We start from the raw sequence: 72,089 nt of genomic DNA, 5'->3' as shown, positions 1-72,089 counted from the left end.
TGCCCTATTGCAGATGCCATCTCTACGCCACTCCTCCAGATGGTTTTTACTCTCGACTCCTGCAGCTTCGGGTGAATCAGTGGAGCACCATTTCGATCATATGGGACGATCGCCAATGGGCCACATGCCCTTACGCTGTACTGGTGGCTAGGTGCAACATTTCGGCCTTTCAGCTCGACTAGTGCCTGCCTCATGGGACGGACCTGCGGTTCTTGCCGCTTCCATGTTGCCTTTTGGAACGTTGATGTAAGCCCTGTGTGCCATGATGGTACAGGGCGTCACACAAGTGGAAGCCGGTCAATTATTGCAGATGCAGCCCTCGGTGATGATGGTTGTTTTGGTGGGATTTTGCAAATTGATGTGGGGCCTTTGTCATTTGGATGTGCATTTAAATTGTATTCCGATATTTGTCGTGTTGCGTTGTTCTTTGCAGGTGATGTGGCGATTTTCGCTTTGTGGCGGTATGTATTGCGTGATGATCTGCTTTGTGTTCCGCCTTCTGAGTTGAGTTGTGTGGTACAGTACTGGCCGCGTTTGCCTACGTAGCACAGTATGGTCACGGATAGAGGCTGCCATTGTGTCTGTTTACATGATGTGCTGTTCAGGGGCGGGGGATTGGCTTTTGGCCGACTGGTGCCTGTCAGCCAGGTCGATTGGTGGAATGATGGGTTGTTCAGAATGTGGCTGGTCACAGGTGACTGTGTTTGCGTGCGTTTGTTGGAGGGGGACTGGGGTCATGTCCATTGGAATAGCTTCTGTATTGATGCCATCTGTGCCCTGCAGCTCCCATCGGCCCCTCTTGGGATGGGCCTGGCTGCTCAGTCACTCTGCCGACTTGTGTGGTACATGCTTCTGCTGATGGTTGGTTTGTTTACTGGCATGAGTACAGGGCTGGTGCAATCCCCCTCAGGATGCTGTTGTGGATGTTGCCTTGCGCTGGTGGCAAGCGATGGGGGACTACTGTTGTTTTGTGTCATGTGTTCTTGATTTTCATTTTGATGTGTTGTACCTTCACATGCCTGTGCTGCGTCAGTACGGCTATGGTGACATGCCGTACATGGATGCCCACTCACGGGGCGCTTTGAGCCCCTGCATGCTTTTCTACGTTGGCATGCATGGGTGAATAGTGGATTTCACTGGTTGCATAGTGTGAGTACATTGCGCCTGCCAGGAGTTGTGCAATGAGGCCAGGGAGTGGAGTACAGGCACTCAGTGGGCCATTTACGGTTGGTTCGCGTTGCCGTATTTCTCGCCATGGCGGAATGGTACTTTACGACGTGCTTGATGGCGTTCAGTACATGTCCGCTAGGGTCAGAATTCGCGTACCGTTGCGCCATGGCGGTGATTCCGGTTTTGCAAGGCGCGCGTGCGCGTACTTGGTGCAGTTAGCGTTGCCGTTCACTGCGGTGTCGCTAATGGCATCGTACTTTACGGTGACGGGTCATGATCGCAACGAGCGGTGTTCGATGGCGGTATTGCATTTCCGCCATCATTTTTCCATTTCCGCAAGGGTCGTAATGAGGCCCTTTGTCTGAGTTGTAAGATGCCGCAGAGACATGGGCCCTCATTACGACCCTGGCGGAAATTGACTGACCGGACCGCAACAGCGTAAATAGCGTTTCCGCCATTGCACGAAGGAGCAAAGTGCGGCCAATCACGACCCATCGGGCACGAGCATTACGCCATGGCGGAATCCGAAAGGCTGCGAAGGCGGAAATGACCCCAAAACGGCCCTTACCGCCGCCGTACGCTGCACCAGGTGCAATACCGCCACCCATCTTAGCGGTCACCGTAATGAGCGGTCACCGTAACGAGCGTGCACCGCAAATTACGGCCACCGTAAATATACGGAAACGGAAGTAAAAGCATGTGGCCGGAACGGGAAACAGCACGCCGCACAACTATAAAATCCGAATCCCAACACAACCATAAAAAATCCGACCCTGACACACATCCCAACCCGTTAGCAACCCCAGTTAAAAAAATAAATATGGGAAAGGTAGCCAAGAAAGCGTGTGACCGCAAGCGGCAGGTACACTTCTCCCGAGAGGAACTGACCGTGCTCACCGAGACCCTACAGGAAAATTCCGCCGTCGTCTTCTCCAGTCAAATGACCAGGACGGCCCTTGCCAACAAGAAGGCCATATGGGTCCTGGTGGCACAGCGCGTAAGTGCGGTGGGGACAACACCCCGCACGCCACAGCAATGTCGCAAGCGGTGGGACGACCTGCGGATCCGCGTACGCAGCATACTTTCTGCGAACAGGAACATCGCCACAGCTACCGGGGGGGGTTCAGAGTCGCCCATCAAGTTGACCCCCTGGGAGGAAATCTGCGCCTCCACCATAGGAATGGAGAGCATAGAGGGAGTCGGAGGGATGGAGAAAGGAGTGCCGACATCCGGAGAATCAGGTAGGTTGGCCAAGAGAAACAATGCGAAATCCACAAACCACGAACATGTGCAGTACCATGTGACCCCATAGTGCAATACATACTTAGCCCTGACAGCGCCCTCTAAAAGTCAGAATGAACAAACAAATCAATCAAGAAGCCATAAACAACCCCTACATGTGCAGCATGCACCCCCTAACTGCAGGCAGCCAAATGAATGCATCCTCAATCCACACGAAAATGAGACCACCTCCAAGGCCCAGTCCCAAATCAGCCTCATGTACCACCCCAATGCATTTGATACGTTGCCATTCCAAATCCGACAGACCCATAACTAACGCTCGCCCCTCTTTACTCCACCACAGGGTCCGATACCAACGACGAGCTGCAGGACACCCCTACCAGCACGCCTGCAAAGAGGGCCAGGACCAACGTCCCAAGAGCCTCCACCTCAGGTGCAAGGATCAAGACACGGCAGCAGCAGGAATCAAGTGGCAGCACACTGGAGGGGACTGCAACAGGCACCCCAGCAGCCAGCAAGTCCACAACCCCAGCACCACAGGTCCCCCCAAAGAACGTATCTGATGGCACCGCCTCTGGTGGTAGCAGCACCATAGGTGACACAGCTGTCATGCCAGCATGCTCCGACACGGAAAACAGTGCTGGCGACGTAGGTACCATCCATGACCTTTCCCAATCCCCCTGCATGTTCCATCCCCTACACCATGACGAAACCACGCAGGGGCACCCTGAAGACGACGACTGGCCAACCCCCACAAGTCCTGTGCCAAGGCAACATGTGTTGAGCAGCCCCCCTGTCACACCACCGCAAATGTCCATGGCCCAGCAGAGGCAACAGTCCCTCGACCTGCTGATCGAGCAACAGCAGGAAGCGTCCACGCTACTCAAGGACCATGCAAATGAATGCGGGGGTTCCAGGGCAGCCATGGAAACATCCACCGAGACACTCAGGGCACAAATAGAGAAAAGTAGTGAGAGCCTCAGGGGAGAAATGGAGAGAAGCACCGAGAGCCTGAGAGCACAAATGGAGAAAAGCACCGAGAGCCTGAGGGGGGAACTGCATGCGACGTCCAAAGACGTCTGTGCTGAACTTGCTGCTGTGCGCCGTGTGCTCTCGGAGCTCTCACAAACCCTCAGAGACATGCATGGACGCGAGCAGGCAGAGACCTCATCCGTGGCAAGTTCCGTCCAGGGCAGCCCCCAACGCAGATCTGGCAGGAACCTGCGCTCCACGGGCAGGGGTGCCCCTGATACCCGTAGAGGGGGCTTGCAATAGCGTCTACCCACGGACAGCATGCATATTTGGACACTGGTGTTGGGGGGGGAGGTAGTAGGGTGGAGGGGGTGTGTTGGGCTTCACTGGGTGGCGGGTCCATAGGGTGTATAAATCAAATCACATTAACAATACAGCACCTCATTATCATCCAATGACATGTGTGGACATTGATATTTGCGTACGAGGCCTTCATAGGCGTACAGTCCACAATGTGCCTGTACTACACACACACAGTGCCACAGGTCCCCTTTCCGTGTAATAGGCACCATGCGTGGTTGCTAGAAGCATGCATCTATGATGCTCTGTCGGATTGCACGTGCATCCAGTGCCTCATGGACTCCTTGAGGTGCCTCCACATCCCCACCCTCATCATCATCATCATCTTCAGGTGCATGCAGTACAGCGTCAGGGGGCATGGCCACATTCCTACGTATGCACATGTTGTGCAGCATGACACATGCCATGACCATCTTAGAAACCTTCTCATGGCTGTATATGAGTGCCCCGCCAGACCTGCTGAGGCTGCGGAAACGAGCCTTCAGTAGGCCGAATGCCTGTTCAATGACCACACGGGTACGTGAGTGGGCATGGTTGTAGTCCTCCTCATGCTCGTTCTGTGGGTTCCGGATTGGTGTAAGGAGCCATCTCTTCAGTGGATACCCGGCATCACCTGTATGAGACGAATAAAGGGTGTCAGTGGAATGATAGTGCTAAGTAGCCCCCCCCCCCCCCCTGCAAGGTCATTGACGCATCAAATGGGCCACGATGTCATGCATGAAATGAGACTCACCGAGTAGCCAGGATCTGTGCCCTGCGTGTCGCTCCATGTAGCGTGGTATTCTTGTGTTCCTCAGGACCATAGAATCATGGGTAGATCCTGGAAATCTGGCACAACAATGCGTAAATATCTTGTTGGAGTCACACACCATTTGCACATTGATTGAATGAAATTGTTTCCGGTTGCGGTACTGGACCTCCATGGCATGTGGGACAACCAATTCAACATGGGTGCAGTCGATGGCACCAATGCAACCCGGGATGCCGCCAAGTCCATGGAATCCCACTTTAGCGTTGGTAATCTCCTGGTACGTGCGTGGTAGTGTGATGTGGTCGTCGGCGTGCTTCAGGAGGGCATCGTGCACTTGGAAGAGTGTCAGTGAGAACAGTGGCTGTGAAATGCCATGCAACTGTCCCACTGTGTGCTGGTAGGTGCCTGTGGCCAGGAAGTGGAGTGCAGACACCACCTTCAGTAGGGGTGGGATGGCGGTTGGGCTATCTATCATGCTCACGAGGTCAGCATGTGTCATGTCCACAATGGCGATTATGGTGTCCCGGTCCAAACGGTAGAGGGTGTGGATCTGCTCAGCAGTGAGGTTGAACGGATCGGCTCGGAGGCGTGGGATTGCGGGCCGCCTGCGTGGTGGTGGTGGCAGTGCTTGTGGGCCTTGCTGACCCTGCCTTGCCCTCCTCCTCCTCCTCCTCCTCCGTCTCCCCTGTGCGCCCGGTTGTTGTACCTGTTGTTGTTCGTCGTCTTCTTGTAGTTGTAGCACTTGCAGTGCTATCTGGTACCCCAGGCCCAACATCGCTAGTCCTGCCGGTAGCATTTTGGAGTGGGAGTGGTTGTGGGAGGGGTTTGGGTCTGCAATATATGTGCTGTCGGCCTGTATGGCCTCCACCTGTGCTGATTGAATGAATCTGTGGCAGGTGCAATCCCTTCTGGTCGAGCACGGCCCGCACGTAAGGCTGCATTTGGCCGCATGGCATCTTGGGATTGGAATCATGTATCAAATCCCGATGGCAGTGTGATGTACTTTGACTGATTTTCATGCTATGCTCCCATTGTTACACATGCTATGATTGCAGCCGCTTACATACCTGTGAAGAGTCAGTGGTATGTAGGGCTCGATCGATGGCCGACCCTCATGCAGCACAGTAACGTACTTCACCGACGGGCGTGGCGTCCCATTTGTGATTGCAGCCAGTTAGCATCATGACACACAGCCGCACTACATTGATGTAATTGTGAATGCAAGCGTTCACAGAAGCCTTTTCGACGTAATGTTGCAAGTGAGGAATTCGAAGGCCAGCATTTTTGGTTTTGAAGTAGCGGCGAGGATACGCCCACAGGTCTGGCTGGAAATGTAACGTTCTATTGTAGAATGTCCTTGGGACATGGCCCATAACGAGCAGGCAATGAATGATATGAATTGATTGGGATGCGCAATAGCGTAGTGGACGATGAGGCAGGACGTTCCCAAATCCATCTTGCTTCACAACACTACAGATCCGGCCAGGGGCACAGTGGTTTTTGCGGACTGCATTACGCACAGACGCGATGGAAGTTTCACATATCATGTGAGTGAATATTCATGCGTTTTCATTGCGGGATGAGGGAATGATGTGTGGATGCATGGACTGATGAATCCGTTTAGGGTCTGCCATGTACATGGGTTTCTTGGTTCACTCCCCTTCCCCTGCGTTATGTGATGCAAGGCTGCCATAGTGGGACATACGTCTCTCTGCCCTTGTCGGATCCTCCCTGTCTCGACGCGCCTTCATACACTTGTGTCTAGGCACGTTACTAATCCCATGTCATGGGTTCTATCTTGACGGACGCATGCACAGTAACCGACGTTGCCAATGGTGTATTTAGCTCGATTGGTTTCGTTGTGATTCGATACTGGATTAGGGGTGTGTATATTCCTTTGGAGTGGGCTAGCATGCATATGGGTGTGGATTTGGTGTGTTGAATGAAGATTGTAATGCATCATGAGTCCCGTAATGCAATCGGTTGATTTGTGTTTCTTTTGGGTGACAGGTATCTCCTGCCCTATTGCAGATGCCATCTCTACGCCACTCCTCCAGATGGTTTTTACTCTCGACTCCTGCAGCTTCGGGTGAATCAGTGGAGCACCATTTCGATCATATGGGACGATCGCCAATGGGCCACATGCCCTTACGCTGTACTGGTGGCTAGGTGCAACATTTCGGCCTTTCAGCTCGACTAGTGCCTGCCTCATGGGACGGACCTGCGGTTCTTGCCGCTTCCATGTTGCCTTTTGGAACGTTGATGTAAGCCCTGTGTGCCATGATGGTACAGGGCGTCACACAAGTGGAAGCCGGTCAATTATTGCAGATGCAGCCCTCGGTGATGATGGTTGTTTTGGTGGGATTTTGCAAATTGATGTGGGGCCTTTGTCATTTGGATGTGCATTTAAATTGTATTCCGATATTTGTCGTGTTGCGTTGTTCTTTGCAGGTGATGTGGCGATTTTCGCTTTGTGGCGGTATGTATTGCGTGATGATCTGCTTTGTGTTCCGCCTTCTGAGTTGAGTTGTGTGGTACAGTACTGGCCGCGTTTGCCTACGTAGCACAGTATGGTCACGGATAGAGGCTGCCATTGTGTCTGTTTACATGATGTGCTGTTCAGGGGCGGGGGATTGGCTTTTGGCCGACTGGTGCCTGTCAGCCAGGTCGATTGGTGGAATGATGGGTTGTTCAGAATGTGGCTGGTCACAGGTGACTGTGTTTGCGTGCGTTTGTTGGAGGGGGACTGGGGTCATGTCCATTGGAATAGCTTCTGTATTGATGCCATCTGTGCCCTGCAGCTCCCATCGGCCCCTCTTGGGATGGGCCTGGCTGCTCAGTCACTCTGCCGACTTGTGTGGTACATGCTTCTGCTGATGGTTGGTTTGTTTACTGGCATGAGTACAGGGCTGGTGCAATCCCCCTCAGGATGCTGTTGTGGATGTTGCCTTGCGCTGGTGGCAAGCGATGGGGGACTACTGTTGTTTTGTGTCATGTGTTCTTGATTTTCATTTTGATGTGTTGTACCTTCACATGCCTGTGCTGCGTCAGTACGGCTATGGTGACATGCCGTACATGGATGCCCACTCACGGGGCGCTTTGAGCCCCTGCATGCTTTTCTACGTTGGCATGCATGGGTGAATAGTGGATTTCACTGGTTGCATAGTGTGAGTACATTGCGCCTGCCAGGAGTTGTGCAATGAGGCCAGGGAGTGGAGTACAGGCACTCAGTGGGCCATTTACGGTTGGTTCGCGTTGCCGTATTTCTCGCCATGGCGGAATGGTACTTTACGACGTGCTTGATGGCGTTCAGTACATGTCCGCTAGGGTCAGAATTCGCGTACCGTTGCGCCATGGCGGTGATTCCGGTTTTGCAAGGCGCGCGTGCGCGTACTTGGTGCAGTTAGCGTTGCCGTTCACTGCGGTGTCGCTAATGGCATCGTACTTTACGGTGACGGGTCATGATCGCAACGAGCGGTGTTCGATGGCGGTATTGCATTTCCGCCATCATTTTTCCATTTCCGCAAGGGTCGTAATGAGGCCCATGGGCTTGAATGTGGGCTCTCTTCTTAGTGCAGACAGAGAGTTGGTATTGCCTTTGGAGCAGTCGACAGGCCAGTTGTCAGAGGATGAACAAGAAGCCCTCCATTTCCTCTCAGTCGCCCTACACCTACATTTAAGTGTAGCTAGATCATACCAGGAATTGCATTTGGCTTTGGACTTCAAGTGGATCCTTATGACAGGGGCATGAGCATCGCGAGTATCAGAGATAGAAGAGTAGAGAAGGGACAGGGTTGTGTCGGGGTTTGAGTCAGCCAGAGGAGGAGGAGGGGGAGAGAAGGTGTCAGCGAAAGCCTCAGCTGACACATGCTTCATAGGTGGGATGTCCGAGAAAGTAAGTGGCAGTGTTGGGGTGGGATTGGGTTGGGGGGAGGAGAGTGAGAGATGGGAGGAGAGAAGGCAGTGATCACTCCAGGAGAGAGGATTGGTTAAAGGGATGGAGAGGGGGAGGCCAGGGGAGAACAAGACATCAAGTGTGTGTCCTGCAGAGTGTGTCGGGCGAGAGGGGAGGATAGAGAGGGAGAGGGAATCACAGAGGTTGCAAAAGAGCAGAGAGGAGGGACAGGGAGAATCGAGGTGGGTGTTGAGGTCACCAAGGAGGAGGAGTTGAGTGGATGAGGTCAGGAAGGAGGAGGAGAGGTCAGCCCACTTAGAGAGTAAAGAAGTGATTTGCCCGGGGGCCTGTTAGAGAGTAGCAACAGTAGTAGCAAGAGATTGAGAGCTTGCAGACAAGGCATTCAAAAGTGGAGTAAATCTGAATCGGGATGATAGTGGCAGGAATCCACTCAGGAAAGATCAGGGCTATGCCCCCTCCAGGTCGAGTGGATCTGGGTGCCCAGCATGAAGAAGGTTGCTGGCCTTAAAGACCTTCCGGGGAGGGGTACACATCAGAGGTACGCCCTGCAGAGTTTTAGAGGTAGCCTAAAGAGTGGCAGAGGAGGAGGAAAAAGTGGGCAAGGTAGCCAAGGAGTGAGAGGAGGGGACAGCTGGAGATGGGAGGAAGTTGATGAGGCGAAGGAAGCGCATATCAAAGAGGAGGAGATGAGGACCTTGGACCATGACAGTGCCATTTAGGTAGACATTAAGGATGACTCTGGAGGAGTCGAAAGAAGCCATGAGGACATCCCAGCGAGTGCCACCATTAATGGGAGAGGAGGAGACAGGGCAAAGCACAGGGATCATATGGGAGTCCAAGGATCTGACAAAGGGATAACAAAGAGGATGTCAGTGAGGGTCTGTTCGGAAGAGGTGCTGGTATCAGCGATAGGGAGACCAAGGTTGGAGGCCAAGATATAATTTTTAAATTTCTTTTTTACAGACTTAAGAGAGAAGGGAAGGATAGTTGATAGAGAAGCAGTTGGAATAGATGGGAGAGACAGAGAGCGCAATGAGTGGAAAAGAGTGGAGGCAGAGGGAGGAGTAAGCAAGTAAAGCAGTATCGAACCGTCACTGAGATTCCAGGTTACAATCAATGGCCAAAGTTAGATGAAAAAGTACACCAAAGTTTAACTTTCAACTAAATGCAAAAATACAGTCAGGTTTGACTTTCAACTAAATGCAAAAATACACTCAGGTTTGACTTTCAAGTTAAATGGGAGACCAGTAGTTAAGGAATTTAGAGTGGTAATCAGATGGTAGAGGTGAGTATAGATAAAGCTTCAAATGAGTACATAACAGATTTGAGAGTACTCTCTGAGAAAGAAGTCCAGGTAAATCAAGAAGGAGGGAACTAACCCGATCAGAAAATGGTAAGAGAGTCATGGCAGTCCAATAGTCCAGCGGCTCAGTGAGGGTTTGGCTGTTGCAGTAATCTCATGTTGCAGCCTGTAAAGCAGACAGGGAAGCTGACAGGGACATTAAAATTGGACCTTGAAAGGGGTGGGTCGGCTTAAGCCTGCCGGTCCACCATAGGCCAATATGATACTGCAGGTGACCAATAGGCAGGCAGAAAAGGCAGTTGCTGGAGGCCGCAGGGAGCCTCGAGTGATAATAAAATATGGAAGCCATATTTGAAAAGCCACGAGGCCCAGGAAAGGCTTTCTGAAGTGGCTCTCACCTACAGAATGAGCATGTGGGCAGCAGACAAGAACATGTGCACAGATGGAAAATGTGCAGGATTAAAAAAGAAATGCTCCGGTGTGCTTTTTTACGAAATTTGCACACACAAAAAATAAATAAATAAGATTTGTCTTTTTTTTGCCCATGACAAAGTTGGATTTTCAAATTTGATGTCTGCAATGCTCCTACCTCATGTGCAAGAGGCAGGTACAGTCTGTAAATTAGCTCCATCACCAGTCATTGTCAGATCACAGGCAGAGAGCAAACTACCACAAGCTCCAGAGGAAAGAAAATTAAAGCATGGAAGTGTAGGCAGGAAGTGGGCCTGGAAGGGGTGAGCCGGCTGAAGCCTGCCGGTCCACCATAGGCCAATATGATAATACAGGTGACCATTAAGTGACCAGCTAAATCCCCCTGTGCCGTTTTCACTCTGACAAATTCAGTAAATATATTTGGGGTAGCCCAAGGCTTCCGAATGAAACCTAGGTTTTGTTTCACTGCTATGATAAGGCCTGCCAAGATTCTACCCTGTTTAGAGCTTTTTGCAGCTAACAATAAGGCATCATATGCATCCCATGCAGGGGATTCAACAAACAAAGTTTCTTGTAAAAATACTATGTCAGAACCAAACGTCGGTTCTGTGCAGATTCAACCCACCAAATCATATCAAATGGGCCTTTTTGGACAGGTAAGTCTCAGGATAGAGTCTAATGGTGACTCCTCACCGGCCCTGTGGTTATAATTTGTTTCACTATTAGTATTTATGTGCTGAGACACAGAGTCTTGTTCTGTTATAAAAACCTAACTGATAGGATCTATGTGAAATTTCTGAGGCGGAATAACCCGCAACGTAAATGTTTGCATGAGAAATGTACGCACTACAAAATGCTTGTACATTTCCCATGTGAACATCCATTTCAAAACCCTACAAACTTACACCCCCACCCACACTGACAACACCTCCACAACACATCCCCACCCACACCCTACTTATCTGTTAAGACGCGCTGTGTCCCTGTGGTGGTGAATGTGATAGATTTGATGGTGGGGGTGTGCTCTTGTGTGTCTGGGATTATCACTAAGTTGATCTTTGGTTGTTCTAGATGACTAACAGGCATAGACACAGCAGTAGACATGTTAGATACAAATTCAATCATTCCCACCATTTCAGTTTCAACAATATTGCTATCACAATATAAGCACTCTATGTCGTTTCCATAGTTTCTGATAACCATTGGACACCAGCATGTATTTCTGCTGATACAGTGTGCCAGCTTTCTTGAATTTGAGGCACCTCAAGTACCAAAGAGTTTTCTACAACTTTGTGACTTGGGAACTGCTGTTTTTTTTTTTCTGCTGGTCTTCAAGGACCTCTGCCGCTATAGTACAATTACAAATCTCGAGAGCGATTGAGTTCAAGTCATTATCTTTAGACCCATCTGTAGCTGACAATCATGATGGGAGGATCCTATTTTGCACAGGACATTTGTATGCATCTGTTTTCATGGAGCCCTTTGCACTGCAAAACCCTCTAATGTCTGACATTAATGATTGTGCACGTTGAATATTGCCCCTGCTGATCCAGGTATATAATGTTAGACTGGAGCAGGTCAAATATGGTGATTACTTGGGTGTCAGATTCCAAGACACTGGGGCATGGTCACAACAAAATCTCAAATCAGGGATTGTCCTGGGAAAATACACTGGGGCAATTCAATCATTCCACATTAGGCAGTGTTGCAATATCCCCAGCTTTAGAACTGTATAGGAACATACATGCAGACATTTAGGGATCTGAACCCTGGGATATGCCAACACTAGGAAATTGGCCAGCATAGAGCATACATTCATAAACAAATTGTTCCTCCTTCCAAGCAGTGCGCCCTCATTGTTGTTACAACTTGAACTCGATGTTTCCCGATAATGCGATCCAATCGAGTTCAAAGCAGCACTATATTTGGAGTGCTTGAGGAATACAGATGAATTGGTAACTTACCGTGAAGCAGTAAAATTAGTGCTAAATGAGTCACACATTTGAAATACACACTGAGCGTGTTGGGAATAAGTGACTTGAGAAACTACCCTTGATCGTGCCCTGGTGCAAGGTCATTGAACCTGAAGGAGGTGATAAAAACAAGAATAAGAGAGAGGTTAGTTGGCAAAACTGCTATGTTAAAGTTGGCCCAGATTACTTATCTCGGTGGTCACCAGATGATTAGTATAGCTATCTTGACAATATATCTTCAATTTTTGAACAATCGCTATATACCCGCATGGAACTTGGGATTCTGCAGACTGCTTCCTTCACCAGAGGGTGGCATGAAAACGGTACTGCATTGTGTCCCAGGTGTAAATCAGCAGACAGTACACTAACTCACTATCTACTGGCATGTCCCTATACAATCATTCTGAGATGTTGTTATTTGAAGTCAGTATTAAATGAAATGAGCATCCGTTGCACAGGCAATGCCATTAAGCTACTGAGACAATCTTTACAACCACATGTCATTTTTGCAACTGCTAGATAGACTCATAGAGTGTGGTTGCATAGCTCAAAAGTATTAAAGGCCTTAGGAGCAGGGGTTCAGCCTATACAGCCTCATAGTACTGACACCGGGGCTGCAAGTTTACTCTCCCTGCCAGTATCTATGCAACTGACCATCAGCGCTGTTTTATGAACTATGGCCTATACCTAACGAGATTTTACTTCGCTGGTATTCTTGCATTTAATTATTGTTGCTGTTTCATGAATGAAGGCTTTTATTTGATGTTGTTCCATTTTTTATTACATTTTTAGTCACTTGTGCATCTATGAATTTTACCAAGAAAATTGGAGTGTGTTTTATTTCTGTAAACCTTGAAGGTTTTCTATATCAAACTGATTGTGCGCGTTTTTGTGTTCACGTGATCTTTTGTGGTTGCAAGAGTTTATTTGTTTTTAATTTCACAATTAGACAATTAGAGACCGCCCTCTCTCCATCAATTTACCTAATCCTTTTAGCTCCGGAATAGATGACTGTAAGTATAGTCAAATGTCATAGATATGTTATAATATTACTAGTAAATAATCATTTACAATTGATGGATTGTAACAAACTACTGACTTACTCACAATGCTCTCAAATCTCGCCTCCCTGCACAACTGCATAACTGCACTCAACAAGCACACTGTAATTTGTACACGTGCATGCATGCTACTTGTTGTTTCTATGGGAAGTAGGAATGAAATGGGGCAGAGCCAAATCACGCAGAGAAAAAACAAAATGGAATTTTGCCGTATTTTGTCCACCAATGTCAATGCAGGTACTACGGTTAAAACTGGAAACAACAAGGTGCTAGGTGAGCATCCACTTCATATATAAGTCTCTGTGATTCAAGACAGCTTTGAAAAAAGTCAAATGTCTTTATCATCCGGAGTGAGCACTGGTCCTGCGTAGCTGCACTCAACAAGCACTCAGCAATGAGTGTGCACGGACGTGCGCGACTCATTGTTTTATGGGGAGTAGGGGCGAAATGGGAGCAGAGCGAAAGCACGTAGAGCAAAATAAAATAGAATATTGCAGTATTTTGTCCAACAATGTCAATGCAGGATTTGAAAAGAGTCAATTGTCCATACCATCCAGAGTAAGTGGGGGTCATGCATAACTGCACTCAACAAGCACTCCACAATATCTCTGTGTAATGCACACAAAATAATACACCCATAAGCCATTCAATGTCATAGGGCAAATAGGCAGACCGAAAAGGCTGTCTGCCCTGGCTATTTGGCCATCATTAAATTAATATTTAAAAAGGTACATGTATTCTTATAATAATTTCAGGGTGTTTAAGGTGGTAGGACCATGGGTGTGATCATCTTCAGTGCTTTATTATTTGGAGTCCTTGACTGTGCCTTCTCTCTGATTATCTTACAGTGCCACTAAAGAGCCTGCTTAGTTGTCAGTAAGAGCTTTTATTTAAGTGCTTCACGTTGCTCAGAGTGCTATTAGATGGTACCTTGAGGAGTTCAAATATAAAATAGTTAATCCAGGGTATGTCCCTTTCTGAGGAATTGCCATCTGGCAAAGGTGTGGAGCCCTGTCTTTTTTGATTTTGATTTAGCAAATAGAGTGATGAGGGTAATTCCATCTCAAAAAGGGGTAACCCTCCACCCAGAGTCCCTTTTTTCTGCGAAAGCATAGTGCACTGGTGCCCTGCTGCATCAGTAGCCTGATCCACAGCATCTGCCCTGCTCGTGGCACAGAGCAGGTTTGAAGGTCACGAGATGCCGCAGTAACAGCCAAGTCACTATGGGGCAGAGGCAGCATGTAAGATATTCTGCCCTGTACTCAAACGATGATGAACATTTGTTGCCCATGCTGGTGGCATGGTAAACTATAAATAATGGCTTTACCTTAGTGAAAGTCAGACTATGCCTCCCGTCCCGAAAGACCCTCGAACAGGAAGAAGCACCAGAGGCGATATGGCCAAAGTTCATATGAACTCTGACCAATTCTCACTGCTCCTACAATGGACAGCTATCATGAGAGGTACCCTCCTAGCAGGCCCTACAACCCTGCAGCAGTACGGACATTACCCAGAGTGGACGAAGAAGCACAAGATGGAGCTGGAGACAATTACATGAACAGAATGGACTAAAACACTAAGACGCCATGCCACGAGTCGTTAGAGTCATCACAACGACATAGCCTCATTAGACATGAAGCACACGTGCTGTCCACACACTCTGGCCACTCACACACCTAACTACACGAAGAACAGAGGTATACAGCTTTATGAGTTAGAGGACACTGACAAAAACATAGTGTCTGCACGTTTATTATTTTGCCATTAGGCTTGCTACAGCACTGCCCTAATGCAGGAAGCAAGAAGGACTTAAAATGTAAATGCTTGCAGATGCTTACATGCAAATAACCCCATGGTAGAACTGGAGCACTCAAGGGACCTGTCAGCTATTTCATACTAACCTATGGAGGTGTCCAGTCAACTCGTCGAAAAAAAACTGGTCGACTGCAATTTGGTCGACGCAATTTGGTCGAAAACCAAATGGTTGAATTTTTTTTTTTATTTATATATTTATTTTTTGGGTTTTCGTTTTGTTAAAAAAGGGGTTTTTAGAGAAAAAAAGGGGGTTGGGGGGACCCCCCCAAAAATAAAAAAAAAAAAGGGTTAAAATAAAAAAAAAAAAAAATTCGACCATTTGGTTTTCGATCAAATTGGTTCGACCATTTGTCTGGTCGACCAATTTTTTTTGACCAAATGACTGGCAACCACCTATGGACACTATGGAAGATGCATATAGTAGAAGCCAGAGTCTAGCTTAGGAAATCTAGTAGGCCACGATCGACCCAAGGAGACCCCGAGCTTCAAAGAATACTGTGCAGCAAAACTACTGTGGCAGGAACAAAGCCACTGCCAAGGTCGCAATGTTGCAAACAACATTCCTCGCATAGAACCAAAGTAACACCGGCTGTAGGACCGGTGTGCTGACAAAACACAGAATAATTCAAAGACCCGAGCACACAAACGTGGTCTCCAAGCACGTGATCTGGCAGAGCTGAGGAGCTGCCAAGATTTGTTGGATGAGAAGAGCAACCTGTCTCACCGACCAGACAATGGCTGCAGCAAAGTTGATACATGCACATCATGGCGTTGGGAAACGGAATGCTCTCATAGCAGCTATGGCTCGCACATGGTTATGATGCTGACACATAGTTGCACCTTGCAGACACATAATTACACATGTACAGTTCACCGGTGGCCAGCGGGTTGGCAACAGCGGTCGTCCCAGGCTTGGGGCCGGGCACATCAGCCAATCAAAACCAAGGACCCGAGAGGTGGATGACAGGGGGTCACTGGCGAATCATGGGGCCTGCTCACTGTAACATTTTCAAAGTAACAGTTTTTGGGGATGGTACAAGCATAACACCTGACACAGTCTTGTCCAGTAACATCATGTCTCTACAGGCTCCTATATGGGACCTACCACTCAGCGACCTATCCCAAGTAGAGGTAGGGTTTTAGGGAAGGTTCCAGAGACTGATGCCAATTGTGACTTCACATTTCATCAAAACTGGCCTGCGAGTCAGAGAGATGTATGAACGTTCCTTCACGCATGTGATCCATGTGGTTTACTGGCTACAATAAACCTCAGTAGTACCTTGCCTCTTGTGTGGACCTGCTGTTCTTGATTGGGCTAAGGGAGGGAGTTAGGCCTTCCACAAGTTCACAACTGCAGGGGCTCCCAGCATGGCTCTGCCAGCCTGAGGGGACCCCCCTAACAAGTTGGAGGCACTGCTGAGATTGTTTGTGACGTCATCCCGGCCAGAAGCTGGCTCCTTAACCATCAGACCTGGACAGCTGCAGGACCCTCGTGGGAATTGCAAGACAACCGGAGAGCGCAACCAGAGATAGGCCGTTGGGAGCCGACTTGAGAAATCTATCCTGCCCACAGTCAGCAAGGTGTCCAGGCAGTCCAGAGGGGCAAGACGAGCGGTTAAAGGGGAGCTAGCGGCCGAGCAGCTATGACGGACAGAGAATAATGAAAGTTGCAGTCCACATAACAGGCAATGTTTTGTGTGGGTGAGTTTAATGTGTGCAGGAGGAGGAAAGTGTAATTTGTGATCCATATCCATATCAGTGTTGAAGTTGTTTTAGCATGTGCATGTTGAAAATGTTTGAGTCGCAGGGCAAAGGGCTCCGGGGATGAGCAGGGACCGAAGACTCGATACACTTGGACTGTGAGAATATGTACATATGTGGTATTCCGATGAGTTGGACATTCTAGCTCGGTGCATTGATGACGGATTCCCATAAGGGCTAGCTGGAGCTATCCTAAAATGCGAAAGGTGTTTAGCTGGTTAAGCCTTCTGGAGAGAGGCCTATCTAACGTCAAGCGAGGCCGTGGGAGCAGTTAATTACAAGAATAAGGAGTTTACTCCACCCTGGAGAGGTGGGAAGACAGCTGTGAGGAATTTGATTTGCTGAGTTTGATGTGGGATTGCAGCAACAGGTCATTGTTTTGTGCACACAAATTGTCTATTTATATGTTTGAACGTTAGTCGTGATGTTGGCGCATAGGACGGTGTGTTGCAATGGTGAGGAGCTTGCATTGTGGAAGTGGGATTGGAGGTAAGATGAACAAGCAGCAGTGCGCAGAAGGCGCCTGTACACGTTTGAGGTGGTGTGCCGGACAATGGCAGCGCTGGTGAAGGCGAGGCCATGTGCAAAGCCACCATGTAAAATACAGAGCCAGGAGGCTCGTAGCAAAAGTATACTGACAAAATATTGTATTAACCCCTTTTTTTTTCCTTGACAGCAGAATTTTGAAAGCCTCAATTAGAGGTCAGCTAACAGATAAACTTTGCTATGTATTCATACGTTGGGAGGGGGATCACGAACAACAGGGCAGTAACACCTATACAACATCTTTGCAAAACCCTGCCCCCATATACAGACAATATACTGAAATATAGCATACAGTGTTCTAAGAGTACGGAAGGGAAAATAGCAAGGCCATGGCCTCCTAACGACCGTTTCTCCAAAGACATGCTGCAATCACTAATGCCCCACTTACAGAACACATACAAGGGGAAGAAATTAGCTAACTGCATGGAATTATTTGAACTGCAGCGTATGTTCCAGGGGCACAGGCCATGGATGATGAGCTTGCGGGAAGTGAAGGAAGAGGGATCGATCCTTCTGCTCCATCCCTCTGCACAGCCTAGCGTAATATCCGATGACGCAGAAGAGGCACAGGGGGTGTACCCATTAAGTGAACTAAAAGCAGCAGAAGGGTACCCAGACCCTACATACAAACCACCCCCATACGCACAAAGTGAACAACAGCGAGGAATAGGGCAGCCAGCCAGCGGCTCCAACTTCGTTGAGGAGGTGCTGCGGCGTGCAAAAAATGAATTTCCGGAATACGATCAGAAGAATGTATAGGTGCACAGATACTATTAAAACTAAAAGGGGCCACAATGGGGAAGCTGAAGGTGCAATGAAAGCCATAGAAAGTTTAGAGCTATGGCACAGTTCCATGGAAGGGCAGAGCAGGCAGAGGAGAAAGAGAAGAAACACCTTCAAGGGGACGAGGAAGCAAGACTAGAAAGAGAGGACCTGGAACAGAAGCAAGAATTAGCAAAGGAACTGGAGTTGCAGGAACAGGGATGGAGAGAGCATTTGGCAACATTAGAAAGAGAACAACCAGACATTGTATAGAGAGAGATGAAGGAGGAAAGACAACGGGTGGAGATGGAAAAGAGGAAGGAGGAACTAGAGAAGATGGCAGAAGAGGAAAAGGAGATGGAAATTCCATTATGGAGGAAGAAAATATGATTGGAGGCATTACATAAGTATGAAGAAAAGCTGGTGAAGCAGTTGAGGTTGGAAAGATGGAGAAGGGAACAACATCGGGAGTGTGAAGACGTGAGGGCATTGGAATGGCTAAGTGATGCAATCAAGGTGGAATTGGAAAGGAAAAGGCGAGATGAGGACTGACAAAGAGAAAAGGAGAGCACAGGTGTACACACGGGAATGGTAGTAGGACAAGGTGCGGCACACCTGGAAGTACGGGAGGAGGTGAACACATGCAAATTAATGGACATTGATCTTGATGCATTACATAAACCCAGCTGTCATGGTCATTGGGCCAAGGACACAGACCTTACAGGGTCACACACACAGGGGGTCCGGATGGACACAGTCCTGACGCCTTTAGCCTTTGGCACCAGGCTCATAAAGAACAATAAACAAGACATTCATTTGGGTCCAAAAATACCTTCATTATGGGCATAACACACCATTTTGGGTGCACCGTGTACTCAACATTGGAACTTTCCTCTTTAGGGCAGCCCCACATGCACATTTGGGTGGGGCTACTGCTATTGGGTTTCCTGGCACATGCTGACTCATTAGGAGTGGCAGGGGGTGGCAGATAAGCCAAGCCTAGTTTGCGTGCCCATGATCACAGCTATATAAACTGCTCTGATCCCTGAGGCAGACGCTTCGTGTTATTCTGCATTTACATGCAGCGTAACGCTCACCGTCGCCTGGGATTCCACTTACCTTTAGAAGTCCTGTCGTCTGCCTCCATACTTACCACATCGGGGATGCTGCTCTCACCTGTGCGTGTCTTCGTGGTCATCTCTGCACATCTTCTTCTCACCTTCATCTCCCGGGGCACAGGCATCTTCATTTGGGCATTGCGGCTCACCTTCAAACATCTCACGGAGCGCAGGGATCTTCATCTGGCACCGCGGCTCATCTTCCATTCTTCAGGGATGCTGTAATCTTCATCCTGATACCGCAGCACAACGCGCTCCACCCACGACCGCAGCACCTGCAAATAATAACGAAATGGCAAGGTTAGACACTTAACAGACATGAAGTTTAAGGTCGTGCTACCATCAAACTTTGCGGTTTCCCTTAAACCATCACTTACTTGTTGTCGGAAATTGCGTTTTCATCCATCCTCATTCTGGCCGCATTCCGAGTCTCCACAACTGCTGTTGGGCCGCAATTCCATCTAATTGTAAGAAAGGAGAATAGAAAATGTTATTCAGGAATTAACAACATTGAGAGCAATAATACCAAGACAGAAAATAGAAAGAGGAAAAGACAAGAGACACTTACCACCAACCAGGAGGAGCATAGTGACAGCTGGACTAGCAGTACCTATCAGGGATCAGTGAAGCAACTAGACCCATCTAAAGTGCCCCTGCCAGAAGTAGCAGGACAGAGAGCTCATCCTCCATACTTACCAGGTGAGCCTTATGGGCCGGTATGTGCCCACAGAAATCGCAGCTTGGGTCGAAGGGTCTGGGAGGTAAAACAGTCACCAATCAGCGCACTCACGTTTTCTCATATCCACGCAGGAGCAGTGCCACCAATTGTCGCTGCCTGCAGGTTGTCCGCAGGAGGAGAAACCTGAAGGGGGTGACCTAACCACTGGGAGGGCTGCAACCGTGTCCCAATGCCTCCACAGATACCAGGTGAGTGTACCACCAGCTTAATCACAACAGAAACTAAGCTTTTCAAATGGGTTCTGTAGTGACATGGGCAACAACTCTGATCATGAAGATGGCAATAGTGACGAGGAAAGGGAAGGGCCCAACAAACTCTACCTGACAAAGACTGGTGAAGGGACCGCCTGGGAGTGCAGGACACATGAGCAGAGGGGTGGAGGGCACGACACAAACAAACCAACACATGATATGGCAGAGGGGGTAGCCCCCCAGACACCATACAACATCTGATTTCGGGACCTACCAGGGCATAGGATGGACGGGGTAGCGATTGTACAATCCAGGGGACATTCCTTCTCCAGGGGGCGACTTTCAGGGGCAAAGAACACACCATCACAGAATCACGTAATAGAGCCAATGGACATAGGTGCAGACATTGAGGACGAGAGAGGGCCCATCCAGATCAGGCAGTACAGACGGACACCGGAGGAAAGGGCTGCATATCCACAGATGCCGTTATTGGAATGAGGAGGGCCGAGACCTCAGTACGTTCCCGGTAAACACACGGATAAGGAAAACATTAAGTGTAGGTTACCCTCACTAAGTGGATTAGATTGGAAATGGATTTATGAGATGGAAAAATTAACTGCAGGGAACAGGCTGGCAGTGGGCAAAGTGAAGGGTTTGCTGGTCTCACTTCTGGGTGATGCAGCCAATGACATCTGGAAGAGGGTGGGGTTCCCACTGGTGACCACCCAAACAAAGCACACGATGGGTCACCTTTCGTAAATTGCAGAGCTGCAATATGGCAGGCATTGCAGATACAATATCCTGACACATCAGACATAGGAGCTCCTAAGTCACGCAAGATGCATGCTGATGAGGATCCCATCAATTACATTCAAGACATTCAACAGCTCTGGCGCATCAAAACTCGAGAGCCGTGGGACAAAACAATTGCAATATTTTATCACATTTGTGTGTAAGGGTTGCCCGAGCCAGTACAGAAACATTTGAAAAAACTAGTAGGGATGGAGGCAAAGGTCTGGTCCGAAATACAGCTTACCATAGTGCATCATTGCAGGTTATGGCAAGAGAAGATGAACAAAAGACAGAAGAGAAGAAAGCAGACGAAGTAAAGTTAGTTCAAAGGAAACAGTCAAAGTATGCGCTAGAAGGAGCACCAATAACAAGCCCCGGTCCACAGACAGAGACGGCGACCTCTCAGCCACAGCCTCAGGCCCAGACACAACAGCAATACAATACTATGCCATCATATGCACCACACATTGGAGGAGGATATATGGGGAGGGGTGGCTACCGGCAGAATTTCCGGGCAAGGGGAAGCTTTCAAAAGGGACGGGGGTTTGACCACTATCGCACCAGCACACAGGGGAATTTCGGGGTTACACACAGAAAATGCGACAAGGACCAGGTGAGAGAGGAGGAGGATACCAGTGGCAAGCAAGGGAGCCACCACAGTGTTGGACCTGCTTGCAGCTAGGACACATTTCCCATGCATTTAGGAACAGTGGGTACAACAAATGTGGGGGGAACAGGGATACAAGGGAGGGCAGAATGACTACTGCACTCCAGACATGCAACATCGTGGACACGTGCAGAACACTCAGCAACAGATACCACTGCCCCCACAGGCACAGCCCCAACAAGCACCACCTACGACAGCCCCACCCCAAACGTCCATGCCTCAGATGGCAGCACCACTGCCCAATATGTACCAGCAGCAAACAGCTTAACACAAATACACGCCCATTCCCCAGAACCCATGAATGCAACGGCAACGGTACCAGTACAGAAGATGGGATGAGTTACATTGTGGGGAACAACCCTTACACATGGGACAGATTATCCCTGTTCTCCCAATAGGACATCCCTCAGATAAACTTGCTGTGTCCCATCCTGTCGGTCACACCTAATCCTGCGAGGAACCTTGCATAAGGGTGGCGATAGGTGACAAAATGTTTTCCTTTCTTGTTGACACTGGGGCGACTAGGTCATGCATAATGAGCAGACTAAACATGACCATCTCATTCACAGACAAGGGCATAGTATGCTCCACACCAGGGATACATATGCTCATATGCTCACTGTAAGACAAATTGTTCTGGCATATTGCAGGAAAACAGTACAGAGGGGGGAGTCAACTGACCCTGAGTTGTTCCAGTACGGGACATAGATGGCCCTTGCATGGTTGCCAGGGATTGCCCAGAAGGTATGAAGGAGATAATGGTGAGTACTTACTCAGACCGGAGACAGCATCAGACGAGGAAGAAGAAACATTTGTATCCATAGATATCAAAGGGGTTGTGGCTAGACAGGATCGAATTGCAGTACATGCAATAGATGACCAAGGGAAAACATGGAGGGCAATAATTGCGGTAGAAGGATGCAGGTTAACACACGTGACAGATGAGGAAATATTTTCAGAAGATAGAGGCGAGGCAGAAATGATGTAGGAAATGAGTGTGCGCTTCTGGCTACACATCACATACAGGGAGGTTGCACAGAAAAAACAGAAAATGGCAATAGCACTAGAAGCGCCACTGTCATTCTGGCCAAGGTATTCAACAGTTTATGGACCACAAGTCACTATGATGTGGAGTGCATAAAAAACATGGGGGGGGGTGAAGATAAAACTGAAACCTGGTGCAATACTACCTTGGGCGAAACAATACCCACTGACGAAAGAGGCAGATGAGGGCATTTATGAGACAATCCACACCCTAATTTAAAGAGGCATTTTAGTACCATCAGAATCTCCATGCAAAACTGCAGTGTACCATGTATGCAAGGCGGACAGGGGGCCATGGCATGTTATCCAAGATCTACGCCCTCTGAACCACATTGTTGAAGCAGAAAATCATGTTGCAGCCAACCCTGCAACGATCCTATGTGACATCCCAGCAGAAGCAACTCATTTCACCATTATTGACCTCAAAAATGCCTTTTTCTCAGTACCATTCCACCCAGACTCACAAGATTTGACCAGCTTCATGTATCATAATCAGAAATAGAAAGACACTAGGTTACCACAAGGGTGCTGTGAGTCACCATCCATTTTTAACAGAGTAATACAGATGGACCTAGGAAATGTCAAGACGGAGAGCACAGACTTGCAATATGTGGATGACATACTCTTCTGCAGCCAGACAGAGGAGGAATGCAGAAAAGATTCATTACACGTACTCACAGTACTAGTGGAAAAAGGGTAAGAAGTAGACAAGGCTAAACTCCAGTACTGTCAAAAGGAAGTACTATTCTTTGGTAAGTCAATATCAAAAGATGGGAGACACATAGCCACAAAAAGGGCACAGACAATACAGAACACCCCACAGCCTAAAACAGTAAGGGAACTGCAACAATTCCTTGGATTATGTAATTACTGAAGAACATAGATTTTGACTACAGCTCTTACAAATGCCCATTTCCAACAGCTCCTAAGGAAGCACAAAAGTGAGCAAAGCCACTGGGTTGGACAGATGAAATGAAGAGGCATTCAATGAGCTGAAGGAAGCAATAAGCACAGCCCCAGTGTTAGCGACCCAGACTACAAAAAGGAATTTTTCCTGTTTTCACACGCCGATGGTGTGGTCATGAAAGCAGTGCTGACCCAAAAGACAAGCATGGGCCATAAGCCAATTGCTTATTACAGTGAACAACTTGACCCAGTAATGAAAGGACACTTTCCGTGCAAACAATACTTGGCTACTGCAGCATTTGCAGTAGAAAGGGCTTCATCCATATCAATGGTGTTCACAACAAACCATTATGTGGAACATTCCCTCTTTGCAATACTGCACAAGCCTAAAAGCACACTGACACCACCAAGAGAATCAGGGTATGAGATTATATTATCCAGACCAGAATTGAAGATAGTGGGATGTAAAAATGTTAACCCAGTGCATTTCTTAGCAGATGTTCACCAACGAGTAGAATGGGCTCACAAATGTACAGAAAACATTTAGTTCTTCACTGAAACCCACAAGGTCGAGGAAGATGCACTTGAGGGTGGAGAGGTACTGTACATTGATGAGTTGTCATCTATCGGTTAAACTGATGGGATTAGGAGAACTGGAGGAGCTGTGTTAAGATTGAAGGACTATTGGACAAGTGAGGTAGTACAGAGTGCGTGTTTACCTCCTCATCATTCAGCACAAACTGCAGAACTAGTAGCACTTATATTGGCACTACAAAATAGTGTAGGGAGAGGGTCCCAATTTACTCAGATAGTACTTATGTCACCTCCACAGTACATTCGGGTTTGACAAGATGGATCAGAAGGAGGTTCAGTAAGGCAGACAGGAACCCAGTACAGCATGCTCTGCTGCTAGGAGAACTAATAGAAGTATTAACATACCTAGAACACGTAGCATTGGTGAAGTGGCAAGCACATACCAATGGGGAAGATCCAATCTCAAGGGGTAATGAAGCCGCAGATTATCAGGCACAATGTGCATCATATTTTGGAGAAGTGTGGAACTTGAAGGAGAAGCAAAAGCAAAAGTGAGGGGTGATACAGATGTTTTCAAAGGATGGATACACTCATCTATCAGAAACACGGATAATGGAGCTGTAGGCACCAAAAGATGAAAAGGAACTACCTACGCCCTATGTTGTCAAAACAATACAGGAAAAGTGGTCATGCCACTTGCGTTACTGAAAACAGCCCTAGAGCAATTGCATTACCCCACACACACAGGGAAAGAGGTAATTACAGCACGCATTGGAGAATCATGGTTCTGTCCCGACCTGAACGGCCATGTAGCTTACTTTATTAGCAACTGTTTGACGTGCCAGCAGTTTACTGCTGACCACACATTGAGAATAGTGACAGGAACCATACCAAGACCTCAAGGCCCTTTTCTACACCTCCCTGTTGACTACATGGACATGATCCAGGTATCTCAGGTCTACCGCTACATGATTGTAGTAGTATGCCCCTTCTTGAGATGGATAGAGGCTGGACCATATTCCCATGCTGATGCTCTCCGAGCAGCAAAATTCCTGGTCCGAGAAATATTTCCAAGGTGGGGCATTTGTGAGGTCCTGCCGTCTGTCAATGGGCCTCTCTTCGCCAATGAAATGTTCCAGCACATCACTACCCTGTTAGGAATAAAACACAACTTTGCCTGGGCATACCACCATCAAGCAAACAGGGTGTGTGAATGCCTCAATGACCTGAAGGAGTACATTGCCAAAACTCAGCAGAGCACCAAGAAGAATTGGCTCCACTGCATGCCCTTAGCCTTGTTCGAAAGTCGCAACAAACCTGGGTCCGACCACCATTTAACGCCCCAAAAAGTGGTGACAGGATGAAGAATGCACCTTCCATTGGCTCCACCCACAAGGGCTCTGGAGCACTTTGAGAAGGTAGTCGATGTGTTAGGACAGGACATTTATGATTACGTATCTTCACTTGTTTCTAGCCCTTCTTTTATCTCTCGCCAGATACAGCAGAGAAAGGGGAGGCTGGAAGACAACGCAAAAGAAGACACTGGCAACCAGGTGGTACATAAGGAACTGCTGATTCAAATAGGGGACTATATACCATTGAAAAATGTTACTCAGTGCTGGAACGTGCCCCCTTTCACTGGCCACCACCTTGTGGAGGCCATAACTGACCAGCCAGTGAAGCTGCAAGGCAAGTGTGTTTGGAACCACCAGCAGGACGTCAAGCCATTCAAAGCATCGGCCTCACCCCAAAGTGTGGCGGCAAAATTCCACAGGGCCAACGTTGCATCAAAAAACAATCAACAAGACAGCACAAATATCCCAAACCCCAATGAACTAGAGACTACTGGCCCTCCTATGGTCAGATGATCCCAGGTCCCTGAAAATCCCACAGCAACACTGGTACAACTAGATCAGTGAAGAATGATTTCCCCTGTCCTGCCCTGCCCAAATCCACTCCCTTGTTCTGGAACATTGGATTGTAACACTGTTTTTGATTAGTTCCTTCTTCGCACATGCAGGGTTCTGCGACTGTTGATGTATATTATTAGGAACAGTGCAAGTGGTAGAAATGTGTTGATCTTGCCCCCAGCTGATCACTGTGAAGCACTCTCCAACCAATCTGTCCATGCTATAAGAAGACCCAGGCATTTTAGAGCTTGGTCACCAGAAATGTACTACCTCGGGTTCATAGAATACATAGCTCAAGTATACTCACAACTTGAGCAGAGCGCATATGCTGCCCTGCCCACTCTCCGACATCCCTCTATACAGAGGATTTTTAAACAGATGTTTGCCTGGGCACTTAATGATTATTTAGTACGCTGAGCCTGATAATACTTACAAATACTAACATAATAATGCCTTTTATCACGATTTTCAGGCGGGCAACTGTATCATCTCATCACCTGCACAATGGCAGCACAACTAATAAAGGTGAACATAATTAAAAGTGTTATGTCTACTGTGTGGTTACTGCTATCTACTGGGATCTTAGCCACTGTCCTCTGGCAGCTATATCTTGCTTTGCATGTCTCCACTGTATCCCACACTAACACTTTCCCGACCCAAGCTGCATGGACTACTGTGTCAGGTGGTACAGATGACACTGCTGAAAAGGTAAGGTGAGGTACGCGCAGTGTTGGTGCAGACATGAAGGGGTAGAAACATATATTACAGACACTGCACACATAACAAACAACATCTAGTATAAGCACATGTACAAAATTGGTAGGGACACAACCAGGGAGAGCTGCTATGTCTGCTCATTTATCCCCTATGCCATGAGTGCTTCCAGGACCTTTGTAGCAATGGAAATTCCCACAGCAACAGCACAATTCCTGATGTATCTAGCAATGTTCCAAACACGAGGAAGATTCCAAGGGAAGTCTGCGACCTTAAGATGGATTCCAACACAACCTTCGGTATGAAGACAATTATATTAAAACGTTACCCATGATGAACAACTATTGGCAACTCGCTGAGGGGCTGTAGTACATAACCGAAGGACCTGAGAAAGGAGCAACTAAAACAAAAAGCTTACAATACCTACCATGCAAGTGGAGAGCGAGAGAAGTTGGAGGAGAACCAGGATGCTGGGAAAAAGCACAAATATTGATCTATCGACAAGTCTATACAGATGATGGCTGAATGCCTCAAGGAGTGGGACAGAAGAGCAAAACTAGTGAAATGGGTACATAAAAAAGCTGGACCTATGCCAATAATTCCACTCACCACACCAGCTCTCTGTTACCAATACAATGGCAAAGAAGAAGTAGGTGAAAATGTTAGATGCAAAAGAATAGAAATGATCCCGGAAATGGGAACGAGATGTAAGAGATTTTGTCTTATTGGGGTAAATTCGGGATGTGGCTGTATTTTCTTACCATAAAAATATTGGTGGTAATTTAGCAGTAAACTAGGCTTATATTTAGAGTGGGTTTGGTATCACGCTATTTTAGTGACCATATCTTGTTAACTTGTATTGGCGGTCATTTTGGTGTTATCTTACTTTGCGGTATTTTCAGAATTATCTCATTCCTGTGGTATAGTGGTGAGCATGTTTTTTTTATTATACTATAACCCGATCATAAAACAGACCTTCCCTTTCTATTAGAATGCCTTCTAGTCACCTGTAGAGAGTCCCAGACTTAGAACACTTCAGAGAACCCAATGAGTTTATTCAAGGCACCACCTATAGTTTGTGGATGATATTACTTGTTTATGTACATCCAGTAATCTAAGAGCCAGATTAGGCACCCCTTCCCATCAGCATACAAGGAAGGAATCACTCATTATATTTTACACACACATCTTTTACCTTGTAGATATTTACTACTGACTTTCTCTTGTTTGCTATTTCAACTACAGTGGTAAATTGGTAACTGCCCTACTGCACTGGTATAAACATCACCTCTGCACCTCATATATAAATAATTCACAGATGCATAAATGACACCAAAGTCTGGTTTTTATTTTACGGTAAGAAAATACTGCCAAATCCCAAATTTACACCAATAAGACAACATTTCTTACAGATATGGTGCGTTGGCTGGAAAAATAGACTGTAGAGCATCTACTGGGCATGGCAGGTGTGTCTAACACTACCATACGTGCATTAAAGGGAACTCTTTTTATGAGAGCAGTGTGACACTGAAAGTGAATTTCAGAATGTCTCAAATCAATGCCACATTCCCAAAGTTGGTGCAATATCTGGAGGCAAAATGATATGCACATGGAACATGGTCATCAAATAATACCACAGAGTGGCATGACCGTATCTATGAGGAAGTTCAGAAAGAACCATTGGAAAACATTTTTGAAAAAGGTAGCATAATTCAGGTCTGTCTTTTGAGATTATTAAATGCTGCTGATAAATCTGCAGAAAAAGATTGTCTGATACGGCTATGTGCCAAAACATGGTTCATATTAAATAGGTCCCTGCGAATGCAAGAAAATGATGCCAAGCTTATTAGCAGACTAAACATTGAATTAGATGGAGCTAGTGAACAGGAGAAAAAGTTAAGAGCAGAACTGGAGGTATGTCAAAAGACTTGCAGTCAAAGTGTAAAGAACTCGACACTCAACTGTCCCAAAGGAAGAAACAGTTTGAGGATAGTGAGCAAGAATTAAAACACTTGAAAAGATTGGTAGGTCATATTAGACAAGATAAATACAAGGTTATTTTGGAAATGCAAATGTTACAAAAAGAACATTTCAAGAAAAAAGGTGAGCTTCAGAATGCTGAACAAGAGATAGCTAAAATGTTTCAAGAAAGAGACAAGCGAGACAAAGAGTTAATGAATGCCAAATGCAAATGAGCAATATGCAAATTGTGATTAATAAGATGGGTGATGAAAACAATTATTTGCGTAAGGAGGCAGATCGACTCCTTAAAAAGTGCAAGGATTTAGAACAGCAGATATGCACTTTCAAGTCCAAGGACAAACGACAGGGCACCACATTCAATGGGATTGAGGTGAATTCCATCTCTACACGGGGAGATAGTGTCCCAGTGGCTGTGCCGGTGTCTGAGTTTGGTTGCAGCGCCTTTGGGGGTTTGACACACTTATTGGGGGTCGCCACCAATCCCATACACCTGAGACATGGGTTGAACCACAAAGTAGTGCAATCCCAAACATAGCGCCAAGTAGCCCTATCAAGATAATTAAATCAATCAAAGCTCTGATCAAACCATTCAAAAAAGGAGGGGAGTGCTGTGTAGAGGATCACTTAGAAGCAGTGCACAATATATTTAAAGTCCTCCATATACCTAAGGAGCAATATAGACAATACTTTCACTTAACTCTGGATGCTCCCACAGCGAGCATCATCAGGCGATTAAATGAACAGCAGAACATGACATGGGCAGAATTTGAAAAACGGATTAGACATCATTTTTCTCCATTCCAGTCATTACAGGAGGCAAATAAAAGTTGCATACATGATTACAGCTGGGCCAAATATGTCCCCTTGCCAATTTTTGCAAGACTTAAAAAGAGCTTTTTCTCATTTTGATGTATCTTTTGATCACAATTCCAATGACTTTAAAACTGATTATTTTTATGGTTTGCAGAAAGACATTATATCAGAGTTAGTCCGCGAATTTGATTGTACGAAGTCCCTTGAATGGATTGTGCACCAAAGTACAAAACTATATGAAGTGCTCTACTGTCAGGGTAGAGAGTGATAAAATGAAAGATACCAGATCAAAATCTAAAGAATCCTCGGCAACTGTAATGGAGATCAGGTCAGCTAAAATGTCACTTGAGTCCGCTCAAAGTCCAGGCAAAAATAATGTGACACCCTAATAGAGGGGTATTCCACAGAGGTTGCCGTCCTCTGCACCGATGTTTCAGTCACATGATCCTAGTAATAAGGAGAGTTACATTAGCCCTAGGTATTTAGGAGACAGGCCCCGGGCAGGATATCAGCCTATGTCAGGTACAAACAATAATTAGAGACCAAACGAGGATCAAAGTAGTAATGATCCCTACCAGACATTGGGGACACAGAGCAGATTTGACCCCAACACCATGATATATGGCAACCAGGATAGACCCCAGTATGTGTATCGATTTACTGAAAATGGGAATCAGCATAGGGGACAATACTCACAAAATGAGAGACAGGACATGAGGCAGATTATGAATTATGCCCCATGTCAATACAATCAATCACTGCCACTAGGGGATTACAACCAAAGAATAGGTACACCCCGCTCCCCGCCTCACATGAATCAAGAGTTCAGAAACAACTCAAATAGGAATCTCTCTCCTGAGAGATACCAGAATAGATTTAACCAGGGGGGAAACAACGAATATCGGCATAGGCCGCAAAGAGAAGATTCTAGAGAGATGGAAAGAAGATTCTAAAGAGGTGTCTCGAGGCGCAAGTAAAAATGTTGGCTGAACAAATAGGAAATCTCTGTACTGCTCAGAAACAGCCATAAAAGGAGAGGGCAGAAGGCCATAGGAGCGACCTGGTGGCTTCCGATATAAAGTGACTAAATATTCATGACACCTGCAATGATAAAAAGACAGATTTCCCTTATCTGGTTTTGAATAATGACTCTGAGCTGCTTAATGATTTAAAAACTAAAATACCGGAAAATGAACATGAGGCAGAAATTGCAAATACATCTAAAAAAGAGGTTTGGTTTAACCTGGAGTTAAATCAAACGTTGGATCTGCACACATGAAAAAGGAAAACGAGAAAAACATGAAATTCCAAAAGAACAAAGATACAGATTGAAGAATGACAACTGATGCATGGATAAAATAATTGATCAGGGAGTATGTGCAGATGTTAAAACACCCTCCCTAGACAATCACGATGCTAATAAAATACAGGCAGGAAGAATAAGTACTAAAAAGGAGGATGACAATTGACCTTTTCACAATTGACCGAATTGTGAAGGTCAATTGTACCATATATGTGGGGGGAAACCCCCCACAACCCCCCACCCAATGCCAAACCCCCAAAACCCATATATATATATATATATATATATATATATATATATATATATATATATATATATATATATATATATATATATATATAATCAAACCGATATATATATATATTACATGGCCCACTCTGAATTCTTTTGCAAAGTTTGGTGAGGATTCGTCCAGGGGGGGGAAAGTTATAGGGGGGTCCCAAAACTTGTGTTTTTTCCTATAGACATAATGGGAAAAAAACTTTGCGCACGGCCACAGGCCAAACCGCTGGACGGATTTACACCAAATTTGTGGCAGGAGCGGGGGCTTGGTCCCGAAAGCGTGCTTTTGCAAATTTGGTGTAAATCCGTCCAGTAGTCTTTTATAAAATGACCAAAACGTAAGGCAAAAAAATTAATGATATCTGTGTTCGCTTCGCAGACGGACTTCCCTGTTCGCTCCGCGGACAGCACCACGATTGGCCCATGGCCTTGCGTCATGTCCGCGGACATGCGACGTGTTCGCTGATTGGACTGCGAGGGGCGAGGAGCGCGTCAGATTTTCTGTGGCGCCCGCCATCTTGTATTCGCTGTTGACCGCGTACATTTAGTACCGTGTGTTGGTGTGTAAGAGTGATTGGGGAGGGTGGGGGAGTATGAGATACGTTCAATGTTTTGTTTTTTATGTGCTAGACGTTTTTGTTGTGTTCGATTTGTCCACGGAGAATACGACTGTTCTGACATTTTGTCAATAAACTAAATGGTGGGGTGTTTAGAGGAAGGAGTATGTGTCATTTTTGTTCGCAAGGAAGGTAAAAATAAGCTATCAACACTCGCGGTGTACTTATTTGTTCATAAATACACAATCTGGGGGTGTCCTCATAGCTGTATGCAATGAGGGAATGGCACAGAGAGTAAAGTGGACGCTGTCCACGGACACCGCGGCTGTTCAGGGTGCGTCATCAAACGCGCCCAGTCCTCTCCAGTCCTAAGTGACTTTACAAGGAACCCGGAAGACAACACATATTATGTCACAACACAGCGTGCCACAATTCGGAATATGAAACAGTGATTTAAAAGCAAACAGCAAGATTGTAAATTTTGTAAAGTACATTTATTTGACATCAAATGTTTAGAGAATATTCAGCAATTTGCATTTGTCTTTGTTGTCGATCCGCAAAAGTTCATGTTGAGGCACGCAATGTTCCTTTGCGGTACAGAGGGTGTTAGATCAGCTTACAACTCAGTGCGCCACAATTCGGAATATGAAACTGTGGTTTAAAAGTAAACAGCAGGATTGTACATTTGGTAAAGTACATTTATTTCACATGAAATGTTTAGTGAATATTCAGCGATTTGCTATTGTCTCTGCCGTCGATCAGCACACGTTTATTTTGAGCCACGTGTTGTTTCTTTGCGGTAGATAGGCTGTTGGTTTATGATAAAATCAGTAAATGGTCGCTCTGATAATCGGAAGGTTGCTCCAACAACGAGCCATTAGACCACCCTATTGGTTGGTATGTTGTTTGTAGCCGCTAGTACGGCGTAAGGGCATATTGGTCCTTGGCGATTGTCCCATAAAATGGTGAGGGTCATGAAGTTGCATATTTGGACCTGCACCTGGCAGTTGAAGACCCCATCCGCTGGAGTCTGTAAATCGTGACATAGGCAAAATGGGGCCACATACCTGTTTTAAAAAACATAAATTAGTCTCACCAGCCGATCTTCATTAAAAATCATCACTTTATTTATTAGGGCGTGAAACTATTTGCTATCGAAGATAGTGCAACGGAGTATGTTAATAATAAAATAATAATATTTTCCCATTCATATAGCGCTAAGAACCGTGAGGTATCTAAACTGTGCTTATTATTACCCACGGTGTGTGGTGCTCATTTATCGACCACGGAAGGATGAAAGGCTGAGTTTGGCCTTGCCGGGATACAAACTTGTGTTAGCAAGCTGTGCACGGATGTCAAAGCAAGCGTTGTACTCGCTGTGCCACTTGACAGGCTACAGTGAAGTGGCACAGCGAGTAGAGCGCTTGACCGCCTATAGACCGGTTAAATTATTTCTATTAACCCACCCTGTGTCGTCTGCCTTTTTCAGAGCCCTCTAAACGACAGGGGATAAATTCAGCGGTGATAGTGTACGGTAGAAAACATTATGCCACTTTGAACGAACAAGTTCAACTTGAGCGGTCTTTAATGCTACGCTATTGTAATTATATTTGAAATAAAATATTCTAAAGGGTTACTTACAGTACAATTGCAATTTCCATTGTCTACGAGTAGTGCAGTCCCAAAATATGACTCCGCGTGTGCGAACGATCTTTCGCATAGTGATATAATATATAAAAGTGGTTTTGTTTCAGAAATTTCATCCTTATCTTCTCTTACGTTTTAGCAACACTCCTTCAAGAGAAGTCTTTCATCACAATCTCTGTCTGTCAAGGTCAAAACACAATTCAACCTTATAGTCCGCTTCATGAGCCTCTCCGGGGCCCGAGCAACAAATGGAAGCAGCTGACCTTCACTGTGAACGAGCATAAATTCTTACTTTGCAACATTCTGTGTAAAGCCATCTGTGAGAAGTTGGTTTTTGCACGCCATGTTTGTATATTGTTTGCGTGATATTAAAAAAAGTTTGTTTAAGGGACGTTATGGTTCTAAGTACAGCCGAAAGACCCCTGAAAAATGCAAGTTATGGTAAGCTATGAAAAATAACTCGCACCACCACTGTGCACTGCTAAGACTAACACCCAGGACATCAAAGATGACATCGCAAATGTCATTGATGAAATTGTAACGCTCAGCTGGCTCCCACGGAGGCGCTGGTCTAGTCTGGGTTGCTGTGACCTCTTCTAAGGTGATGCGCAGGGTTTGGAAGACGGTCTGGACCGGGCCCCCAAATCTGGCTTGTCTGGCTCGCAGAAGTATCCTTCTATAGGCGAAAATAGGGGATTAACTGTCTGCGGGGTAATGCAATCGGCCTCCCACTTTCCCCTCTCACCCTCCTCAAAACCCTTCTGTGATTCCCCGTAGCGTCTCACCTTAGGGTCTGGAAGGACAAGCTCTCCATCCTGCTTCTGATGCAGGGGCGCGTTGGTATCCAGTTACTTCACTGGATTTTCGGATTGGTGAGAACCAAACTTGCTTGGCTTCCAGGTAAGTTTTTTGATAAGAGGTTCCCCTTGTGTCCATGCATTAATGTACTAATGCTAGTGTCTTTTTCCCCATAGGGGCCGGGGTATGGAATGCCAGGGAACAGGCACCGACCCGAGATGAGAGGTGAAATCCTTGTAGAAATCAGGTAAGTCTTTAATGAGCGTTTTTTGGTAATGTCTTTTTATTTGTTCATTAACGCTGATTTCCTTTTTCCCCTTAGGGGCCGGGGTCCGGAAATGCCAGGATGCGGCGCAGACCCGAAATGAAGAGGGAATGAATCAACAGGTAAGTCTTAACATGGAGATTTAGCTTTCCTTATTCCTTTCTCTCTCTCACCTTTTGTTCTTGCCTTTTTCTCCCTAGGTGCTGGGGCGTGACTGCGAATCTGGATGGTCGCTGCTGAACATGGAGGCGCCCTGTAAAGGTGAGTGGAAAGCGGCGCTGCAGCGATCGTCGCGATGAGCTTTTAAATAAAAGTCTTCCTTTTCAGGATTGTCGGCGAGATGTCTCTGGGATGCGGATTTAGCAGGTAAGGACTTTTCCTTCTTCTGTTCTCTTCTTCTCTTCCTTTGCAGGTGATCCAGGGTGCTGGCAGGCGTGGCAGAAGTCAGGATGCAGGAGCAGACACGGTGAGCGTCCAGCTGCTAGATGCAGAACAATGCGAAGCACGTGTGGCTGTTCGGGTGGGGTTTAAATAGCCTTGGAAGAAGTTCCAGGTATGTATCCTTCCTCCAATCAGGTATGTATCCTTCCCCGACCACGCCTGGATGGTAAATTAGTCCCACAGGTAAAGTAGCTCCCTTCAGGCCTTAAGGAGGCCGGGATCCTGCAGCATGGTCTGCATCAGGTAAGTGCACCCAAGCACTCCCATAAAGAGCATGGCGCCTATGGCGCCAGGACTGATGTCTTTTATGAGCCTGGCGCCATAGGCGCCAGGATACTGTCCAAAGGGCCCCTACAGGGGGTTGCTGGGTCTTTCCTTGGGAACTGGATGTCCGCTTTCGGGGACGCAGGGCTTGAACCGTCTCCCCGGGAGCGGGCATCATGACAGAAATCACTGATGACATCACATGTGTATGTACTTTTCATGGAATTTGTGTACTAGGGATTTTTATTATAATGTTGCGAAAAAAGTGTCAAGGATGTTTCAATAAATATCATACCGTTATTAGTGCTTTGAACGATGCATTGATATAAATAGCATTGTATTATGGGATTCTATCTAGTATACTGAGCTGCTAATGGAGAAACATAGCATTGTGTGCAGAGTACAAGATGAAAGTATAATATTTGTAATGTTAATATGTTGAATAATGAAATGATAATTGTCCTGAAATGTTCGAAAATTGACAAAATGGGGGTGTTCTGAGGACGTTATTCGTATTGTGTGATTGCTTAGCTGTATGCAATGAGGGAATGGCACAGAGAGTAAAGTGGACGCTGTCCACGGACACCGCGGCTGTTCGTGGACAGGGCGTGCTACATCCAGGTTTTTCCAGGAAATCCAACATGGAAAGAAGACTGTACGGATCAGACAATCAGATGTCAAGGTTGTAGATTTGTGTTGAAAGAGACTGTGTGTGATGAAGATGGCAGAAGTGGGGAAAGTCAGGGTGTTGGTGCTCGGAGGTATGTTTGTGCATGGTTTACAGCAGTACGCTGAATGCAGGCATGTTGCAAAGAACTTTGATGTGAAAGGAGTGGAGGTGGTGTGGAGCACTGTGCCTGATTGCAATGTACAGGGAATTGTACAAGTTTGTGAGGATATGGCCACTATGAACAGTCTGCATGTGGTAGTTTTGCACTATGGTGCTTTCCATTTGGGCAACGTCAGTGCCCCTACTTTGTTGGCTGATTTGGAACGCTTGGTTCAAGCCGTAATGAAGCTACTTCCAAATGCGAAAGTAATTTTTTCTGGATTACTACCTAGGGCAATATGGGACAATAGTTCAGTTGTTTGTCCTCAGCAAAACATTGCTAGGTGTGTCATCAACCGAGGCATGTGAGCCTTCATGCTTAGAGCTGGTATGTTCTTCTGTAATAATGAGAATATTGATGCCAGTAATGCTGTTAATTTTAAAGAAGATGGCATCTCTTTATCTTTTACGGAAATGCCTTTCTATTTTGGAATGTCAGGGTTGGTTTGGAGAAGGTTATGTAAAGATTTTAGGAGTAAAGTAAGAAAAAAAAACAAGAAAAAATATACAAAATAACAGGTTTCTGTCAAGCATCTGTAAAAAAAACAAAAAAACTGCTCTTTTCAGAGCCACTTCAAAGGGGAAATGGGGCACACTATTTAAATTTACATTCACCGCGCTCAGATTTTCGATATGTCCGCAGACATGGCGGTAGTCCGCAGATATGAAAATCACTACAAGGGGGTTAGTATGTTCTATGTTACATGTATATGAAGTCAGGGATATTATGGTTAAGTTGCGCTACTAAAAACCTATGAAATTCAGTGAAAAAACTTTGTTAAAGGGACATTATGGTTAAGTTGCGATACTAAAAACCTATGAAATTCAGTGAAAAAACTTAGTTAAAGGGACGTTATGGTTCAAAGTAAAACTGAACAACCCCTGAAATTTGGCAGTTATGGTAAGATAAGCAACCATAACTCGCGCCACCGTGCACTGCTAACACTAACACCCAGGACATCAAAGATGACATCACAAATGTCATTGATGACATCACTAATGACATCACATGTCTGGCTCCCCCTTTTTTTCCTTTACTGACATATCTAGGCCACATGGTTTTGCTCAGTAACAGTCAATGGGCCTCATTACGACCCTGGCGCTAAGGGATTACCGGTACTGGTAAGGCTACCGGTACCGGTAATCCCTTATCGCCTGATTACAAGGTCCCTTTGCGGGTTCCCACCTTAACAGCTGGTTTGACCAGCCGTAAAGGATTGGACCCGCAAAGAGACCTTGGTGCTAATTACGGTACCTTCACAGTACGCAAAACTCTAATAAGAAAGCAGTTATCTTTTCACTATTCAACATGGCAAGATTATGAATATTGCACATTCATCATGTATGCTGCACACACTGCCTATGTTTCTGCATGAGTAGCTTACTATACTGGATAGAACTTCATAATAGAATGCTATTTATATCAATGCATTGCTTAATGCACTAATTAGCTCATGATTTTTATCCCATTGATCCTTGACAGTTTTTGGTCAGCATTATAAGAATCCCTTGTACAGAGTTTTCATGAAAAGTACATACACATGTGATGTCATCAGTGATGTCATCAATGGCATTTGTGATGTCATCTTTGATGTCCTGGGTGTTAGTGTTAGCAGTGCATGGTGGCGCGAGTTATGGCTGCTTATCTTACATAACTGCCGAATTTCAGGGGTTTTTCGGTTTTACTTTGAACCACAACGTCCCTTTAACTAAGTTTTTTGACTGAATATATATATATATATATATATATATATATATATATATATATATATATATATATATATATATATATATATATATATATTCGGTCAATTGTGAAAAGGTCAATTGTGACCCTTTAAATTCGGTCAATTGTTCATTCGAGGTTTGCCATCTATATTTAAGTAATATTCAAATAAAGATCGAATTCTAATGCAACATATATACAGTTACTCTAACGGAACTAAGGGTGACTATAAGCTTTTAGTGTTGATGTGTTTGATAAAGTTCTTTCTGAATTGTGAGAAAGGTTGGTCTGCTCTCAGGTTATGTGGTAAAGCATTCCACAGTTTGGCAGCTGTCACAGGGAAACTGATGCTGTCAATTTTGGCGAGTTTAAATCTTGTAGGTCTGTTAGATATTTTGCTCTTTATTGTATCCATCAAGTAGCTAGGAGCTGCGTTGTTGAGAGCTTTGTGTTTCAGGGAGATCATTTTTAGATGGATTTTGTCAACAGTGGAGAGCCATTTATGTTGGCGTCTGATAGAGGAGATATGCTCCCTTTTATTTATGCGAAGTGCAGCTCTAAGGACATTGTTTTGTAAAGTTTGAAGCCTTTGTGTAATGGCTTTGTTGGCACCACTGTAGAGGGCATTGCAGTAGTCGAGTCGGGAAAGTATTAGGGCTCTCGCTAGGATCTTACAACTATCATTTGATAGGAAGGGTTTACTTGCTCTTATTAATTTACAGGTATAGGCTGTGGTTGATGCTAAGGAGTTGACCTGTTTAGTGAATGACATAGTGGAATCAAGGTAAAAAACAAGCGTTTTTACCTCCCTGGAGACCTTAATGACATTGCCGTCTATACTAAACTCGGAGTAGTCAGGGCCTAGTTTGTTGATATTGGCCTGTGTGCCCAGAATGTTCAACTCTGTCTTATCATCATTCAGGCATAGACTATGAGAAGCCATCCAGGCCTGAATGAGGAGATACACTCTATTCACCAACTCCCAGTCCTTACCATGATCCCCAGAAAGCGGGTGGAGAATCTGTGTATCATCTGCATAGTTAGTGTAGGTGATACCTAGATGGTCCAAATCATCGAAAAGGGGTTTGGTGAATATATTGTATAGGGTTGGGGAGACAAAAGAGCCCTGGGGGATTCCTAATGTGATCGGTATGGGGTCTGCTGCAGCCAAAGGGGAAGAAACTCGCATAGTTCTCTCGTTCAGGAATGATTCTATCCATCTGATGGCCTGGGTAGAGAAATGAGCAGCAGAGTCCAAATGTCTACAGAGGACCTTGTGGTCCACCAGATCGAACACTGCCGAGAGATCAAGTAATGGTAGGAGTGCTGTTTTTCCTTAGTGTGGACTCTGATGATCCTAGAATGGAAGGGCGAACAGTGGCCACACTCCAAAGGACCTCCGAATATGGGGAGATGTGTAAGGCTTCTCAAATGGAAATGGACAGAAAGGAGGGAAAGATGTCCTTTCATTTACTTGGTTAGCCAATGTGGTTAGCCAAGAGTGAGAAGGGTCTGAGAAAGGTGAATCGTGAAATTAGTAAGAATTCACACGTTTTGTGTGTATTAGAAGACGTTGAAGACAGATATTATACTCCCATTACTGTGGAAGATAAGTGCAATACATTTGCCATGATTGACACAGGCGCCCAGGCCACAATTGCATCCAAAGAATTGGTAAAAAGTATCAATGAAGGGAATTCTCCACAGAATCAGATCAAAGTGTGGCAGAGTGAAGGCCCAGTACATAACTTTAACGGTGAGGAGGTGCCTATCGAGGGTGTCACAGAGGTTGACATAAAGATAGGAAAACACAGAATGAAACAGGAGGTATTGAACACATCTATTTGTAAAATTCCATTCCTGATGGGAACAGATTGCCTGAAAAGATCTCCTCTCATTGATGGGGTTAATGGGTTCCTGTGGTCTTTAACCAAAAAACCATTAAGGCCTAAGAAAATAAAGTCTCAAAACAGCAGTGTAAATTATTGCTATACTGTTGCCAAATCGAATGATGCAGTGGAGGTGTACCTACGGAATAGCGGTGTGGCTAGTGTCACCGTTATTTTGATGTGTCAGGACAAAATGCAAAATGAAAGGGAAAAACAATGGGCCTCATTACGACCCAGGCGGTAAGTTACCGCCTGGGTCGTACCCTTACCACCATGGTGTAAACTATGTTTACACCATGGTGGATGGCGGATTTACTGCCCCATTCCAAAGTGAGTGGGGCGGTAAATCCCCATTTCCCATTTTACCCTTCCCCATTCCCATTTTTGCCCCATAGGGCATAATGGGAGTGGGGAAGGCGCTAATTACTCCACCGTAAATTACGGTGGCGTAATTAGCACCATGGTCCCTTAGCGCAATGGATTTTAACGCCTGCAAAAAGCAGGCGTTAAAATCACCATGGCGCTAAGGGACCTTGTAATCAGGCGTTAAGGGTCGGCGCCGTTTATGGCGCCGTTAACCCATTAATGCCTGACTCGTAATGAGGCCCAATCTATGCAGATTTATTTGGACCCTAGGAAGAAATGGCAAACTGAAATAGATGAACACACATTGGGTCTCATTACGACCCAGGCGGTAAATTACCGCCTGGGTCGTACCCTTACCACCATGGTGTAAACTATGTTTACACCATGGTGGATGGCGGATTTACCGCCCCATTCCAAAGTGAGTGGGGCGGTAAATCCCCATTTCCCATTTTACCCTTCCCCATTCCCATTTTTGCCCCATAGGGCATAATGAGAGTGGGGAAGGCGCTAATAACGCCACCGTAAATTACGGTGGCGTAATTAGCACCATGGTCCCTTAGCGCCATGGATTTTAATGCCTGCAAAAAGCAGGCGTTAAACTCACCATGGCGCAAAGGGACCTCGGAATCAGGCGTTAAGGTTTGGCGCCGTTTACGGTGCCGTTAACCCCTTAACGCCTGATTCATAATGAGGCCCATTGCATTTCTATTTAAAAGAGAAGAAGTGCAAACAGAACACCATTCCTAGAGCAGACACAGAAAAACACATCACCACCCTTGCCGAAATACATATGGAAGATGAGCAGCCATGGATTCACATTGGTATAAATGGCCATTCTAAAATGATAAAAGACACTTTGGCGCTTGAACAGGAAAGGAGTTTTATTAATGAGAAACTACTGCAGAGAATAATGGAAAAGGAGGAGATCCTGAAATTTAGAATTAATAACCAATATATTTCTGATTTGGACAATCCAGATGTTGAAAATCGAATTGCAGGAAGGTGCATGCTAAATATTAATGTTGGACAAAAAACCATCTACCACAATGTGTGGATAGTGAGTGGAACACAAATTGATTTTTATTTGGGCAATGATATCATGCACAGGATGTGCATGGTGTTACATTTCCCCTAACCAAAAAATATGTTCCCGGCTATGCGGGCCTGCACCCGAATTTGAAGACAAGAGACAGGCTTATCATTGTGCACAATTGGTACCATATGCAATTGAAATACAGGTGAAGAAGGATATTACTATCCCTGCATTCACCAAGCAGGTTGCTATAACACTTAAGTGCAAGAATGGACAGCAAATGAAGGATTCTGATGCATTTGGGGGCTTGAATGAGTCAATGAAACAGCAAGGCCTGGATTATGATTATACCCCATTGATAGATGTAGGGGAGGGGTCAGTCAAATTTATGGTGGATAAGAAAGGATGTCAAGAAATTCATTTAGAAGAGAATTCCTTACTAGGAATGGCCATACAAAAATCATATTATACTGCAGATTTCAATAACATGGTGATTAGAAATATCCCTGAGAGATATGTAGATGCACAGGGTGTGTTGCCAGAGTATCTCGATTCTCAACCCAAAGGGATCTTCAGAATTCAATCTGTGTACCCTTATGATTCCAGTAAGACAGTGTGCTGTCACCAGGAGAATTGTAAAGTATTTGACTTAAATGAAAACGAAATAGAAAATCAGCACATTGAAATGGAAGTTGATATGCCACATTATTTAAAAGTGGCAGCTTTACAGAGAGATACAGCCAGTCAGTTGGAGGAAAGCACAGAGGGTCCTCCACTGGAGGATTTCCCAGAATTTTCAAAAATGGTAGAGGAGGATATCCTGTTAGCAGATGCCTGTGAGAGTGAAGAAGATAAGAATGAATTGAGAACAATATTTATGGAATTTTAGTTTTTGCCAAAGACGCGTATGATTGCGAACTAACTGATTTACACGTTGCCACATTACCAGAGGGGTGTGGTCGAAATTCAGTATTTGTGCGCCAATATCAATTGTCACCGGCATGTTTAGAGTCATTGGCAGAGATAATTAAAAACTTGGAGTCTAGAGGAATTATCAGACCCATTCATAGTACCGCCAACACTCCCATTTTGGGTGTATTAAAGCCAAATGGTCAATGGGGTCTGTGTGCAGACCTGAGGGAATTAAATAAAAGAGTGCCAGTGTCTAGATGGGCACTGCCATTCATTGCTCAAGGCCTTGCTCAAGTGCATGGGTCAAAGGTATTTACCACATTAGGTCTTACATCTGGATACTGGTGTGTGCAGAGGACATTCAGAATTTATTTGCATTTTCATTTGCTAAAATGCAATATGCTTGGCTTAGAACACCATTTGGGTATGTCAATAGTGGGAGCGAATTTGGCATATTTTTGAGAAAGGCTATGCCAGATGCAGTGGAAAGAGGAACCATAGTTTATGTAGATGATGTCCTGATAAAAAATGAAAACTTCAAAAGTCACTTTGATGATATTAAACATGTACTTAATCAATTGGAAAATGCGGGTTCCAAAGTATCTTTACAGAAAGCCCAATGGTGCAAGAAAAAGTTAAACTCCCTAGGCCATGAAGTAACTGAACATGGGATAAATCCACAGAAGAAAAAGGTGGATGCCATACAGAAATTGAAGGATCCTAAAAACATGAAAGTTTTAAAAAGCTTATTAGGAATGACGGGTTATAACAGGAAATGTATTGACAATTATGCTGAAATCACTCAACCATTGACTAAACTATTGAAGTTGAATACGCCCTGGAAATGGGAAAAGGAGAAATCTGAGGCAGTTGCTAAATTGAAAGAAGGCCTCATAAAGGCATCATGCTTGGCGTACCCCATAAAGAACATAGATTTCTTTATAGAAATAGGATTCACTGAGCAGTGTATGTCAGCAGTGTTATCTCAAAAACATGATTTGAACCTCAAAACTATTGCTTATACGAGAAAGGCATTTTATCAGGTGGAAATTAAATTCAGTGAATGTGAAAAGGCTCTTATGACCACTGTGTGTGCATTGCAACATTTTCGTCCCATTGTCCAAGGGGAAAAGGTAATCATTGAGACAAATCATCAACCATTGCAGTTTTTACAGAGTAAAAGGATTACATCAGGCAATCTAGCTCAATCCAGAATTACTTAATGGACATTGGCATTGCAAGGCTTCCCTGTAGAAGTAAGATATGGCCAGAATAAAAAGAGTACAATTGCTCAAGGGTTAGCCGACTTACATGACTGTGAAGCTGAATGTGTATCAGATGAAGGAGAGGTGGAGTCTAGTTTGCAGGAGTTTGAACAGTCACCACACAAAGCTTTGGATGAAAATACATGCAAGAATATACCAACTGTATATGTTGATGAATGTGCTGTTCACATTGAAAATGACAGCAATAAACAGTTGGTGTCAGGGATAGAAAATGTCTTGTTGAGATGGTTGGATATTCCTAGTATAGGAATGAGAATTTGGGCTAAGAGTAGCCAGATAGCAGAGTTGGCAGCCATTTATAAAGCAATCACTACTGCAGTTGAGGACAAATTCAGTGAAATTGTCCTGGTGACTGATTCCGATTATGCACGAAATAGCTTTGTAGAATATATGCCTAGCTGGAAAGCAAGAGGCATGTTCACATATAACAAAAAGCCCCTCAAACATGGGGAAATGATACAAGATATAGACACATTAGCATCAGAGAATGATGTAACAGTATACTGGAGGACAATTTGTGGATATTTGAAAACACCAGGAGAGGATAAGGAGGGAAATGATAAAGCAGATCAATTAGCCAAGATTGGTCTGTTATGGGAGAATTGTTGCCCATTGAACACCTCATTGGTGAAATACAAATAGATGCAGTTACACACTCTAAAGCTCCAAAAGAGGTAGAACAACCAGTAGTGCAATTTAGTTATGATACACCAGATTAAGATCTGATTAAGGAGCAAAATGATTATCCAATATTGGGGATCTATTATAATTATTTGATGGATGCCGAACAAAATCCTTTAACTGAAAATGATTATACAGCAAAAAAACAGTTGAGTGTGTTATTGAAGAATATAAAACAGATTAGACTACAGGATGGACTTATGATCAGGGAATGCATTATAGGACAGATACAGTGGGTGGTACCTCTTTCATTCAAATGACTAATGTTACACCATGCACATGATGCAATAACTGCAGGGCATAGGGGGGGGTCACAAAATAATTTAGAGATACTGAAAAATTGTGCATACTGGCCACACATGTCCCAAGATGTGGAGTTATATACCATGGGGTGTCTCATATGTGCACAATTTAAACCTGCTTCACCAATGCATAGAGCTCCACTAATGAAAAGAGGTTTAACTCTTCCATGGTCAGATTTACAAATTGACAATGTAGGGCCTGTACATAGGTTGAGTAGGGGAAACCGTTATCTTTTGACCGTGGTTTGTTTGATGTTGAAATGGGTAGAGTGTATTCCTGCACCAGATTGTAGTGAGCCAGCAGAAGCTACGTTGATGGTACATCATATATTTTCAAGATGTGGATTACCACAAAGAATAGAGTCAGACAGAGGAGTTCATTTCACAAGCACCTTAATGAGCAAGGTGAGACAGATATTAGGGGTAAAAAGGAAACTGCATATTGCATATCACCCCGCCTCTTCTGGAAATGTTGAATGTTGCAACAGATCTCTCATGGATATATTAAAGAAGTTTGTAGCAGAGGCAGGTTCCAGTTGGGATTTATGATTACCTCTGTATTGATGGCAGTTAGATTGACTCCTGCTAAAGCGACAGGTATCAGTCCTCATGAGGTGTTAACAGGAAGGAAAATGGTACTGCCACATTTATTATACAGGACACATGAGCAGACACTTGTGAGTGCATCTATAGTTCATGAATATGTGGAAGAACTGAGGAAGCAATTACAACATGCATTTGCATTTGTGCAGCAAAATTTAGAAAGAGCTGCTGATAGTGCAAAGTCATATTATGATAAAAAGACATCTGTGAAAGAGTATAATGTAGGAGATCGAGTATATAAGTTTCATTTTGGAAAAAGCAAACATAAAAACTCTCAATTTCTTGCGGCAAGGCAAAGGCCATTTCAGATAGTGGATAAGGTGCCCCCAGTAGTTTATAAGATATTAAAGACAGAGGGTGAAATGGTGACAGAACAATTTGTTCATGTTAACCAAATTAAGCCCTGTCACCCTAAACACGAAGTCAGGAGGCTTGAGCACGTAGAGACAGGTTAAGTGTTTGATTACATGGAAAAGAAAGATGCAGTGATTATGTTCATAATGTCTCACACCATAACAAACTAGATATAATGTTTAGTATGGAGATAAATGCAAATGAAAGTACCACATATTTTGAAGAGTTTGGTGATATATATATATATATATATATGGATAAACCAATTTGGCTAAAAGATGGCGCTCTCCCTCATTCAGTGGCTGGTGCTAGAAAAACGAATTTAGCCAAATCCGTATATGTAGGGAAAAACACACAGGCCCCTGAACGGTTGTAGCACTTCAAAAAACCGCTCAGGTAGGCATATGCAAAAAAATATTCCAGCACACAAGACTTTAGCTATTCTAAAATGTCATTTTATTTAGGCATAATACAGCACATTACAAAAACAGGGAGTAAGTAATACATCCCTGTGACAGACACAAGGTGCCACAAAGCACTCACCCCACGGGTGGATGTAAAGTCACGCGTTCCGCCTGAATGGTCAGGCTTCCTCAGACCTTCTAAAATCCAAATGCGGCTAACACATCATGGAATATAAAACCACTAAGCAATTCCAGAGCACCTCCGTGCGTTACGCATCACGTGCCTGTATGGGAGTCATGTGACTACTAATAGAATAGGAGAAGTAATCTCTCTAACACAATGACCTCCATATTGGAGTGTTCAAGCGTCTATATGGTCAATATATATAAAGGCGTAGATACCGAAGCATATCTTAATAGATATACTGGGACCATAGGTAGGCTACTACAATGCAAATCGCACGGAGGAGTTGCTCGGAACCGCTTCTAATTAAAACATTGTCAATATAATTGGATGTGTAACATCTACGCACAAGTGTGCTCATATATCCTTCAGATGACTAACAGTGGCTCAAATGGCCACTACTAGACATCCGCCCCCCCAATAGGGTGAGTGCTCCTAAGCCAGGAGACTACGAACTGAGCCTCAGAAAAATCCTGGATGTTAGGGTCAATGCCCTATTATGTTATGTATATGCAGAAAATTATTATCATAGTGTTCCAGGCAAGTGCCTGTAATCTAAATAAAGACCAGCTGCAAGTTAATAAGACATGTACTCATATCTAACAAAGTGCAAGTGAACAATCAGCCTTTCCTATGTCAGTATCTCAGTGCAAACAACAGCAATTCAATTTTGACTGCTATGAAATGGATATTATAGAAGTTTGTATTTAGAAAAAACTGCTATACATAGATAAAGCATGTAAACATTTCTTATAAGGTGCGAGTTAGCAAACAACATTTCCTATATCAGTACCCCAGTGCAAAACCATAACTGCTCAATATGGACACTTCTTACATGGTGCAAAATAGCAAACGATATTTCCTATATCAATACCTCAGTGCAAATCAATAGCAGCTCAAAATAGATAATACGTCATAAAATGGCGAATATAGATGTTCCTATTCATATCCCTACCAACATGTGAATGACTATTCCTCCATATGGTCACAGTTGAATAAAGTGCAGTGCAATGAATAAAACCACTACTATTCATGATATAGAGACAACAAGTCCTCTGTTGAAATTTCATTGCTCATGCAAAGAGTATAGTAATGCTGTAAAACAAATGAGAATATAAAACGATATAAAATATCTTCTTGATGTTAGCCTGTTCATGATTGCAAAAACACATATAATTCAGCATCCATATTTAGTCCTTTAGGTTTCAAGGTGTCAAATTTACATATGAGTGTGGCTTCCAACTGCCTCAATTTCAATTCACGGTTACCCAGTCTTTTATTGGGAGGTACATGTGCCAACCCCGTGAAAGATAAAAATTGAACATCACCATTATGCTTTTCCTGAAAATGACTCGTCAAAGGGTATGTTAGATCACCATTTTTTATGGCTCTATAATGTTGAAAGATCCTCATCTTCAGGGGACCAATTGTAGAGCCTATATAGTGAAGACCACAGGCACAAGTGATGGCATATACGACATATTTGGTGATGCAGGAAATTCTATGTTTGTATTTCCAACATTCACCATTGGCACTCCTAAAAGGAACCATCGATACATGTTTACACAATTTACAATGGGCACATTTGAAAAAACCAAAACTATTCCTTTGAATCATATGTGTATTAGGTACTGGCCTGGTTTTAACCATACTAGGAGATAACATAGTTTTGAGAGTAGGAGCCTTTCGATAAGTAACCTGAGGGAAGTCGTCCAACACCAACCTAAGATGAGGATCTGTGAGCAATACCTTCCAGTGTTTCTTCATAATCATTTTTATTTCTTTAGCATGATGATTGAACCCTGTGATAAGTCTAATTTTACTATCTTTAACTTTAGTTTTTCTATTCAACAGGGATTCTCTCGTGAGTGAGGCTGCTTTAGTAAAACTTCTAGAGATGGCGTTCTTGTCATAGCCTCGTCTAACAAATCTGTGAGCAATATTTCTAGCTTCACTCATATAATCATTGTTGTTACTACAGGCTCTTTTAGCTCGCAAAAATTCTCCATAAGGGATGGAGTCAATTAGAACTTTCGGGTGATAACTCGGCGTGGAGAGTGGAATTAGAACTAGTGGGTTTTCTGTATAATTTAGACGTCAACTTCTCATTAACTACCTGGAATTCTACATCCAGAAATACCAGATTCTGTTGGCTGATGACTACCGTTAATTCTAAATTTAACGTATTAGTATTAAGTATCTTAACATATTCAGAAAGTTCCGATTCTGTCCCATCCCATATGATGAACAAATCGTCTATAAAACGGTACCAAACAATGACATGTTTGGTCCATTGTTCCAATTCCTCTGCCCACGCCTTGCGTATCTCCCACCAACCCATATAAAGGTTGGCGTATGTTGGGGGCCATACATGACCCCATTGCCGTTCCCCTTATTTGTTGGTACAACTGGTCTTCATAAAGGAAATAGTTATGTTCCAGACAAAAAAGTAGCATATCTAATAACATCTGATTATGCTGTCGATAACTGATAGATCTCCTTTCCAAAAATGATTGGCAAGCCTTCATGCCTGCTGCATGTTGAATCGATGTATACAAGGAAACTACATCAATGGATACAAGAAAATAGTTGGGCTCCCAATAGATATTTTCTACCTTGCCAAGCAGATCTGCTGTATCTCGTATGTAGGAGCTCAAGCTCAATACAAACGGCTGAAGAAAAAAGTCCAAATATTTAGATGTATTCTCTAATAAACTCCCAATAGAAGAAACAATAGGGCGACCTGGAGGATTTATTAGTGTTTTATGGATCTTGGGATTGAAATATATCAAAGGGGTCACTGGATGGGCATTTTTAAGAAAAAAGTATTCATCTCGATTGATGAGCTCTAGATCACTCCATTCTTTAAGTTTGCCAAGATATTCTCGTTTGGTTTCCAATAGTATATCCATATTTATAGGTGTATCTATTGGGAGCCCAACTATTTTCTTGTATCCATTGATGTAGTTTCCTTGTATACATCGATTCAACATGCAGCAGGCATGAAGGCTTGCCAATCATTTTTGGAAAGGAGATCTATCAGTTATCGACAGCATAATCAGATGTTATTAGATATGCTACTTTTTTGTCTGGAACATAACTATTTCCTTTATGAAGACCAGTTGTACCAACAAATAAGGGGAACGGCAATGGGGTCATGTATGGCCCCAACATACGCCAACCTTTATATGGGTTGGTGGGAGATACGCAAGGCGTGGGCAGAGGAATTGGAACAATGGACCAAACATGTCATTGTTTGGTACCGTTTTATAGACGATTTGTTCATCATATGGGATGGGACAGAATCGGAACTTTCTGAATATGTTAAGATACTTAATACTAATACGTTAAATTTAGAATTAACGGTAGTCATCAGCCAACAGAATCTGGTATTTCTGGATGTAGAATTCCAGGTAGTTAATGAGAAGTTGACGTCTAAATTATACAGAAAACCCACTAGTTCTAATTCCACTCTCCACGCCAAGAGTTATCACCCGAAAGTTCTAATTGACTCCATCCCTTATGGAGAATTTTTGCGAGCTAAAAGAGCCTGTAGTAACAACAATGATTATATGAGTGAAGCTAGAAATATTGGTCACAGATTTGTTAGACGAGGCTATGACAAGAACGCCATCTCTAGAAGTTTTACTAAAGCAGCCTCACTCACGAGAGAATCCCTGTTGAATAGAAAAACTAAAGTTAAAGATAGTAAAATTAGACTTATCACAGGGTTCAATCATCATGCTAAAGAAATAAAAATGATTATGAGGAAACACTGGAAGGTATTGCTCACAGATCCTCATCTTAGGTTGGTGTTGGACGACTTCCCTCAGGTTACTTATCGAAAGGCTCCTACTCTCAAAACTATGTTATCTCCTAGTATGGTTAAAACCAGGCCAGTACCTAATACACATATGATTCAAAGGAATAGTTTTGGTTTTTTCAAATGTGCCCATTGTAAATTGTGTAAACATGTATCGATGGTTCCTTTTAGGAGTGCCAATGGTGAATGTTGGAAATACAAACATAGAATTTCCTGCATCACCAAATATGTCGTATATGCCATCACTTGTGCCTGTGGTCTTCACTATATAGGCTCTACAATTGGTCCCCTGAAGATGAGGATATTTCAACATTATAGAGCCATAAAAAATGGTGATCTAACATACCCTTTGACGAGTCATTTTCAGGAAAAGCATAATGGTGATGTTCAATTTTTATCTTTCACGGGGTTGGCACATGTACCTCCCAATAAAAGACTGGGTAACCGTGAATTGAAATTGAGGCAGTTGGAAGCCACACTCATATGTAAATTTGACACCTTGAAACCTAAAGGACTAAATATGGATGCTGAATTATATGTGTTTTTGCAATCATGAACAGGCTAACATCAAGAAGATATTTTATATCGTTTTATATTCTCATTTGTTTTACAGCATTACTATACTCTTTGCATGAGCAATGAAATTTCAACAGAGGACTTGTTGTCTCTATATCATGAATAGTAGTGGTTTTATTCATTGCACTGCACTTTATTCAACTGTGACCATATGGAGGAATAGTCATTCACATGTTGGTAGGGATATGAATAGGAACATCTATATTCGCCATTTTATGACGTATTATCTATTTTGAGCTGCTATTGATTTGCACTGAGGTATTGATATAGGAAATATCGTTTGCTATTTTGCACCATGTAAGAAGTGTCCATATTGAGCAGTTATGGTTTTGCACTGGGGTACTGATATAGGAAATGTTGTTTGCTAACTCGCACCTTATAAGAAATGTTTACATGCTTTATCTATGTATAGCAGTTTTTTCTAAATAGAAACTTCTATAATATCCATTTCATAGCAGTCAAAATTGAATTGCTGTTGTTTGCACTGAGATACTGACATAGGAAAGGCTGATTGTTCACTTGCACTTTGTTAGATATGAGTACATGTCTTATTAACTTGCAGCTGGTCTTTATTTAGATTACAGGCACTTGCCTGGAACACTATGATAATAATTTTCTGCATATACATAACATAATAGGGCATTGACCCTAACATCCAGGATTTTTCTGAGGCTCAGTTCGTAGTCTTTTGGCTTAGGAGCACTCACCCTATTGGGGGGGCGGATGTCTAGTAGTGGCCATTTGAGCCACTGTTAGTCATCTGAAGGATATATGAGCACACTTGTGCGTAGATGTTACACATCCAATTATATTGACAATGTTTTAATTAGAAGCGGTTCCGAGCAACTCCTCCATGCGATTTGCATTGTAGTAGCCTACCTATGGTCCCAGTATATCTATTAAGATATGCTTCGGTATCTACGCCTTTATATATATTGACCATATAGACGCTTGACCACTCCAATATGGAGGTCATTGTGTTAGAGAGATTACTTCTCCTATTCTATTAGTAGTCACATGACTCCAATACAGGCACGTGATGCGTAACGCACGGAGGTGCTCTGGAATTGCTTAGTGGTTTTATATTCCATGATGTGTTAGCCGCATTTGGATTTTAGAAGGTCTGAGGAAGCCTGAGCATTCAGGCGGAACGCGTGACTTTACATCCACCCGTGGGGTGAGTGCTTTGTGGCACCTTGTGTCTGTCACAGGGATGTATTACTTACTCCCTGTTTTTGTAATGTGCTGTATTATGCCTAAATAAAATGACATTTTAGAATAGCTAAAGTCTTGTCTGCTGGAATATTTTTTTGCATATGCCTACCTGAGCGGTTTTTTGAAGTGCTACAACCGTTCAGGGGCCTGTGTGTTTTTCCCTATATATATATATATATATATATATATATATATATATATATATATATATATATATATATATATATATATTGGTAGAAGGTGCTGAATAAGGTTACATTAATATGGTACAATGTGATGAAATGTTCTAAAAGAAAGTTTGTTTTTATGTACAATAATGTGAATGTATACATTATTGGTTTCTCTTAAACATGTGCTTAGTTGCAGATATTCAGAAGATTCAAACAGAATGTTTTGGACTACATTTTATTTTTGGAAAAATAGTAGAAGGGGTCAAACTGGTATTGTGCTATGTACTTAATCTGTCCCTTTTCTATTTGATTTAGAAAAATTAACTAACATTGATGGGTCAGAGGTCACGAGAGATGATGGAGTCCTGGAGTCCAGGGTACGAAGCCCAAATAAACCCTCTGGACCAAAGTATGGAGGTGAAGACAAAGAGACTGGGATGCCAAAAGAGATGATTTCTGTGGAAAAAAGCCCAAGTGCGCCAGGATGAAAGAATTTTACTGAACAGGGCAGGACATCTCAGAGGTGCGGTCATGAAGATAATGAATGCCATCAAGGGAACAGTAGTGAGTTGAACTTAATTCTGCAGCGTTGCGGGTGGAGCATAATATCATCCTATGTAACTGAAAGTGAGGGTGATGTTGAGTCACAACTTTGTTATTTTATTTAATTGTTTTGGTTAGTTATGTTAGTTATTTATTTTATTTATTTATTTTATTTTATAATTTTGTTGCCATATCTGAAATGTTGATTTCACACGCATATAAAGACTCTGATTGAAAAGACATTCAAACATATGTGGACACTTCGGTTAGAAAGAAATGTGTCCAATATCTCTATGAGGACCTAGCTCCTTTGGGATCTGTTTTACTTTAGTTATGATTAAGCAGTGGTTTGTTATGAAATGTTTAAATGTTCATTTGGTTGAGTTGCTATTATTTCAATTGTGATTCATATAATGGAAAAAGAAAGATGTACATTTTAGAAAAACAATGAAGATGAAGTACTAATTTTAACTTCTCTAACATTATAATGCAGTCTTCTGTGCATAATGAAATGCAATCTTTGGGCGCACTGTTTGAAATACATTTTTCCATGAGGAAGTGCACATTAGCGTTTTCTTCAGCTTGTGGAGAGCAGACATATGCAAGATGCAGGAAGCAAAATAAAACAGTTGCTCTGGAAATCAAGTCTTCATTGTATTGAAAACAAAGGCTGGCAAAGCGCACATTCTTTTTACTGTGATTGGTAGAAACTGTAGGTAGACAAGCCACGTCAACAGAGGGCTGAATCAGAGTTTTCCTAAAGAATTAAAGTGAGGGGAGTTGGCAGTTCAGGCTGGGTTCAGGAGACAGACAGACAGTGCTATCTCTGTGAGGCTATATGTGGGTTGCGCGCTGACTTGGAATTTAATCAGTTGGCTGATCCCCACAAATGTACAGAGGAGTTTCGCACTGAGACTGGGACTGCGAAAGACAATAAGGTCGTGCAGGGATTTCAGATCACTGGCCTATGTAAGATTTGTGCCAAGTGAGGAAAAACAAAAGAATGGTGGGCGTGTGTTACTAGAATCCATTGACAGTGGAGAGAGGTTAGAAATAATTGTATGTTTATTTTTCTCTCTATATTCAAAGCGTGAGAACTTACATTCATGTTTGCAAAATACCTGCTTGTTTCTATTTTGTCCTTTTATATCTTGCAGGTGATGCTGTAAATGTCATGTGGTAAGATTTTGTGGTTTGTAACTATAATGTAACACAAATTGCAGATTAAAAAAAACAGAGACTTTGGTGCCGTTCATGCATCTGTGAATTATTTATATATGAAGCGCAGAGGTGATGTTTATACCAGTGCAGTAGTGCAGTTACCAATTTACCACTGTAGTTGAAATAGCAAACGAGAGAAAGTCAGTAGTAAATATCTACAAGGTAAAAGATGTGTGTGTGTAAAATATAATGGCCCTCATTAGGACCCTGGCGGTAAGGGGTTTACGCCAGCGTTAGCTGCGCCGACCCCTTACCGCCAACTACGAGTTCCCAAAGCGCCATGGTCACTTTTACGCCCGCTTTTTGCGGGCGTAAAAATCCATGGCGCTATGGGACCTTGGTGTTAATTACGCCACCGTAATGTACGGTGGCGTAATTAACGCCTTCCCCACTCCCATTGAGCACTATGGGGCCGAAATGGGAATGGGGAAGGGTAAATGGGTCAATGGGGACTTACCGCCCCGCCAACCTCGGAATGGGGCGGTAAGTCTGCCATCCGCCATGGCGTAAAAGGACTTTACGCCATGGCGGAAAAGTCCGTCGATGGCGGAAAAAATCCGCCAGGGTCGTAATGAGGGCCAATGAGTGATTTCTTCCTTGCATGTTGAAGGGAGGGGGTGCCTAATCTGGCTGGATGTACATAAGCCAGTAAAACCAGCCGCAAACTATAGGTGGCACCTTGAGTAAACTCATTGGGTTCTCTGAAGTGTTCTAAGTCTGGGGCTCTCTCTACAGGCGACTAGAAGGCATTCTAATAGAAAGGAAAGGTTTGTTTTATGATGGGGTCATGGTATAATAATTATTTTAAAAAAACATGCTCACCACTATACCACAGGAATAAGATAACTCTGAAAATACCGCAAAGTAAGATACCCCTAAAATTACAGCCAATACAAGCTAATAAGATATGGCCACTAAAATAGAGTGATACCAAAGTCACTCTAAATCTGAGGATAGTTTACTGCCAAATTACCGCCAATATTTTTACAGTAAGAAAATACAGTCAAATCCCGAATTTACCCCAAGTCAATATCTCTTACAGGTAACAGCTGTGCTGATGGAACACTATTGGGCCTGTGGAGCAAAGGCATACGACAAGCTGCCACCAAACTGGGGAGGAATATGCTCCCTAGCACACACGAACATACACTCCTTAGTGGTGCCAAGGAAAGAAATTCAGCTTGATGAATTCCTGAAAATGCAATCAACCCAAAGGAAGAAAAGATCGCTCAACACTCCTGTAACTAGCCAACCACAGAATGTCAACCAGCACGGGACACTCAGAGGGGTGAAAAGAGAGGGAAATTACTTATGTGGGAGGACAGAAGCAGCACTGGACGAAGTACCAGCCTCGCACAGACTGTTCACCAGGACACAAATGTTCTTTGCCTCACTATTTCCTGGAGTACAGGCGTATGCAATTGCCAAATGGCTGCAAATTACCCACTAGGAGCTGATGGTCACCATACATTTGATGGTAAACCTGTTCAATGCAATAAAATAAGAGCTCACAGCAATAGGTTGGTGGCACTACAGAACAGATACGTCCTAGACCTCCTCACAGCGATGGAATGAGGTGTTTGCACAAAAATAGGAAGATCCTGTTACACGTTCACTCCTGCCAATGATGAAGACAACGGAACACTGTCAGACGCAGTTGCCCAGTTGGCACACATGCATGCAAAAATGGAAGAAGAAGCAAGGGGGATGGGAAAGGTCAAGAGCTGGTTCGTGTACCTCTGGTCATGGATGCCCTCCTGGCTGGCTAATTGCCTGAAAGTACAGGCTGGAGGACTAATACTGGGAACAACATTGCTGTTTCGAATAAGGATGTGCATTGGAAGATGTCAGAATACAGCCAAAGAGGTATTAGGAATGCAACTACTCTTGGAGCTGGAGAAGGGAGAGCAAATGGATTAAATCATCAAAGAAAGAGAGAGGCTGAGACAAAAGAAAGCAGCATCTGATATATTTCCACCAGGGATGAAGGTAGAAAACCCAGGCAACCCAAAGAAGTATGTAGGGAAGTGGATATACTGCAAACTCGAAGGCAGATGTGTATACACGTACTGGTCATTTGAAGATCATGTCAACTACTATGGACACCTGGCCGGGTTAATGAAAGTGTGGCACTTGGTAGACGATGGAACCGACAATGGTGTTGTGGTCGACAAGTAGACCAGTGGAGGCGTGAAGAGGGAAAGTCAGAATATGCCTCCCGTCCCGAAAGACCCTCCAACAGGAAGAAGCACCAGAGACATTATGGCTGCCGTTCATATGAACTAAGACCAATTTCCACTGCTCCTACGATGAACACCTATCACAAGAAGTACACTCCCAGCAAGCCCTACAACCCTGCAGCAGTACAGACCTTACCCAGAGTGGACGAAGAAGCAGAAAACAGAGATGGAGACAGTTACATGGACAGAATCAACTAAAACACTAAGACGCCATGCCGCGAGTCATTAGAGACATCACAACGACATAGCCTCGTTAGACATGAAGCACACGTGCTACCCACACACAAATCAGGGGAGTACAGTGCAGGGCAGCAGGCATATTAGGTGGGCCAGTACAAGTGGAACTACAAATCAGACAATATGAGGCAACTGATTAGGGCAGGATGTGCATATACAACGGCAGATTTGGGCAATGCAGATTAATCAACAAGCAGATTAGGGCAGTGCCTGAAGGCAGGTGGGTATTCCAAAAAGTACATCGAAGATTACCGTTACGGTAGTGTTCTATGGCATAGCAGTCAGTCAGACTGTCATGGAGAGGGTTGAGGGGATTTTCCATGGGGCAAGACTCACCAGCTGATGAGCGCCAACTTCTGTTTTCATGAGCAGTGGATGAGGCTTTTCACGGTCTAGTTGGAGCCGTAGCGGGATGACGATGGGCAAAATAGGGCATAAAGACGTTGCCAGGTGCTGGTTGTGCTCGGTTAACTCAGTCAGAGCCTTTTTCCTCGAGCCTTCATGTGAGAGCCAGCACTCGTCTGCCTGTGAGACTTGATTGGTTGTTGTAGAATGATCCAAACAATCCGGCTCCTTGGAGGGGCTGGATGCCTATGGGCTCAATGTGAAGGGAATCATAGAGGGAAGGGCGGCCATCTTTGGGTGGGTTTCTCCTCGTGGGACTTAATGGCAGATGCAGGACGGCTGACCAGTGTTGGTCAAAATCTGCGGCTGTAAAATACAGTCCCCTCTCATGCACTTATTAAAACTCATTGTCTGCACTATTGTTGTTTCTGTCTCCTTGTCTCCATCCTCCCACCCCACAAGCACTTCTCTGCTCCCTGTTCCCTTGCACTTGCATATGCACTTCCATGATCTGAATTACACTAGGCATAGAAGATTGTGGTTTCTTGTCCTCCCTCAGGTACTTTTGACTCTGAACTGCCCCATCGCTCCACTTGGACCCTAGATACTGTTTAGGTCAAGATTGCTCCTGTTTTCAACACGATATCCTTTGTGTGGTTTGTACTTTACCTACCACCCCCATAGCTATGGTCAGAGTGCCACTTTATTCAATCTTTTGCAGCTTCTCTGTTCTTCCTTTGGGTTGTTTTTTTTATAGTAATTTCTATTTGTGCTATGTGCAGATTGTTTGCTTGATTAAAGCCTTTACATTTTTATAGAATCTTGTTTGGACATTCCATTTATTTTGGACTGTGGCACTGTGTTGTTTGTTTCACTACTGGTTAACCTTCACACTCCTCTTGAGAGTATAGCCTTCCAAAACTGTCCTTGTTTTTCCTTTATGATTGTGTTGTGTTTTGGTTTGATGAAGTGTGAGGGTGGAGAGGGCCATTTGACCCCTATTCCTCCTGGCACTCCTGAGGAGCAGAATCCTATTTGTCGCACATTTGCTCTGGGATTGAGCCAAATATCAGACAGAATCAGTTGAGAAAATGTTCCTTTCTTATTAATCCAAATATGAAGCATTACCTTGAAGTAATCCTCAAATTGGAATTCCCCAGCTCTAGCTCTTCACATGGTTGGGCTAAGGGTGGGAGTTTCAACATTATGTGAGAAAATAGTAGTTGCAGAGAAAACATCTTACAATTGTTAAGAGACAGTAGGAGGGTAGATCTACGGCCCATCTTTTGGAGACAAGAGGAAGTACCAGTTGCAGAACAAATTCTTAGATTCTTTGGAGGCAAGATGAGATGATTCTCAGGTGCTAACATAGTGCACACTCTTTCTGTGATGAGGTAGAATAGGGGTTTATGTAAATATAAATATGTAGACGCAGGCAGGTGGATTTGATATAATAGCTAGGTGCATCATCTTTTTGCGACACGAGCAAAGGTAGTTGCAGAAAGAAAGTGTTAGGTTTCTTTGGAGGGAGGATGCGTTTTAATATAGGCTGCTGGTCAGTCTCTAAAATGTGTGTGATGAGACAAAATAGTTCCTGCTTGGAAATGCAAATTTGTGAAATTCTTTAGAGGCAAAGGGAAGGCAGTCCGTGCCTATAATTTATTATGTCCTCTTTTAGTGAGAAGACAAACTAGGAGTCATACAAATAGTTCTTAAACATCTTTTTAGGCAGCAGGAGGTTATATTCAATGCGCGTAGGTAAGTGTGTAGCACATGTGTCATCTTCGTGTGGATTAAGAGAAGTGATTGCTTTGAGTGCCAACATTTCAGAGCATCAAAAATTGCAAGGTCGAGAGGGGGGACAGACATCTATAATTGGTCTTGCCAATGGTATATATAATTGCATATTTGTGTTTTTTGCCTTTGCAGATGTGGTGACCCTGCAGAAGATTTGGTGGGTCTAAGCATTGGAGTAACTGTCCCCCTTGAGATCCATATGCTTATATCAGTGCCTACAGTGTCCAGGGGCTTTGCGTCAGTGTGAAGGGAGCACCATTTGGGCATCGTTATTTGAATATTGTTTTTTCAAAATGGTAGGATCCCCATGCCCATATCACTTTATTTCTACTCGACAATACACTTCTTTAATACATTTTCGTGCACAAAAACAACTACTTAAACATCACTACCTTTACTTCAATGCAAAGACATACCAGCAGTCTTGTACTGATGAAAAGATATATCACTCCTCTGGGCCCTATTCCAATGGGGTTAGAGGTCGGATGCCAAGTTATGGAAGCCGTTTGAGATTAGATGGCATGATATACATCCACCATTTTATATTGACTTGCCAGGCAAAGGGAAGCATAACACCACACAAAGAGCCTTTGTTCAAAGTAACTAAAGCACTGGTATTGCGCTGGGTAATTCTCCAGATCATTTGTAAACCTGTGATGCCATTACAGAAGGTGAACAACCATATGGTCTCTAGTCCTACCCCAGAATAAGAGGTCTAGACTGAACTGCCTGGCCACATCCCCACTGAATAAGACCACTAGCTACGCCAGACAAGCTTCAACCTTTTGTTAGATGTATGCCTTTATTTTATTGTAAAAATTGTATATGGTTCATCAAAGAACATTTACAACAATAAAAGACATACCATATAAACAAACAAAAGGAATCATAGCAACCTAGTCAGCTTTACATAAAACAACCTAAAACATGTACTCTTAGGTCTTTAAACCAGAAGTAAAAAGACTATACATATACATCTTCACTAAAAACATACTTTCTTTTAATAAATGATAAAACAACAATTTCTACAACTTGTATACTTGCAACTAGAAATACACAGGTTTTTGTCTGACCATGCAAACTCTAGAATTAATTAAATTTTACAAGCACATCTTTAAGTTTGAATACATATCTAGCCAATGCCAGAATGAGTCGCATACTATCCCCTCGCATAGCTCTTTCCCAGAAGGATTGGCATGCAATTTGTGAGAATTCTGGGCAACTTTCACCAAATAGCTGTTGTCTTTGTTGGTCGAAATAAGAGCAATACACAAACAAATGTTTTGGTGTTTCTTCTTGGGCATGTATCAGACAAAATCGACAATAATGACGTGTGCTCAGTATTACGAAATGTATAATGCACACGTTCCAGATTCGGTAACTGATTTAGTTTGAATGTCATGTAGATGTAGCAAATCTTTGGACAGATACATTTTAAAATGTAGCCTGGTGAAAATGTTCTTTTTGTTTCAAAAGATGTATGTTCCCTATATGATTTATAGGTCTTATTCATATCAATGGTCCGCATCCAATCTATTTCATATCGTTTCTGCTTGGCATTTGGAAGCCCCAACCTTAGGTCATCAGACCCTGCGTTTATCCCTGCAAGAACTTGTTGCGGTTTATTGGCAAATAAAGTAAATGATGAAACAGTGTGCTTAGTTAAGAGAGTGTTAAAATCTTGATATAGTGAGTTCTTTGCTGGGGCTAACATGTTTGCATATATAGAGTTTGCACCAGGTGGATCTTGCCGATAAAGAAACTGATCTAAGTTCATGCCGGACTATAGAATTTGGGAATTTTTAGAATTGATTGAATAGAACTTGCAAAGAAGACACATCCAACATGGTTATCAATCATGACCCATTTGCTTATTGATTTGTGTGTTTATTTCGGATCTGTACAGCGCAAAGGCTCCGTTCCAGAGCAACAGGGTGCTTTTGAGGAGGAGGAAGAGTCAGTAAACATAATAAGGTCGGGAATCTATTATAATGATATTAGTCAGTATTATGCCTGTGCGGTGTAGGCTTGATGACATAGAAACGTTATTATTAGAGGTGCAACACATGATGGTAAATTGTTGAATTTCAACATAGGTGTATGACTGGTAAAGGATTACAGTGACAATGGGTTGGAATACGGTCATATATAGTTTTTGTGTAGCCTGCTGAACTGTGAACACTACAATCACAGGCATAAAGGGATGGTCATTTTGGATGAGAAATAGTTTATGGGAATTAAATGATGGGAAATCATAACTATGAACGAAAGTATCTTCTAGTGGCCTCAGATCCTTAAAAACAGCTTTGCACATTGGCACCAAGCCCTACTCTTACATGATATTTTAAATCGAAGGTGGCTAGATTTGGCATTCGGAAGAAATGTAAACACCCAAGATCAACTGAAGAAGCAGAGGAAGGGCACAAGCCGGGCAGGTTATGGACACAGGGGCATTTCTGGGAAGCAAACGACAAGAGCTTTAAACGAAAGATGTTCCCCAAAGCAAATGTTCATGTTGAGGGATACTTGGGGCAACCCCAATTCATACATTATTATTGTGCTATGGTGGGCCATCACATCTGACTTGTAGGCATGCCCCAGTTGTTGCAATAGGGCTTAGTTAATAGGACTGGATGAAGTAGGATGGGCAGTGTGTGCTATAGTCTCTATGGTCAGATAAAGGTGGAAACTATTGTAATGTGAAACCTAACATATGTGTGTAAGGACTTGTTATTACATGCACAAGAAAACGTTCATAACAACACTAAGATATACCTCTAAAACATGAACGTAACTGAGAGCAGAGTCACTGCATTACAAGTCAGTGGTAGTCGTCACATCTTTGTGCAGGAAAGCCTTCTTTATGAAGCATGCTATAAACCATGGGATTTTTCACTAATAGTACAATTCCAGAAGGCTTCAGTCTGGTGGTTGTTGGATAAAGTGTCTTTTTAGTCGACATGGTTTCCAGCAGGGAGGCATTTGGCATTCTGCCCTGCAATGATAGTGGAACACCTTATTTGCAAAGGCTTGATTGCTGCTGAGATAATGACAATCGTGACCGGGTTAAATAGAAATTAATGTCAGACGACCTGGACAGCAACAGGATTTACCACCAAACAAAAGGTTACAAATCCTTTGTGGAACTCTCTTCAAGATAACAAGTATGTATTTCTGTTTCCCAACACTTCTGAAGAGGAGCCAGTTTGCTCAGCCAGCTACCCCAAATGAGCATGACTCAGTCCCTCAACTCAAAATCTAGTACAGTGCCCCTGTGGTTGTCTGAGACCATCAACATTTGACAAGGCTAGGTACGACTCAATGGCAAAAGTCCCTAGTGTGACCCAGCCTTAATGATTCAGGTCTTGATGTTAATGTACATGCAAACTATATTTCAATGTTGAACTACTTCCGTTCAGGAAAACTTTGAAGATGGTTAACACGATGAGAGTCAAAACCTATGTTTATTTAGGAGTAGTGCATTTAGACAGTGCGCTAACTGTTGCTCTTAGTAGATCTCAAATAATCACAAACACACTACCTTAGATTTGATTCAACTCTGGTTTATTTTATGTTTTGCCAGTTTATTTTCTTAAACCATATTGTATTGTTTCATCATACAACAGGTGATTCTGATTGTCCATAATGTATTTTTTGTCATAACATTTTTCCTTAGTTATTCTTGTTGTGCAATTTTTGTTACACTCTTGTTAGGCAAAAACATCATAGGTCAAAACTTAGAAATACATCTCTCGAGTCGTGTTTCACTACAGGCATTCCCATGGTTAATCAGGATAGAGTCCCCTAATTAAGTTTCTGTAGAGTTCCAGGGAGAAGGGGGTGTTTCTTAATTTTTCCTTATTTTACTAGTGTTTCTTGATTTTCCGTATCTGTACTTCTGTGACCAATCACCTTTTAAATTTGGTTTGGAGGAGAAGATGCGATTGTCTTCTTCACATCGCTCGATCCGCGTTGTAGTTTCCTCCTACAATATGGTTTAAGAAAATAATCTGGCAAAACATAGAATAAACCAGAGTTCAATCAAATCTAAACTAGTGTGTTTGTGATTATTTGAGATCTACTAAGAGCAACCGTTAGCACACTGTCTAAATGCACTACTCTTAAATAAACATAAGTACCATTTATTGCTATGGTCGCAATACAAGTGCTAGATGTGTCAACAACAGTGGAACTCAAAATAAGTGGACTCACCTGAAGGAGGTGGCAAGCCAATCGTGAATCAAAACCTAACCTGGAAGCTCCAGAATTGCTGTATCTGCAGAGGAAAACAAGGAAATGGTTCCCCCAAGCAAGTGGCGTAATTCAGAAAGTCACTGTTGCAGCCGGTCACTCAGCAGCGAGGAGATGACCAGAGCTTATTTCTGTCACTTACTGCACCACTTGCACTACTCCCATGGTCTTGCAGTTATAAAAGGCACGTCGAAATCCGCCAAAGGGGCATCAGGGCATCATTGGTGATTAGTAGTGGTGAGCTAGTGAGTAGACTGGTGTGGTCATCTAGTCTCGGGAGGCTGCAGGGGAACTCCAGTGAAGATACTCCTGGAGGAATACTCTTCTTCATATACCAGCCATGACAGTTCTCACTCCTAAGTCTAGGTCTGTTCTCTTTCTTTAGCTACTGCCTAATAAACCAGTACCAGAAATCCCTTAACATCATTTGCTGGAACTGTTCAGTAGATAAACTGGTGAGAGGGACCCATTTTTTTGGATCATTCACAGACCACAATAAACTGCTCTATTCACAAGTCAGCCATTTTGGAACATATCCATGGCTTGTCCGTGATATTCTGCAGGGTTTTACTTCCCAGACGGTAACACACGAGTTCCTGCGTCAGCCATTACATGAAGGCTAAGGACAATGCAGCATAACAAGGATGCCTTCAAGCAGTGACTGAGTTCTTAAAGGAAGGCCAGGCGTTGATCTCAGAAGTGGATGGGTCCATGATGAAAGCAGGCGAACTGCATTAGAGGAAGGACGTTCAACACAGAAAGGGCTGCTACATCAATCCTTTGTGTGACTATCCAGCCTGGCAAGGACAGAGAAACATGCTAAAAAACAGTATCACGCCGTATAGTCGACTGTAAATAAATACTTCACATTTATTCAGCAAGAGGTAGCAGCTTGTATTCTCTGTGCAACAATCCCTCGTGTACACGGAGCACAATATTGATTCCAGACACCGTAATAGCAAATGACTTGTATTTTTCATTCACTGCAGCACACTGTTCCGAAAACTTAATTCAAGAATTGGTAGCCGAGGCAGTGTAGCACTTGCTCTCTTCGTTTGATAAATGAGATACTAATGAAGCAGTACATCTTGTTTTACTTGTAGGCTTGGCAAGGCAGAGTTAAGCATAAAAGCAAACTTCAAGGGACACACTGTTGCTTATGTAGACATGGAAAAAACGAACAGGCCAGTAGGCTGGAGTCATGAGAAGGGAATCTCGCTGCTGGATATTAAAATGGTGTTTTGGAGCAACGGTTCAAATCTATCTGTGGCAATTTAAGACAATGAGTCAAATAATATGCTGTGATTGACTATATTTTCTGCAATAAAGGCCATCGGTCATCCCATTCAAGCTTCTAATCTACTTCAAGAGCAGAGAAGTCAGGCCTTCCATCACGGGCAATGTGCTGAATGTTTTGGGCAGATTAGATAGGGAACATCATGTCCCCTGACTTCTTGTATTATGAATTTGTATTAATTTAAGTTGTATCATGTATAGTATGTACCAGGGTTGGACCGTCCCGTCGGCCAATCGAGCCGAGGCACTGGGGGCCGGTCTACTCTATGTGGGCCGGCGGCTGTGTGGCAGGTTATAACCTTGGCTCGGGGCTGGCTGGCTTGCCTGCGAGTCGCCGCACAGCAGATGCAGATGCATGTGTGTGACCTTTCTTTGATGAATGCATCATGTAGACGTGATGGCCTGGCGGGGTCCTGGCTCTGGCATGAGCGGATCCGGCGACGGCGTGGCGCCAGTTGTGTAATTAACTTTGCAAATGCAATGAATCGCAAAACGAGCGGCTCCTGGGCCAGGAGCCACTCCATTTGTTGCGATTCATTGATTCATTGCATACCTTAGTCTACTGGGCCATAGGGATACATTTCAGCACGTGACTACTGATGTCAGACCTTGGCATTGCAGAAAGCGGTGGCTGGAGCGAGGTACAGACGTTTTCCTTCATGGATGTTTCTCGCTTGTGCACAAGTCGGACTCGGCTGTGAAGGCGGTCGCTGTAGTGAGTGGGCCATCGTGGAAGCTCTTGATTTAATTTGCAGTTGATGCTTCTGTTCCTTCTTGCTTTGCTTTGGTTGGTTTACCAGGGCTTGTTTCTTGAATTGTACGTGAGAGGAATGCCCGATTGTGACTGGACACTGCATCCCCATGCTTGGGTTTCTCCGCGTTGTCCAGTGTACAGACGCCCCAGTCAGACATACTGCATTTTGGACTATGTTTGCTGCTTTTCACAAGTTGCAGTTACAGCATGTTTTTTTTCTGCCGTTGTCTCTGTTGCGATCATCACAAGACATTCCATCTCAGTGTCCTCGGTCACTTGACAAAATCCTTGCGCCTAAAAGCTTGTGTACAGTGTAGAAATATTTGACCATAGCACATCAAGTGGCCATTGACTTAATTGTTCCACAATGAATGTTTGTTGTAATGTGTCTGTCTTTCTCATCTTCCTGGCATGCTGTTCAGGATGTATGTTTGCATGTATGAGGTAAAGAGTGCTCAGAGTATGGGATGTCCTGGAAGTGTGCTATTTTCCATAATTTGCCAACCTGTGAAGCCTGAAAAGTAGATGAGGATGTGCATCCACATAGGCGCTGCAGCACTGTGCAGCTCAGAGCAGCAATTCCAACCTTCTTGCACACAGGCTGGCCCTATGTCCCAGTGCAGTACACATTTCAGTCTACATCCTTTTGTGTGCACCTATCTAATCGTTTTGTTATTGTAAAGTAGTCGGCGGGAGACAGATAGCGGGTTGATAAATGACTTTATTACAACGGTTTCAGCACTCGGATCATGCCATCTGAAAAAACAATTTAGGAGGCAGCGTATGCTCTACTCTGGATTCGACTCGGCTTCTGAGGAGGATTCCAATCAGTTCAGTTTCAGGGTTGCAGCTAGATGGGACCCGAACAGTACTCCCGCAACTTTCAACAAACATAAAAGACAATGAAAATGAAGATTACCACGGCTGCTGGCTATTAACTCCTTAGCCAGTTGTCCGATTCGGTAGACAACGGAAATGCGAACCCTCCAGTAAAAGGTTTTCGGCTTCTTCTTATTCATGAAAGTTTGGCTTCTTCTCTCAGCCAGGCTGTCTCTTGGTGGGCGAAAGGGGTATGGAGCCTTTCGGTGCCTGCTCCTTGGTCTCTTAGTATGCTCAATGGAAATCTCTGCCAGTTTCACTCCATCCCTCTGGGATTTTGGGCAAGGTCTGTTGCTGAAATGAGAGACCGCCCTTGAGTACCCTTGTTCAGATTTTAACCCCTTCTCCGCCCCTCCCATCCAATTAGCCTCTGCTCCTCCCTCCAACCATTTTCCCGCACCTGTAGTGAATTTCCCTCCTCCCTTCCGTCGAGACTGATCTGTTTCTAATCTTAATCCGTCCCACCTCTCTCTTCTTTGTGTGGGCTCGTAGTTATACAGTTGAGATGTTCTAGGTCTACAATGTTTTCTCCTGTTCCTGTTATCTTTCCTGCATCTATGATTCTGTCCCTCATCAGGTTTTCTGGGATATGCAGTACACCCATTGTCTGGTTCAGATTTCTGATTCGGGCATACCGCAGCTGTATGTGCTGGAGTCAAACCATCAGTTATCCCTTTTACAAATGGTGCCTTGTGTTCTTTCTGCTGGTCCGCTGGGTTAACACCCACCTGCCCTGTCCGGATCATCAGCACCATAGTTTCCACTGGTTTCAGCACCGCCACGCCATTGTCCTTCTCAGATATTCCCCCCAAGGGACTCTGCCGTTCGGGCTGGTCCACGGACCGGGACAAGTAATCAGCCACTAGCTGATATTTACCTGGTTTATGCACCGTGACAAAATGATGAGGTTGCAGTGTCAGGAACCATCGGAGGACCCTATGATTTAAATCTTTCTGTGTGGCCAACCTGCGTAGAGGGGCATGATCTGTGAAAATGGTAAATCGCTGGCCCAGTAGGTAATAATAAAGACATTCAACCACCCATTTTATCGCCAGACATTCTTTCTCTAGAGTTGAGTACGGTATCTCATGTGGAAGCAGTTTTCTACTGATGAAGGCTATCGGGCAAAGGTCTTGTTCCATTTTTTGGGACAGCACTGCTCCTAGTCCACAGCCGGATGCATCCGCCTGCAAATAAAAGTCCTTTGAGAAGTCCGGCAATGCAGAACTGGTTGTGTTGAAAGCAGATGGATCAAATTGTGAAAAGCTTGAACTGCTTCCGACGTGATCTTAAGAGGCCAGTTTGTCTTCAGGCCGTCCGTCAATGGTGCTGCTATTGTGGAAAATGGGGCAGAAACCTCCTGTAATACGCAACAAACCCCAGGAAGGCTCGGATCTCTTTCCTGGGTTTCTGGTATGTGCAGTTTCTGCAAGGCTTGAATTTTGTCTACTACGGTTGTCATTACACCACCCCCAACTGAATATCCTAGGTATTTGGTTGTGTTGGCTGTGTAATCCGGCCTCCTGTAAGGCACAAATCACTTTTTGTCAGATGTGATTAATGTTCCTTCTAGGTGGTGCTTAAAATGACAATTTCAACCAAATATGCTGCTGCATAAGATTCACAAGGCTTTAAGATTCTGTCCATTAATGCCCGAAAAGTGGCTGGAGCCCCATTCAAGCCAAATGGTAATACCGTAAACTGAAATAGGCTTTAAGGTGTTGAGAACACTGTTTTATCTTGATCTGTCGGGTTGAGGGGTATATGCCAATATCCTTTGGTTAAATCCGAGGTACTCAGAAATGAGGCTGAACCCAGTCTTTCTATTAGTTAGTCTATTCTGGGCATTGGGTAGGATTTATATCAGGAGATGGCGTTCAGTTGCCTAAAGTCCATACAGAACCGTTGGTGCCATCCGGTTTGGGTACTAGTACTACAGGCGAACACCACGCAATTTTTGATGGAATAATGGTAACCAGTTCCAGCATGCTGTCTATTTCTCTGGCTATCTCCCCATGTTTTGCTTCAGGGATCCTCTAGAGCCTGATTTGTACAATCTTGTCCGCCTCTGTGGGTATGGAATACATAGCCATATGGGATTGGCCCGGTAGTCCTGAGAACGCCGCCGCTACTGAGTCGAGGGTGGAAAATAACTCAGCTTTTCGATTTTCACTCAATTGTTCCCCCAACATCACATCTTGTAGGCAACTAGGCACATTTTTGACCATCTGTTCTGGAACCGACATCTCTGAAAGAGACGTACATAATACTGCCGGGGTCCCTTCCTTCCACAATTTAATCAGGTTAATGTGATAGTTATATAGTTCTGATGTTTGACTTGCCAATCCGGTTGTTCCACTTCACAATTAACTGGGCCTAAAATGTTTGTTATCCGGTACGGACCTTTCCATTGGGCAAGCATTTTATTGGTGTGAGTGGGTAGCAATACCAACACCTTGTCCCCTAAATTAAGTGTTCTAGGTCTACTTCCTTGATCACAGTATTTATCTTGCCTTTCTTGGGCCAGGCCCAGGTTTTCTTGTGCGTAGTCTTGAAGTTTTCCTAGGTGCTCCCTTAAATCACTAACATATTCAGTGCGGTTTGTTTCCTCTTGGTGTTCCCAAGTGTCTTTCAGCAAACCCAGGATGGGTTTGCGCTGTCTTCTGAACAATAATTAAAATGATGAGTACCCCGTTGAGGACTGCGGGGTGTCCCTCAGTACCATCAACACCTATGGCAGAACCCAATACCACCCTAAGCCTGTGGGACTGCTTGCCCTTATTATCATCTGTTTGATGGTTTTTGTTATATCTTTCCACCAGCCCATCTGTCTGTGGATGGTACACTGAGGTTTTGAAATGGTTAATTGCTAGAGTTTTGAACACTTCCCTCATAACCACTGACATAAAATTACTCCCTTGGTCCGTCACTTTCTCCTGTGGAATTCCCACCCTGGCAAAGTAGGGCAGGAGTACATCACATACTTGTCTCGCAGAGGTTCCTCTTAAAGGAAAAGCTTTGGGGTACCGGGTGACATAGTCCACTACAACTAATAAGAACCGCTATCCTCAACTGGTTGGTTCCAACGGCCCCACAATGTCCATACCTATTCTCTGGAATGGTTCCTTGATCAGGGTCATTCTTTGGAGTGGTACTCGTGCTGGTATATGGGAGCCTGTTTTCTGACAGATAGCACATTCTTTACAATATTTAGTTACATCTGTTACTCACCTCCATGCAGGCAGGCTGGGGCGTTGTTCAAAAGAAGCAGAGCAGAACTCAAGATCTTCAGTCACTGCTGAGACAACCCTGGTTAAAAGGAGGGTGTCTCACTTGAGGTAACTCTTTTTGCCAATAGACCACCCTGCTGAGCATACAAGACAGACAGGGCGGTAGATTACCCAAAAGAGCGGGGGCACCCACACCGCCACACCAACCTGAAATGAAAATACAAGGAATTAACACCAATACACACCAAGTAGCAGATACAGACCTATAGGTGCAGTAACTACCTGAAGGGTAATGGCGACTGGAATAAGGAAGAATCCTAGAGATAAATGATACGGCAATTAGCTATCTATTAGGTTTGTAAAGTAAGGCAAAGGGTACAATAATAGCAGGTCTTACCCCTTGGGTAGAGTGGGTACTCCAAGATGGAAAACGGCAGGAGAAAATAATAAAAAGGAAGGTTAGTACAGGGTAGCTCCCCGGGCGGCATGAGGGTCACAACTAGGTCCGGGATGGTGCAATGGTCAGCAAAGCATTCAGAATTGCACAGGTAACAATCCACGTAAGTTCCCAGTAAAATGAATGGATCAGAGTTCAATAAATTAGGACAGTCAGGAGTTTGAGTAGCAAGATGGAGGAACAAAAGACAACGTTCTGTGCTTACCGGAGGAAAAGAACAGACGTAATGGGATACGTGGTTTCAGTAGATAGATGCAAGCAAACTGCACACCAGCGGTGATAAATGTCCCTGGAGCCTCGGGTAGGTACTGAATGTCCAGGAGAGCTGCAGCTTCAGACAGCTGCCGGGTGTCAAATACGGCTGCAGGCTCGAGCGTGTACTGAATTACAAATGGGGTCACAGCTTTGAACCTGTGCTGGTTCTCCCACAGAGTCGCAGAAAGGCAGAGGCTCCGTGTGAAGCTGCAGGAGGCTTGTGGAAGTTAACTCAATAAGGAAGTGTAACGGAATACACCACCTTGATGGGTCCAAGGGAGAATACAGACTCTGGGAAGGAAGGAAAGGAGGTCCGTTAAACATTCCGGGTCGGTAATGGGTGGTCAGTAACAAGGTGAAAAGGAGCAGACATAGAATGGTCAGTGAGGAAGTCCGGGATCAAGGTGGAAGGAATCAAAACAGCAATCAGGTACGGTAGGAGGTAGTAATGCTAATTAGAAGCGCTCTACGTGAGTCCACAGAGCCTTTTATTGAAGAGAAGGCATGGTGTGTGATACCGTGCTGGATTGTTGGAGTGTGTTGCATCAGCTGCTGCGTCATAAGACATGCCGTCAGCGTCTTCATCTCCCCAACAACCGCCAACGCTGCCAGAATGGGGAAGCCCGTTGCAAATAGCTTTCTTTATAGGACAAATGCTGCAAGCGTGGAGCGCAGACTGGACCTTATGTGTAACAGCATCCACCCCCATAGATGTCGGCCACCCCCTGGAGGCATGGCAGTCCCGCAGGAGGTGAGGGAAATGTATATGAGCCAGAGGCTCCCAGGTCCGGTCTTCCGGGCTGTAACCCTTCCAGTCAACCAAATAGAACAACAAACCCCTGGAAATTTTAACATCCAAAATACGGGCCACCTCAAACTCTTCTTCCCCGTCCACCAGAACAGGAGCCAGACAAGCAGGCAGGTGGGCCAGGGCTTCAGCAGGGAGACTTGGAATACCGGGTGAACTCGCCAAGCCACCGGTAGAGATAAGCCAACTGCCACAGGATTGATCACGGCAGCTATCTTGAAGGGACCGACGAATCGAGGTAGCACCAACCTTTTACAAGGTATGTGCAAGTGGCGCGTAGACAGCCATACATACATTCCCATGCGGTAAGCAGGAGCTGGGTTTCGATGGGTGTCTGCATACTTCTTCAACCTCACCTGGGCACGCAGTAGGTAAAACCGAATGTCCTAATGCATCTGGTCCATGTCCCTGACAGAGGCAAGGGCTGCTGGGTTCTCATTTGGTAGGGTAGGATCCAGAGGTAAGGAGTGTGGTGGTACCCATATAATGCGTAAAATAGAGAGGCCTTAGTAGCAGTGTGCATAGAATTGTTATTTGCAAATTCAGCTTGGGGCAATGCAGCCAACCAGGTCATATTGTTTTGGAGACACAAACAACGTAAGTACTGTTCCATGGTGGAGTTTGTCCGCTCGGTCTGCCCGTCCATTTGCGGATGGTGAGAAGAGGAATACCTGTCATCAACAAGCAACACTGCAGTCAGGGCCTTCCAAAAAACGGGAGGTAAACTGAGACCCTCTGTCAGAGATAAGAACTTAAGGCAGACTGAAATATTTGAAAACGTTATTCAAAAACAAATCGGCTAGAGCAGGGGCAGTGGGAATGCCTTTACATGGAATGAACACTGCATATTTGGTGAAATAGTCGATGGCAACAAGGATGGTGTCATATCCTTCTATCCTCGATAGTTCGACCACAAAGTCCATGGCCACCTTTTGACAGAGTTTGTAAGGTACTGGAAGAGGGTGTAACAAACCCATTGGCTTTGTCCTGGGCGATTTACATTGGGCGCACACAGCACAGGAAGCCAGATAGTCGATAACATCTCGGGCCATGGAGGGCCACCACGACCACCGACGTAAGGACTCTATAATTTTCTGTTGACCGGGATGTGCTGCAACCACAGAATCATGGGCCCAGTGGATAGTGAGAAAAAAGGCGTGGCCGGGCGGAATAAAAACCCATCCTTGGATGTAAGGTAAACCATAAATAATGGTAAGCTCCAAATCGCTTATTTCAGCGGGACCCGACTGCATCCCTTCTTCAAGAAGAGCATGCAATGAGGGCTGGACTGAACAACCGCAAACCACATTGCCCTGAAAGAGAGGAGCAGGATGTACGGGAGGATCAAGATCACCCCAATATAACCAAATTAGGCATAAGCCGATACATGTAGGCGAGCAGGATGGTAAGTTATAGTGAAATGAAACTGAGAGATAAATAAATGCCAGCAAGCTTGTCTTGCTGTAAGGCATTTCATAAACTTGAAAGCCAGAATGCTTCTGTGGTCGGAATACACGGTAACACAATGCTTAGCCCCTAAAAGTTGATGCCTCCATTCAACGAAAGCCTCCCTGATAGCCAGCAGTTCTCTTTCAGCAATAGCATAATTCCTCTCATAGGCAGTAAGCTTTCAGGAAAAGTAGGCAACTGGATGTATATCCCCTGATTGAGGACAAGCCTGGGACAAGACAGCACCGATAGCGAAAACCAGAGGCATTGGCTTCCACGAAGAAAGGCTGGTCCGGATTAGGATGTTGGAGTAAAGGCGGCCTTCAGGTCTTCAAAGGCTTTTTGGGCTTCCTCAGACCATACAAATGGAACTTTAGCACTTGGCAAAGCAGTAAGAGGAGCTGCCATGGAAGAGGAAGAGTGTATGAAGCGCTGGTAAATGTTCGCAAATCCTATAAAGGACTGCAGCGCCTTGACTGAGTTTGGAGTTGGCCAGGTCAGTACTGCTTTTACCTTGGGTAGGCTCATTCTAATTCCTTGGTTGGTAAGATCAAAACCGAGGAAATCAACTTCGGTAGCATAAAACACACATTTCTCTGCTTTGACGAAAAGTTGGTAATCTCGGAGACGTTGTAAGACTGTAGAAATGTCTTCAATATGCTCCTTCATAGAAGGGAAATATATCAGGATATCATTCAGTTATATCACTATGTATTTATCGAGTATGTCATGGAAAACATCGTTCATAAATGCCTGGAAAGTTGCCGGAGCGTTAAAAAGCCCAAAAGTCATTACGAGGTATTCGAATAGACCAAAACGGGTCTGTGTTCTCCCTCGGACCTAGCAAGGTGATGTATTCCGTTACACTTCCTTATTGAGTTAACTTCCACAAGCCTCCTGCAGCTTTTCACGGAGCCTCTGCCTTTCTGGGACTCTGTGGGA

This window comes from Ambystoma mexicanum, chromosome 3p, assembly GCF_040938575.1.
Source record: "Ambystoma mexicanum isolate Mex_15411 chromosome 3p, UKY_AmexF1_1, whole genome shotgun sequence".
Taxonomy (NCBI): domain Eukaryota; kingdom Metazoa; phylum Chordata; class Amphibia; order Caudata; family Ambystomatidae; genus Ambystoma; species Ambystoma mexicanum.
The sequence above is the reverse complement of the archived record's forward strand: the minus strand, read 5'-3'. Positions refer to the sequence as shown.